Consider the following 67870-nt stretch of genomic DNA (forward strand, 5'->3'; position numbering starts at 1 on the left):
ACTCTTTGACAATTTGTGGGCCTAATCATTTTGTAGTAAACAAACACACCAGGAGATATGCCAGATTATCTACGAGAAATGCTTCTATGGATACAAAGATTCTTATCTTCTTCTGAGGTTGACACACGTTAAAACCATGTTGGCTTTGCCACTCTACTACTGCTTTAAGCCATTCCAACTCTGCACAAAAAGTAACATTCAAATTTTTGGAGTCTCCTATTTAAGTGTAACATTTCTAGTAACTTATCTCCCTATTCATGAGCATCTAGTGGCAGGAAGACACACCATATCATGAAGAAACATCATAAATTTCATTAGAAACTTTTGTTATTAATTTCTTATGGTGTTCAAGTATAATGCTCCCATTTTTGTGATAACTAAACCATGCGGATGTTGTCTCTAGTTGTGGTGAAACATGACTTGGAACAGATGTAGAGATAGCCTCAGCTTTGTTCTCTCTTTCCACTCATTAAAATAATATAAATTAGATGAAGGGCCTAACTTGTGTGACAATTTTGTGCAGTGATGGGAACAAAAGACGCCAAAACTTGAATCAATTTTCAAAGGTGAACAAAAGACGCCAAAAGACAATATATGTTTCCACTTTCCTTTAAGATTTAGTGATTCTACTATTTCTTCTTACTTTATCCCATATACAGAGCAATAAATGACATGTTTAACTAATAGCCACTAGGAAAATAAATTACATGTTTAATCTAGCAAATCACCAAGTGAGAGAAAATGTAAATTTTAACCTTGATTGGCTTAGGGTCAAAGGAAAGCACCACACCAGTAATCTCTGTTATATCATGTTAAACAAATGAAGCAATAATGTTATTTCCCAAATGAAATGTTATTCTTGAATAGTTAACATTTATGAAGGAAATACGAGAGATATTCCAAAAAGTTTAGGAAGACTATGTAGCTTATACTAGTCTAAGCCATTTCCTAAACACTGTTAGGTTCCAATTGGAATCAATTTTGAGATGAAGTAAGTAGAGTAGTGAAACAAAGAAGTACAGTTATTGGGTCTCTGCTATCTCAAAAAAAAAAACCCTAAAATGTAAATTTTCTTTGGAAAGGAAAAGAGTAAAGTTGAAATTTCAGAAATTAAATTGGTGCTGCAAACGAAAAAGCAAATGTTCTCGCAAGAAGAAGTTAGATCGACAAAAATAAGTGAAGTTGAATCTTACGTCGTCAATGGCACAAAGAGCAGTAGCGGACAACAGAGAGAACGTGGTGAACAGCGAGACAATGGTCAATTGTGAATTGGACAGAGTTTCTATTATTAGATAACAGTTTCTAAACAGTTAACTGAACTTAATTTTGAGGGGTTCAGTTTTTTAAAACTGAACTGTATAATAGTTCAGTTCAGATTTTATTGCATATGGTTCAATTATTTTAGTTTCATTTAGTACAGATAATCTAAAGTTCAGTACAATTTAATTAACTATGCCCAGCCCTAATCACAACCATGTTGGGAACCATTTGGTACACCAGATCAACAGGGAAATGTCAGTCAGTCCCAACAGTATGCAGAGCCATATTGCAACCAAGTTTATAAGTCCCAATTTGAGCAGCCATACTTTCAGCAGCTTTTATAGATGGATGGACCATTCTTTGATCAATTACAGAAAGGTAGTTTAGTTTCAGAAGTTCAAGACTTGAGCAATCAAATGGCTCAATTAGTGGCAGCAATGAAAAAGCTAGAAATGAGGGAATCTGAGACAAGTCTTGGTCAATCAGTGAAGGAAGCAATAACCAAAGAAGCATTAGTAGTTGTAGCTCCTGATTTTGATTCTCATACTGATTTTTCAGCTGCTAAAACATGTCTTGAAGCACCTATTGAGGATGTTAGTCATACTTTAGTTATGCAGTATTTTGAAATGGAATTTCAAGTTGTTTTAGAAGATCCTGCACCTAATTTTGATGCTTTCCACCTCTCACACACTGCACCTTTGGAGCTTAATTCTGCCACTACTGATTTCTCTAATTTCCATGTTCATACTCATGATTTTGATGGAATCTATGTTGTGGATCACATTAATATATCAGCAACCAGTTTTGATACTGTTTGTTCAGATTTTGATGCATTTTCTGCCGATGAATATGATGCTGAGAATGGAAGTTTTGCAGGTCTTGAGGATATTTGTTGTAATACCCCATTTAATTAATAAAAATAATTAAAATAAAGCGTCACACAAAAGATATAGCCGCGCAGTCCCAAGGCATACCACGATGCCAAAATCAAACTGATACAAGTTCAACAGGAACAAAATAGTAAACTAAGAGTCAAGCTGGTACATGGGCCACAACCCAACAAGAAAGCCTAGAGTTGAATGATCTAGATGACTAAGCAGCGGAACCATCGCCTCCCTGATGATCACGTGTGTTCCTCGCATCTGCTCCCATCAACAAGTTGATGATCATCGCAAAAGAGAAAACCACACAGCAGAAACACACAACAAAACAGAAGGGTAAGCTAGAGCCAACATGGTTTTATCATGCAATTCAGATATACCATCACAATCCAATATACATATATCACCTAAGCATGTTTGTGGTGGATACCTCTTCACACCTCCGAGCTATGTGTTACAAGTGTTACAATGAATCAATTTTTCCTCACCACAAGGTTAGCCCTTAATGAATTTCAGATCTCCTACTACTCTCACCACAGGAGTCAGTCCGCTCTAGGTGAGACTAACTGACTCCTTAGAGTGTCAGGATGCAACCTTACCTTGAATCCTTACCTAGTTATACAGATGAGGCACCACCATGGACTCCTACTAACAGGGGCCATGAAATTACGTCCCGACCACTGAAGCACCACCAGGAAGTCTCACCTAGAGACTCGTGGATTTACGTACTGACAACATACCAATCACATTCCAAACAAACAAATAATATTGATCATGCATTTAACACCTCATGCCATCCTTTGTAACCCATCCTCATTCATATTCCATGTTGATTTCATACCATCCCATTCTTCCCAATTCGGGGATATTGAACTTCACCTTATACCAATACCATGTCATCAATGTAACATTATTGTTCATACCGAATTCATGACCACATATATAACCACCCATTTCATTGAAATCGCATGCCAAGATTTATCCAAGTTCATCATTCACAATCCATGAATCACATCACTCATGCAAATTCATTCATTTAATACTTTATAAATGCATACCAAGACATACATATATCACAAAATAGTATTCATCCTAAATAAATGAGTGCCAACATTTAAGTACCTGCAATTCCATACAATCAAGCACAACCCACAACCATAATTCTTACACCAAAATTCCTAAGAAAAGTTATTATCACAAAATCAAAATTCTTGCAGTAATGCGTGACACATTTCTCAAGCTACAGACATCTAATCGACGATCCAACCGGTCAAACCATAAAATAGCATGTTATGAATCAAATGTCAAAATTTGAGCTCAATCCAACGGTTAATGAGTCGGGAAAGTCAATTTTACTAAAACTGCGCATATCAGAAAAACACACAGTCGCCCAGCGATCAAAGGCACTCGCTCAGCGACTTTGCGACGCATCATAATACGACAAATAATGTCAAATATCACAGTTTCATGAACATTTGAACCCCTAACTCAGAAATATACCAAAAACTAACGTTTTTCCCAATCTCTTCTCATATTTCACAAAACATTATTCGTATAAAATAGAAATAACGTGAAACCCTAGCTTCCCTTACTTGGAAATAAGCTAGCATAAGACTCCTAAACACACAACTAGCGAGCACAGCAGCTCCGAGATCGGCTCAATGAACTGTAGATACGTGGGACCCAGAGTGGAAACTATTTTATTAGCAAGGGACTTCAGTCGAGACCAAAACAGTAGGAATAGAACAGAAGAAAACAGAGGTTAACTTACTCGAGTTAATGGAGTCCTTCTGGCTCAACGTAAAAGGGAGATGTGAAACCCTAGCAGAGGTTTGCGGATGCTCTAAGAAGGAATGGATGAACTATTTCTGTAAAGTGAGAGGGGATGGAAGCATTAGGGCAGACTTAGGATTTGTTGCCCCTTTGGGCCAGCCCTTAAGCCCAATAGTTTTGGGGCAACCTTTAAGAAATAAAAGGGGCAGAAATAAAAGTGGGCTTTACATTTGTCTGAAGGATATGATATTGAGACACAAAAGAGATATGAAATATCTTTATATCACTATAATTAAGCTTAATAAAAAAAAAGGTTAAAATAATTTTTTGTCCCAATTTTCGTCAAATTTTATTTAATCAATCCTCATTTAGTTTTTATGTTCAAATAGGTCCCAATTTTCATCAATTTTGTTCAATTTGATCATTTTTTGTTAACCCTGTTTAAATCATTAATGGTCATGAACAATGACTGCCACGTGTCACTTTGTGTTTTTTTTTAAATGCCCACGTGTCAATCCAACTGTGTGCCACGTGTTAAAGTCAATGTTTTATATTCAATTTGCAAAGGGACAAAATTAATTCATGTTAAAAAAATTGATTAAATCATTAACGGTCATGAACAGTGACTTACACGTGTCACTTTATGTTTTTTTAATATTTTTATAATTTTCATTTTCCTTTTAATTTTTTTAAATGTCCACATGTTAACCCAACAATGTGTCACGTGTCATAGGCAATGTTTTATATTCAATCCCCTATATTCGTTATTTTTATTCAATTTGGTTCCAATTTTTTTTAACATCAACCAATTTTGTCCCTCTCCAAATTGAGATCAAATTTAATTTTTATATTAAAATTCACATTATTTATTAAATATATTAAAATTTACATCATTATAACTTTTATATAAAAACTAGTAGGAGATCCGTGCATATGCACTGGTCGTGTTTTTTCGTTTTATGTTATGTAATTTTTAAAACAGAAATTTTGTTGTTATTATATAAATCAATTATTTGAATTATTATTATTATTGGTTTAATTACATATAATAATTAATTTTAGGATTAAATATGTTTTTGGTCTCTCAAGTTTCACTAAAATTTGGAATTAGTCCCACTTCAAAACTTTTGACCAATTTAGTCATTCATCTTTAAAAATGCGTGAATTTAGTCCTTTTAACCAAATTTTGTTAAGTTTATCTAACGTTTCAAACGCATTTCATGATAGTATTTGAATTGTTTACACCATTTAACACATTTTCGCTTCAATGTTAACTCAAATATTATCATAAAATGCATTTAAAATGTCAAATAAACTTAACAAAATTTGGTAAGAAGGACTAAATTCATGCATTTAATAAGATGAAGGACTAAATTGATATAAAGTTTCGAAGAGGAACTAATTCCAAAATTTACTGAAACTTGAGGAACCAAAAACATATTTAACCCTTAATTTTATTGTTTAAATATATTATCGATTTAATTAATTATAACAATTTATAATAATAGTATTAATAATAATAATAATATTATTATTATTATTAAATTAGACTGAAATGCATATGTATACGTCATTGTTAAAGTAAAATGTAAGTATATTATGTAATATGGTCCCGTATAAACTAAATATTTTGAATAAAAACACATGTACATATAAACACTTGTATGCTATATTAAAATGAAATGCATATGCACAAATCGTTATTAAATTAAAATGTGGGCATATGGTGTTATATGGTCCCGTATAAAATATATACAACATGAAATTGATATTAAAAATTTTAAATATAAACACATGTGGATATTAATAAAAACATGTATATTATACTATAATAAAATGCATATTCATGAGTCATCATTAAAGTAAAATATAGGTATATTATGTAATATGGTCCTGTATAAATTAAATACAACATGAAATTGATGTTCATGTTGTATTTAAACACTTGTGTTTCATGTTTATAGAAACACATGTACATATAAACACTTGAATGTTATATTAAATTGAAATGCGTATGTATGAGTCATTATTAAAGTAAAATGTAGACATATGGTGTAATATGACCCCGTACAAAATATATATATTACATGAAATTGATATTAAAATTATTAAATAGAAACACAAAAAGATATAAACACATGTATATTATATTAAAATAAAATATGTATCCACGTGTCGTTGCTAGAGTAAAATGTAGACCTATTATGTAATATTGTCCTATATAAAATAACTAGGGGTGGTAATTAGGGCTTGGCCCGTCGGACCGGCCCGCAGGCCCGCGAAAAAAACGCGGGGTGGGCCAAGGTAGTGAGCTCGGAAGCCCGTAGTGGCCCAGCCCACATAAATCCGCAGCCCGCACAGGTTGGTCCGTGGGCCGGCCCACAAGCCCGCATAAAAAAAATTGCACTTGTGTATATTAATTATTTTTTTATGGACTCTTGCATTAACGTTTCAAATTCTTGTATAATTGGAAAAGACAAGTATTATGTATTTTTTAATGTGCTAAAATTTAAAGAATACATTGTGTATGTCATAGTATGAATATGAATATGATGAAACTGTTGAATTATCAATTCATCATCCAACTCCCCAAAGTCTTTATTTAATTTTGTGAACTTCTTAAAGTTTCTCAATTTTTAAACATTGAAAATTTTATCATAAAAATTAAAAAAAATTAAAAAGCAGGCCAAGTGCGGGGTGGGGCAGGCCAGTGATTGCAACCCGCATAAATTATACGGGGCGGGACGGGCCAACCCGCGATGTGCGGGCCTTATACGGGCCGGGCCTAAACGGGTCGGGTCGCCCGCATTGTCATCCCTAAAAACAACACAACATGAAATTGGTGTTAAAATTTTTAAATAAAAATACATGTAGATATAAACACATGTATATTATATTAAGATGAGATGAGTATGCATGGGTCGTTGCTAAAGGTAGAATGTAGTCATATTATGTAATATGGTCTCGCACAAAATAAATATAACATGAAATTGATGTTAACATTTTTAAATAGAAACACATGTACATCACATTAAAATGAAATGTATATGCACATGTTGTTGTTAAAGTAGAATGGAGGCATATTGTGTAATATGGTCATGTACAAAATATACATAACATGAAATTGATGTTAAAATTTTTAAATAAAAATACATGTAGATATAAATACATGTATATTATATTAAAATAATATGTGTACTCACGGGACGTCGTTGTTAAAGTAAAATGTAGACATATTGTGTAATATTGTCCCGTATAAAATAATACAACATGAAATTGATGTTAAAATTTTTAAATAAAACCAATGTAGATATAAATACATGTATATTATATTAAAATAAAATGTGTATCCACGCGTCATTGTTAAAGTAAAATGTAAGCATATTGTATAATATGGTCCCGTATAAAATAAATACAACATGAAATTGATGTTAAAAATTTTAAATAGAAACACATGTAGATATAAACACATGTATATTAGATTAAAATAAAATACGCATGCACAAGTTGTTGCTAAAGTAAGATGTAGGCTTATTATATAATATTGTCTCGTACAAAATAAATATAACATAAAATTGATGTTAACATTTTTAGATAGAAACAGGAACACATGCAAATACAAATACATGTATATTACATCAAAATGAAATGCATATATTAGGGTTGTTGTTAAAGTAAAATGTAGGTATACTATGTAATATGGTCCTGTATCAAATAAATACAACATAAGATTGATGTTAAAATTTGTAAAAGTAGATATATTATGTAATATGGTCATGTACAAAAATAAATAAAACATGTTTTTTAAATAGAAACATATGTATGTATAAATAATACTAATAATAATAATAATAATAATTTTAATTAAATAAATAATTTAGTTATGTATAATTATAAATATAATATTTAAATAAAGAATCAGATAATATTGGATACGTAAATCATTAATTATAAGTTTTTTTAGTTAAATTAATTAATACAAATAATAACAATTATCAGGTTAAAAAAATTAATATTTACATATGATATATAATTAATTAATAAAGTGTAATAAAATAATATTATTATATTATTAAAATTTATAGTTAAATTTTATAATTATATATTAAATTAAAATAAAATATATATGTTCATTGTTATGTAAAATCTAGATATATTGTATTAAGATTGGTGTTGTATAGTAAAATAATATTGTAATATGATTAAAACTTAAAATTAAATTTTTTAGTTATATATTGTATTAAAATGAAACGTGCATACGCACATCATTGTTAAAGTAAAATGTAAATATATTCTGTAATATAATCTCGTGGAGAATAAATACAACCCAAAAAGCTAATAGTAAAATGTTTCACGGATATTTTTATCCTGAGACGAAAATATGATCTATGGAATTTTTTTATCCAGTTATGCTATCAAATAATATTCCTTGGTTTTATTCGTTATTAATATCTTTCATACCCTTATTATTTTCATTAATTAAGTTAAATTCTATTGTTGTTAGTACCTCAATGCAAACTTTGAATCAAAAGTTTTCCTTAAAGGTTGTAAGAACTACATCTTGGTCAGCAAGGAATGAATGATGTTGACCTGCACTATTAGATGGAGACTATTAGATGGAGAGGAAGATATGCAAGACAATTCTATCTCAATTATGGGTGGAAACAATTTTTCTCTCCAAATTGATTTCGGGCTAGAGACCATATTGGAATTGGTGTTTCTAAGGACATGTCTTCATCTATAAAAATTATTAAAATTAGTTCTTAATATATTTAGTATGGATCATGGAATTATGAGACATTTAACTTTTTTGTAGGTTGGATATAGGAATGTTAACAGGGCGGGTAGGGTACGGGTAGTAGTTCCCTCGTACCCTACCTGCTGAATAAATATTCGCCCTGTACCCATACCCATATCCGTTGGGTATCCGTTATGCGGGTACCCGTCTATTTTTTCATATCCGCGGGTATCGACGGGTACCCGCTGGTATTTACAAAAATATTTAAAAAAATAATTATTTAACAATAATTATTGTTTGGATCAATAAGTCCCCTTTCTCCGATTGATTCTTGAAAAACAAACAAATAAAAAATCACTACCAATTTATATTGTAGTTTATTTTTGAATAAAATATTAAAGAAATTACTAACTTCATCAATGTACACCTCTTGCAACATTGTATAAAGTTTCATGTTGTCCAATTTTAATCTAGAAGAGCCTTAAAACATAAGGAGTTCAGTAAAAATTTCTAACAATCACTTAATTAAAATATCTAAGTAAAAGTGCTAACTTCATTACCTTCCATGTTGGTCCATAACCAGTCTTAGAGACACATCAATGCCTCCATAGTATATGGAAGTAATTTACTCATTTCATGTTGGTCCATAACCAGTCTTAGAGACACATCAGTGCCTCCATAATATATGGAAGTAATTTACTCATTTGTGGGGTAAGAATCTGACCACCATTATTGAATGAAGACTCGTAATGTTTTTACTAATATATATATATATATATATATATATATATATATATATATATATATATATAATTTTTCTGAATTAAAGTTTTTACTAATATAATGAAGACTCATAATGTTTTGACTCATTTGTGGGGTAATAATTTTTCTGAATTAAAGTTTAGCGGGTACGGGTATCCACGGGTACGGATACTATGATACCCGTACCCGCCCCGTTAACATGCGGGTATCAAAAATACCCATACCTACGGGTAGCGGGTATCCATTTTTAATATTCATTTCCTATCCGTTGCGGGTTTTATCCACGGATACCCGTAGGTATGGATTTTTTTGACATCCCTAGTTGGATACAATTTAAATACTTAGATTTTGGGATTAATATTATCATTTCTGTTATTTGTGATATATGACATGTATTATTAGTTTTCTTATTTTTGTTTAAAGAATTATAGAACATAGGAGTACAACATCAATCAATTAATACAATGAATATACCCATACACTTAAAGTAAGTAAGACTCATGCTTACAATTAAATCTTATTTGTTTTGACAATAAAAACTCAAGTCTAAAAATTAGAAAAAAGATAAAAAAATCATTATAAAATAACATGTAAAACATTATACTATTTTCTTAAATCTTTTATCACTGTATAAAGATTTATAAAAAAATATATGAGAATATAATAAAACACAAATATAAATATAAAATCTATTATGTGATGCATAAACTCGATTCTATATATATTAAAATATCAATTCTATGCGTTACATAATAAATATTGTATACATATATGTTATTATTATTATTATTATATATAATAAATATTTAATTTATTGATTCAAATAATAATAACAAAACTACTAATAATTACGATAGTATTAGCAATTACCAATTAAAACTCCATTTATAATTAAAAAAATTTAAAATAATTAATGAAATCAATTAATTGATAATAAAGTTTTAGAAACTAATCATATAATTATTAATTACAAATGTATAAGTTTAACAAATTTCAAAATGATGGAATAAAAAAAATCCATTCATAATTAGAACATTAAAAACAATGAATGAAATTAATTGGTCAATTAATAAAAAAAATTTAGAAACAAATCATATAATTATTGATACTATAAATCTATTCCAATTTGTACATACTTAAGCTAATACATAACCAATGGTATGTAATAGTTTGAAAAAAAATCCTAAGTTGGATACACATTTTATTTTCACATTGTTCTACTATTGGATTTCGGTCATTTTCAATCACTAATTATAGTAATAAAGATGAGAAGGTTACAAAATATATTATAAGCTAATAAAGCTTTGGACAATATTACATCTCGCAGCCTATCTTGATAAAACATATTAACTATATTAGTTCCTGACACAACTACAACAACATTTGACACGCTCATTAAAAAGCCAAACTAACTAATCTTCAGGATGTAGTCCATGATTCCTTTCAGTTGGTCTGAGACATTAGTCAAGCTATAAAGACTAACAAAGGATGAAGATAGCATGCTTTAAATTCAAAGGTTTCAAATATACAAATAAGTCTAAAATTCAAATAAAAGGCTTTATTCCTAGTGTTTGGTTTGAGCACCCCAAACTTTGTATCTACTCTGACAATTCAACCAGGTGTTTGAATTGTAATTTATTGCATTGTAATTATTTGAATTTCTCTTCCACCATCATCATACAAAATTGTTTCTCCTTGTGCATGTTGCTCTTCCAAAGGACTAAAGCTTTTGTATGCACTTGCTGCAAAATGAAAAAGCTAATGAGAAATTTGATTAACAAAAAATTATCTGCTCCAAATATTTAAACTACCTAGTCTACTTTAATACTCTAATTTATTGTAGAATGGAAGAAAGAAAGAATAACACAAATTCTGAGAGATAACATGATAAAATTTAAAAAAACATGATATCATTTGACTTAATCTCTAATATCATTTGCTAAACTTACCTATGTCAAACAAAAACTTGCAAACAAAAGGCTAGGCTTACCATACCTTCGATTCTTTTACATTGAAAGTCATATTTATTGGATCTCCAGTATCAACATACTGCAAAAATTCTTCTTTATGATTTATCCACAACTGGGTGTGCGCATCAATATATCATTGTCTGTAATGACATCCACACACATAAATATATACAATTTGCAATATAGTTACCAACAAAAGAATCATCTTCACCTTTGGTTGGGCATTTCCATATAACTTCGAAGTTCAACAGCCAGTGGCGGAACTTGGACTAAAAATGTAGGGGGGCCAAATTAGATTTGTTATATATAATTTTTCTTTAGAAGAAAAACTCTTCATTTTTTCTCTTCATTTCCTCTCCTTAAAACAAACACACATAATAGTAGAATTCAAAAAAATATTACTATCATTCGCTATTATATCATGTTATTATATCATTATACCAAATCATGAATACCATTTTAGATAAGTCATTCGTATCTCATCAATTTGATTTCTGAGAACTTTAGAGATTTGTTTTTTATTGTCTTAAATTCTTGGTTCTTATTAAATTTCTCAAGTTTAGTTAACGTAAATGCATTTTTTCATCTTTATTAAAACCTTCCTCTTTGAAAAAAAGGAATCAATTTACTTTTTATCATAATCTTTCTAATATAAATTTATCACCACTCGCCTATTTAGAAAAAATAAAATTTATATTCACAAATCACAATTATCACAATGCAAAACATAACAAAACTCATACTACTTTAATTAAATAAGCAATATTGTATAAATTCAAAACTTAAAAAAAAATTACCATAGGTAGCGATACATAAATCATAATAAGATACTAACCTTGATCTGTGAGAGATCATGCAAGAATTTGTATTTATCTCTCTTCACACACTTTCATGATAATTTACATGGTAGAAAGATTTTATAATCAGAAAAAAAACCTAATCTCTTTTATAAATTAATGTCTCCATTAAAAAATTTTATTTATCTTTTATTATAATTTTCCATAATATAATCTTAATATAAATAATATATAATATAATTTTAAAAAATATATAAATATATGTAAAAAAAATTCAAAAAAAAAAATGGGGGAGTCGTGGCTCCCCCTTGTCATTACCTAGTTCCGCCAATGTCAACAGCCTTTCCACCAATCAACATAATGGTGTGTTGAGGGTGACCTTTGCTACAATTTAAAATCTATGACATGAATCAGTTACTATAACAAAATGAAATGGTTATCTAAAACTAATACATGATATTTAGTATTATGTTTAGAGTAGACAAATGTATGAAAAAGGATTAGATACTTAGAATTACATGGTGATATTTGGTATTCTGTGGTGATATTTTTACAATCATATTCCATGATTTTCATCTAGTTCTCAAAGTTCCCAATTTTCTATGAATTCATATGAAAGTTCATAGCAACCACACTTCATAAAAGTCAAAAATTAAATAATAAATTAAGCACATATCATACTTTGGATACCTTGAGTTATTTGAGAACAAAAAGTAACCTCCTTTATGCTATCAAACTTATTAGCCATCCTATCAGATAATTATTGGAAGTCCTATGATCAATGTTTCTGCCATGGTACCCGTCCATCCTGAAAATTTCAAACAAACAATGAGTCTAATTGCAAACAATAAGATGTGAAGGAGGACTTAAAATATGAAATTTCTATAACTTGATTTTGTTATGATGCAGCCACATACTTCAATCCATTTGGTCATATGGGTTTGAAATCCTCTAATCTACAGAAGCAAGAAACAATTTCAATGAGTGGCACTCTGTTATGCTCATCTTCATCTTGTACAAAAACCAAGACAAAAGTATACGAAGATATTAAATGTACCACTCCATAGTAACAAAACCAACAAAATAAGATAACATACGAAGATAACATCTAAAACATACGAAGCTACAAAAAAACCTTCTTCTAAAACGAAAATTGTGAAAACCTACCTTGAAGATTGAGGTTAACACGAAAAAAGGAAAAAAACACCAAAAAAATCAGTAATCACTGCAGGAAATTTCATAACAGGGTCTTAAGGTTATATCTCCACAGACCTAGAAGAAACTCAACTCAAACTTCAAGTTAATAGGATTGAAAGCTAATGCTTATTTTAGACTATCATATAAAGCAAACAAATAATTCATCAACGAAATCCATAGTAAACACAAACCAAAGCTTTTTACAACAAAATTTAGCAAACCCCTAAGTATAGAGCAAAAACATAAAAATATACCCAACTAACCCAACAAACCTTCGCAGACCCAAAAGAAAGTCGACTCAAGATCTAAGAACAATAAGGATGTCTGGATATATTTCACCGAATAAAAAGTAGAAAAGACCCTTTAATGAAGGAGACCTGCAGAGACGAAATAGAAACAAAGTTCAGTTAAAAAAATAGAAGAAGAATAGAAAGATCTAAGAACAACAAGGATGTCTGGATATATTTCACCAAATAAAAAGTAGAAAAATACCCTTTGATGAAGGAGACCTACAAAGATGAAATAGAAACAGAGTTCAGTTAAAAAAAATAGAAGAAGAACCTCTAATAAAGAAGGAGAAGTCAAGCTATTAAATAATACCTAACGTTCAATATGATGTTAATTGATTAAGAAGCAGAAAAAAAAAACTTAGATTAAGATGAAGAAGGATAAGTTATGAGAAGAAGTAAAAAAACTCTTTTATGAAGATCGAGAAGTAGAACTCGAAAACAAAGTTGGGTTATTATAACTTACCTTCAACTGGATATGATGGCAGAAGTAGGAAACGAAGAAGAAGAAGAAGACAACCTTGAGGGTTTTCTTTTGGTTCTGTAAATTTTTGCGGAAGAAGAAGAATGAGAATAGTTTTTCTCGAAGAAGAAAAAGAATAGTAATTATTTGTTACACGTCAATCAATATTTTAATCAAGCATTGAATGTGGGCCATTCAAAAATTTGATCAGCCATTAAAGGAGAAGAAGCGGGAAATCTTAAAGAAGAGAGAAAAGACAAAAAAACCCTTCATTTGAGACATGTGTCAATGAATTAGAATGGCCAGTTCACTAACTTCATTATACTAACATTTTCTTAGATATATAGTAGATTAAATTTGATCTCAATTTCGAAAGGAACAAAATTGTTCAATTTTAAATAAAATTTGGACTAAATTGAACAAAAATAACAAATATAGGGACTAATTTGAATATATAACATTGACTTTGACACATGACACATTGTTGGATTGATACGTGGATATTTAAAAAAAATAAAAAATAAAAAAACCACGAAGTGACACGTGGCATTCATTGTTCATTACGTCAATGATTTAGACGGTGTTAGCAAAAAAGACCAAATTGAACAAATTTGACAAAAATTGGGACCTATTTGAGCACAAAAACAAAATTAGGACTGATTTGACAAAATTTGACGAAAATTGGGACCAAAAATGTATTTTAACCTTTTTTATTAAGCTCAATTATAGTGATATAAAGATATTTTATATCTCCTTCATTGTTTGTCTCAATATCATATCCATTTAGACCAATATCGTTGAAAGATAATAAATTTCTATTAAACTTATTGGTAGAAGTATAATAGCTCTTTTGGAGCCTTCAAATATATTTGTAGTACAATAAATAATACTAATATTGACTTCTCATGTAACTAAAAAAGAAAAAAAAATTATTACTCTTGAGAATTGTATTAGTTGTTGCACTATCAACAAGACAAAATATATTTATTAGTGTTAGAATATATGATACATATATTTTATATTTGTGTATATCTCCTCTTTTGTAACATAGTCTTTATGGTGCATATTTCTGTACAGATTCTCCGCTAAGTGCAGATTCTCCGCTAATTAGTTTCCTTCTTTCTAGGCTAATTATGCTCTTGTATATTGTATATATTCTCACATATTATCTTGTTCCTTTTTAAGAATATTGAATATGGTGTGAGTTGATTAAGAAAGCTAAGTGAAATCCCCACTGGACATTAAGATAGCAAGCTATCTAGATGTGAAGGTTCCTTTCACAAAGCTCAAGAGAAGAATATGATGGATTGATTCAAAACAAAAAGGAAATGGAAAGCAAATAAACCATAGAAAACAAAGAACAATTAAAGGAAGAAGAAAACATAAAATGGAAAGCAAAGAAATGGTAAAAATGTGAGAAGCACGCCACTACAAGGCTAGGCTAGAAGCCATGGCAACCTTGAAGATGAGTGGATGTGTGCCGCCACTTGCTATGCAAGATAAGGCTTAAAAGTATTCACTCCCAAGGGAGGAAACTCTCACAAATGGTTGAGACACAAGAGTGTTTTTACTTCAAAATGTTCAACCCTTTTACATGTCTAGGAGCACCTCTTATATAGAAGAGCTTAGGGGCCTCTAAGCAAATAAAAGATACCTAAGGATGTCTCTACAAAAACCTAGCCCTAGCTTCTAGAAACTAGGTCAAATAAGGTTACAAATAATGAGAGACAAAAGAGCTAGCTATGGTGTGTGCAAGGCTAATTTCGTTCTAGCACAAAAGGAGACAAAGAATGTGTCTCATATGTCTCCAAAAAGTGGCCAAGGAGTGCTAAAAACAAAGGAGACCAAAGGTACATAGGTACACTTGCTTCATGCCTTTTACTTTATGCTTTATGCCTTTGCTTTACTCTCTCTTCCACATCATTTATGCTCCCCAATCACCATGCGCCATCTAGCATTGCTTTCTTACTCCTAATTAACCTACAAAGCAAATAAACATAGATTAGCATATTGGCTTAAGTCAAGTCAACTATAGTCAATAAGTCAAACCTAGTCAAAGGTCAACAAGTCAACTAAAGTTGATTCAACTAAGCCAACTTTGGGAATCAAAAATAATAAACACAAATGAAAAGGGATGAAGGATTAGTGAACTTCCTTTCTAAACATGCTTAGTCTTCTTAAGCATGTGCCTTCATCCTTGGTTGGGGTCAATCCTTCATCATCCTCCCCTTCTTGGAGAGAATTTGACCACAAATTCTTGAAGCCTTTGTGGATGGAACTTGACTTGATTTGGGAGAGGATTTGCGCCTCCCTTTTATGAGCTTTTGTTCCATCCTTTCTAAGGGTATTACCCCTAGCTTTGGTTAGGCCATCTTTATTTTCTAGACTACTCTTCCTCTCTTGCTTATGCTTTGGGCCTTCCTTTTTGGCTTGGGAAGAGAAGGAAGAGTGATGCACATCTTGCTTTGGAAGAATTTTTTTGTAGGCAAGTAAAACCTTGGTGAAAGCTTGCCTTTTTTCTTTTTCTTCTTTATCTTTTCTTATTATATTTCTATCCTTATTAACTTCTTGAGGTGATAGAGGTAGTAAAGTTGTCTTTTTCCCATTTTTGAAGAAAATGTATTGGTTGGTATAGCCATCATGTAAAGTTTGTTTATCAAATTGCCATGGCCTACCTAGTAAGATATGTGTGACTTCCATGGGAACAACGTCACATAGCACCTCATCTTTGTAGCTTCCTATAGAGAAGTTAATTAGGACTTGTTTATTGACATCTATTTCTCCCTCTTTACTTATCCAAGCAAGCTTGTAGGGTTTAGCATGAGGAATGGTCTCTAAGCTAAGCTTTTCCACCAACCTTGTGCTAGCTACATTGGTACTACTTCCTCCATCAATAATTAGAGAGCAAACCCATTTGTTAATTTTGCACCTAGATTGAAAAATGTTTTCTCTTTGAGTTGGCTCAAGCTCACTTTGATCTTGACCTATCATGCGCCTTAATAACATAGGGTCTTTCTCAAAAATTTTAGTTTTACTTGAGGAAGAAGATTCTTTTGAAAGAGAATGGGGAGATGAGTGTTCACTTTCAACATCATTACTCTTCTTTAAGATCATGGTCCTTTTAGTTGGGCAATTTAAAGCAATGTGATTATAACCCAAACATTTAAAACATTTAATGGAACTTGATCTTTGAGAAGTGGAATGGTGAATGTGATCACTTGGTGACTTACTTTTACTTGGTGGTTCTTGATGAGAGTTAGAAGGGAACTTATCATGTTTCTTTTTATCCTTTCCCTTCCATGAGTGACTAAAGTAGTGGTTGGGTGAGTAACTCTTCCTTGCCCTTCTTTTTCTTTTCAATTGAATTTCAATCCCAAGGGCAAGTGTGAAAACATTTTCAATAGTGGAGTACTCATACAACTCTACTTGGTCTTGTATGTCTCTCCTAAGACCACTCACAAATCTTTTTATTTTCTCTTTGTTAGTCTCTTTTATTTCAACCCTACGCATTTGAGACTCTAATTCTTTAAAGTACTCACTCACACTCATAGAACCTTGGTGAAGCCTTTGGAGCTTCAAAAGAAGTTCCTTCCTATAGGAGGGAGGAACAAATCTAGCGCGCATAAGAGTTTTAATGTCCATCCAAGAAGCCGCGGGTGGCCCTTAGTCATAATTCTTACAAACTTTATGCCACCAAGTATTGGCATACTCCAAAAATCCTAAAACTACTAGATCAACTTGTGTTTGATTCTTTACATGATTTTCATTGAAAATTTGATCAACTTTAGCTTCCCAATCAAGGAAGACTTTGGGATCACTTCCTCCATAGAACTTAGGAATCTTTGGAGTTTGCTTCTCTTGTGATGGGTTGCGCCTAGAATGCCCTCTTTTCCTAGCCTCTCTTTCTTGCTCTTTAGCTTCAAGCCTTTGAATGTGCTCTTGGATTCTTAGGTCACTTTGCTCCTTGTCTTTTCTTAATTGTTCAAAGGCCTCCTTCCTAGACAACTCCAAATCCCGAAGCAATCTCATCAATGTATTGTTTTTGTTTGGTGTAGGTGCATTTGATGAACTTGCCATGATTCCTACAACAAAAACACTCAAATCCGAGACAAAATAAATGGATTAGAGGTTAGACAACATGAAACCGAGACCAAATCCAACCCAAAATGTAACCCAAGTGTTTATATCACTCTCCCAAAGTAACAAGGCAAGGCTAGCACTCAAAATCCACCAAAGGAGTGAAGCAAACACTTTTAAAAACTTGTTCAAAACCTTTCAAATGCAAGACAAGTGATTCGGCCACAACATCCCAAGAGTTTCAAGAAAAGAAAACTACTAAGACAAAACAAAGAACACCTAGTGACAAGCAAGAAAAGCACAAAAACAAGGAAAGCTAAACTCTAAAGAAGAAAAGTTTGAGACAAAACTTTTAACAAGACTAAAACAAGAAAAGCACATTTTAAAGACTCTATGGAAAGCACTTGACAAGCATCTTCAAGTCTTAAATCATGCATACACCAAGAAAGATCATAACCAAGTTAAAGCATGGAACTAATTTGCCAATATCACCCACTTCTCAAGCATGAAATTAGTTGCATAACACTTAGTGAAAAACACACTTTTAGTTCACCAATGAGCAAGATTGCTCTTGGTTTTTAGACAATATTTGGTGCAAAAATTTTCTTCTTTTCACAACTAGTTTCATAAAATGGTGAGAAAGAGTTTTAGGTGGCTTGAACACTTAGTTCCTCAAGTTTTAGGCCAAAATCAATTTCATGGAGCATACATCAAGCAAGACATAAAGTGAAAGCAAGATTCAAATACTTGGAAAAACAACAATAAGAAAACTTCAAGCTAACATATGACATATGACTCAAGCAAAAGTTAGGCGCATTTAAAGACTCAAACATGTAGCTATCATGCATTTAAACTTTTCGAAATGAAGGTCAATGATTAAGCACACAAAGACATGTTATCTAACAACATTTAGGAGTAAGAAGAGTAACAAAAACAGTAGCCAAAACTGCCCAACATAACCTGAAAAATGTTGATTCGCGGTGATCTCGGCAGCTCTGACCTTTGCTCACTATTTCAATCATAACTCTCTCCACAGAACTCCAAATGCATTGGTTCTTTTTTTGTTAAAAACTAGACTAACAGAGCTTTCTTTGGACATCAAGAACGTAATTTTTGGACCACTGAGCAGGTGCAGTTTAATCTTTTAAAATCGTGAACAGTTTCTGCCAGCATTGTTTTTATGTGGACCATTCAAAGATAGCTACACAAGACAAGGTTAGAACATGAAAACACCATATTCAAGGACAACCAAAGCTCTAGATACCAAATGATGAAGGATTATCTTGTTTCCTTTTAGAGTTATGAATATGGTGAAGTTATTTAAGAAAGCTTTTTGAAAATTCCCACTGGACATTAAGATAGCAAGCTATCTAGATGTGAAGGTTCATTTCTCAAGCTCATGAAAGGAAGAAGAGAGTTGGATTCAAGCTTAAACTCACACAACATTAACAACACTTAAAGAACCAAAACGAAAGAAGAAACATTAAAAATGGAAAGCATAGAAGATGAAGCATGGAAGAAGCACGCCACTCATAGGGGGGATCTAAGCCAACCAAGCCCTAGAGATGAGTGATGGTGCCGCCACTTGCAAGCAAGATAAGGCAAAGGTGAGTTCACTTCTAGGAAGGAGAGCTCACGAAAATTTAAAGGTTGAAACACAATAGTTTAGAAACAAAATGATCAACCCTTTTACAAGACAAGGAGCACCCTTTAAATAGGAGTTCTTAGGGGTCCTTTAGCAAATACAAAAACATGAAAAAGGATTAACTAGCAAACCCTAAACCTAATGTGAGAGTGAGTCTTGGCCAAGTGAAGGAAGATGATTGGTGGAGGCATTCCCATGAGGATTCTAGGCCAAAAGAGGAAGGAGACCAAGTGACCTTCTAAGGCATAAACCACAAAGGCAAAAGGAGACAAGGTACATGTCTACTTTTGCTTTTGCTTTATGCTTTTTGTTTTCCTCTCTTTTCCACTTCATCCAAGTGCTCCAATCACCAAGTGCCACCTAGCCATGCTCTACTTTCTCTTAATTACCTACAAAACAAGACAAACAAGGATTAGCATGTTGGTTTAAGTTAATCTAATCTTGGTCAAAGGTCAACTTTGGATCAAAGTCAACAAGTCAACCAAAATAAATCAACTAGAAACCAACTTAGGGAATTCAAACTAAAGTAATGCAAAACAAAGATAAAGGTGATGGAATAGAAGACTCCCCTCTAGACATGCTTCTAGTGATCCTTCTTGATGGAGCTTCTAAGGAGGTGGTCATGCCTTCATCATCCTCTTTTGTAACATAGTCTTTATGGTGCATATTTCTGTATAGATTCTCCGCTAAGTGCAGATTCTCCGCTAATTAGTTTCCTTCTTTCTAGGCTAATTATGCTCTTGTATATTGTATATATTCTCACATTTCTAACAAGACAGCAGGGATTCAAACTCTTTGATGGTATCAGTTTAGTTTTGATCCTAAAATCCTTAATAACCACGTCTATTCCACTTTTTCTTTCTTTTTCCGCTGCATTTTTTTAAATGGCCGATCAACATAAATTTCACCCTGCTTTAACTATCACCAATGTTAAGTCCCTCATTCCCATAACATTGGATGCGGGGAATGTCATGTATCACAATTGGGCGACTTTATTCACGGTCCTTGTTAGGGTTCATGATTTACATCATCACATCATCTCTCTTATGGAGGCCAACGAGGTAGCCTCCTATGCCGCATCCAAAGTCGGAGACCCTGCTTTATGGAAGCGTCTCAATGTTGCGGTGCTTCAATGAATATACGGGACTATCTCCACTAATCTTCTTCATGCTATCTTGCTCAAAGACGACACAACTCAAGGGGCATGGGCTTGTCTCGAATCTATGTTTCATGACAACAAGCTTTCTCGGGCTACTCATCTTGAAGAGGAACTTGCGGACCTTAATTTTGAGAATTTTTCATCGATTGATAGTTACTATAATCAGATGTTGATGCCCCTCTCACAAATAGCAGATTGGTTCTTAAACTCATGGCAGGGCTATCTGAAGCATGTGCTGGGACGATGGATATTATCAAAAATCAAGAACCATTACCCTCGTTTGCAAGTTGTCGATCTCGACTCAAGCTAGCAGAGAGGACCATTAAAAACCGCTTGGTAAAGGAAGGCAACTTCAGCAACTGCTCTGAACCCGCTCTCGTCACAAGCATCGACAGCCACCATGGCACGGACAACAACACTACTACATCCTCAGCCTCATCTCGTCAGAGTTCCAAAGGCAATAAGCAAAAGAAGTCCACCTCCAAGGTTTCTGGGAAAATTCACAATAACAATGGGCAAGGGACCCTACCACAATCTGAACCCAGGCCATTTAATTGGCAACAACAGCCATGGGCCGCCGGGCTCCTTGGTTGGCTCAATGGCCAAACCCGCTTCCATGTCCATATCCTGCTTCCTCCTGGGCACCAAAAAATATTGTTGCCCCTACTACTGGGCCACGCCAATCTAGTTCAGGGGTCTTGGGTTCGTGTCTCCAGGCATACAATGTTGTAGCACCATCCACTAGATACACACCCACGGACATTGAAGCAGCAATGCATGCTCTATCTTTCTCTCAACTAGATGGGAATTTCTATATGGACATCGGCGCTACATCTCACATGTCTGCGAACCAAGGTATTTTATCTTCTTATTTCAATTTGAGCATTAAAAATCATAACATTGTTGTGGGTAGTGGACATTTGGTTCCAATTGTTGGTCACAACAATACTACGTTACCCTCCCTTTCACTTGAACAATATCTTACATGCTCCTAAATTGATTAAAAATTTGATATTTGTCCGTAAATTCACTACTGATAATTCAGTTTCCGTTGCTTTTGACCCCCTTGGTTTTTCTGTGAATGACTTACAGACGGGAGCCAAACTAATGCAATGTGACAATATCGGTGACCTTTACCCTCTCATTTCAAACAATCCAGTCACTCCTCAAGTCAATAATTCAGCTCTTATCGCTAATTCATCCGATCTTTGGCATACTCGCCTAGGCCATCCTGGTGATGCTATTCTTAGATCCCTTAGTAGCAAAATTTTTATTGATTGTAATAAGGCTTGTAAAACTTTTTGTTCCTCATGTCCTCTCGGGAAACATTCTAAGTTACCGTTTTATGATTTTATGTCGCACACTGTCTCTTCTTTTTATATAATTCATAGTGATCTTTGGACTTCGCCTATCTTGAGTTCTTCTGGCCATTGTTATTATGTTCTAGTTCTTGATGATTATAGTAAATTTTTGTGGACATATCATATTGCAAAGAAATCCCAAGTTAAAAACTTGTTCAAATTTTTTCATAGTCTCATTTTGTGATCTTAAGACTTTTCAATGTGACAATGGCACAAAATATATCAATGGCACTTTAAAAGAGTTTTTTGCTCAACATGGCATGTTTTTTCGTCTATCTTACCCCATACTTCCCCTTAAAATGGAAAAGATGAACGTTGCATAAAATTCATAAACAATATCATACGAACCTTACTTGCTCATGCTTTTTTGCCTCTTTGTTTTTGACATCATGCATTAGAAATGACCACATATCTCTTAAACATTCTTCTAACCAAGGTTCTTGGTTTTATGTCTCCCACTCAAGTTCTATATCAATGTGATCCCATATACTCGAAATTATGCATCTTCGGTTGCCTATGTTTTCCTCTCTTCTCGTCCACTTCTATTCACAAATTGCAAGAAAGATCCACTCCTTGTGTCTATCTTGGTCCCGCCCCAAATCATAGAGGTTCAAAATGATATGCCATGTCAAGTTGAAAAATTATTATTTGTCATCATGTGAAATTTGTTGAAACAGTATTCCCTTTCTCTAAGATTCCCTCCCCTCACAAAGATGATTATAATTTTCTGGATTATAATCCCATTTTTCATCAGTTGCACCACCAAAAGCATTAATCTTCCAAATTTGGCACACCAAGCTGACCTAACTTCCTCTCTTAGACCCATGGTGTCAACCGAACCCCCTCAGCCCACCCTCTCATCTACTGGGCCACCTACCTCCGACCCACCTTCGCCTCCTCACTCTATAGCTGGGCCATCTTCATCAAGCACATTTCTTACACTCGGTACTATCACATTGCCCGCTCCTGACCAGCAGCCTGGTTCGCCCCCTTCTTTCCCTATGCCAACTAGTCATATCCACCAGCAAGACCATCAATCCTCCCCAAACTGGCCTACACCCATTCCCACACCATTGTTAGGACCTACCCCTCATCCAATGACCACTAGAGCTAAAATTGGAATCTACAAACCAAATTCAAGATATTTTTCTAATTTTTCTGCCATGGCTACCACCACTATATCTCCTTTACCTAAAGATCCCGCTAGTGCTATTCGTGACCCGCATTGGAAAATTGCAATGTTAGATGAATTTAATGCTCTTATTGATAATAAAACATGGGAATTAGTACCTAGGCCACCAGATCTGAATGTAATCAGGTCAATGTGAATTTTTCGACATAAATGAAACTTTGATGGTTCTTTTGAGCGGCATAAAGCCTGTCTTGTAGGTGATGGGAAAACACAACAATCGGGTATTGATTGTGATGGAGACTTTTAGTCCGGTTGTCAAACCGGCTACTATTCGCACTGTCCTTAGCATTACTATTTCACAATCTTGGACCATTCACCAGTTAGATGTCAAGAATGCTTTCTTACATGGTTATCTTAACGAGACAGTTTATATGCATTAGCCCATAGGTTTCCACGACAAAAGTTGCCTTGATCATGTGTGTTTACTAAAGAAATCTCTTTATGGACTTAAACAGGCCTCGCGAGCCTGGTATCAGCATTTTGTAGATTTTGTTGCCACCATTGGTTTTTCTCACAGTAAATCTGATCAGTCATTATTTATTTACAATTAGGGCTTGGATATGGCATATATTTTGTTATATCTTGATGATATTATTCTTGCAGTTTCCTCTCATTGCTTGAGACAACATTTTATGGCTCTATTGGGTGTCGAGTTTGCTATGAAGGATCTAGGTCCTCTAAGCTTCTTTTGGGGGATTGTTGTGTCCCGTGATGCTAATGGCATGTTTTTATCTTAGAATTGCAGCTGATATGACTAATTGCAGCTTGTGTCCCACTCCTATTGACACCAAACCTAAACTTAGTGCATCGAAGGATTCAACTTATGAGGATCCTATGAAGTACCATCGTCTAGCTGGTGCCTTACAATATCTTACTTTTACTAGACCTGACATCTCTTATGCAGTTCAACAAATTTGTCTTCACATGCATGATTCAAGGAACGAGCATATGATTGCTCTTAAGCGTATTTTGCGTTATTTGCAAGGTACTTTGTCTTATGGTCTGCACTTGTATAAATCCTCTTTCAACAAGCTCATTTCTTATATTGATGCTGACTAGGGAGGATACCTAGATACTCAACGTTCTATTTCCAGCTATTATGTTGTTCTAGGTGACAACTTGATCTCTTGGTCGTCCAAAACACAACCAATTGTGTCACGTTCCAGTACTGAGGCTGAATATCGAGGAGCAGCTAATGTTGTTTTTGATTCTTGTTGGATCCGAAATGAGATACATTGTCCTATTCATACAACTACTTTGGTTTATTGTGACAATGTGAGTGCCATTTATTTATCAAGAAATTTGGTACAACATCAGCATACCAAGCATATTGAGATGGACATTCATTTTGTTCGGGAAAAAGTTGCTAAAGGCGGCGTACACGTTCTACATGTTCCTTCCTATCACCAGATCGTCAATATTTTTACGAAGGGCCTACCTCGTATTTTATTTGAAGACTTTCGAGCTAGTCTCAACGTTCGTCAACCTCCTGTTTCGACTGTGGGGGTGTGTTAGAATATATGATACATATATTCTATATTTGTGTATATCTCATCTTCTGTAACATAGTCTTTATGGTGCATATTTATGTACAGATTCTCCACTAAGTGCAGATTCTCCGCTAATTAGTTTCCTTATTTCTAGGCTAATTATGCTCTTGTAAATTGTACTTAGCCTAGAAAAAAGGACACTAATTAGCGGAGAATATGCATTTAGCGAAAAATCTGTACAGAAATATGCACCATAAAGACTACGTTACAAAAGATGAGATATACACAAATATAGAATATATTTATCATATATTCTAACAATTAGTCTATACAACACTACTGCATATCAAATTTTCACACATATAATTAAAATTTTAATAACCTTAACTCGTTGTAGGTACCACCAAAATTAAACAACTTCACAAGTCATATCAAATAAAACTAAGTATAAAATTTCATATCCAAAATTATTTGAAACTTTATATTTGTATAGTATAAGAAAATCCATATCTCACATTCTTACACATAATATGTACTTTTAATATATTGTTAACATAAAATATATTCATCTCTAATATATGTATAATGTATAATATTAGTATTTGAATATCTTCATTCACTCTTCTATAATAATTACTATGTAAGATCTATATAATAATAAATGTTCATCATACACTCGGTTCACATATACATTCTATAATACAAAAGAAAAAATGATTTTTATACCCATACATAATACTAGTGGCGGATCTTGGCCAAAATTTCTAGGGGAGCCAAAATAATATACTCAATTTATATATTTAAGATTTTTGTCACTAATTCAGGAAAAAGTAATACATAATTTAATATAGCTATAATTATAACAGAAAATACATATATCTAAATAATATTGTCATTTGTTTTTTCGTATTCTTGAACTTATCAAATAATTGAATCATAACTACATTTTTTAGCTATTTTTTTTCAATGTAAATAACAATATTATCTGCAAAATATTGATTTTTCATTTTACTAATATGCACATATCAATTCAAAAGTCATCACAAGCTTTTGTTCTCATCTTCACTTCTTTTTTATCAATTTTAAAAAATAAATTTATTCTTTAATTTTTTTTATCTATAAAACAAGTTTAAGACTAAAAAAATAATTTATTATAATTTAATCAAAAATTGAGAGACATAATTACTAAAAATAACTATGATAATCAAGTTACACTTGAAACATCCTTTATAAAAAATCACATAATATATTATTTGCTCTTCTCTTTTCATAAAAAATAATATACAAAAGGGTAATGAGATAAAAAAAAATAGGGCTAAATATTAAACAAGTATTGCACTACCAAGTGAGACAACAGAAAATTTTTTTCCTTTAAGAATAAGAGAATATATGAAAAAGATGAGGACAAAAATGATGAGTTTCTGTTTAACCTTTTTTTTTCAGTAATAAAAGAAATCAGGTAAGAGTAAGAAATGAGTATAACACGTGAAAAAACACAAAAAACAATATGAAAAGAAATAAAAATTATCTTAATAGTTTTTTTTATTATATTTAATTTTATATTGTACTATTTATTAAAATTAAATGATGTACTTTATAAAAAAATAAAAAAATACCTAATTTGTTTTTTATTAATTTTCGGTATATTACTATCTAATTTAAAATGATACACATAATTTAAAACATTTAAAAATATATAATTTAAAAAATTTTAAATACATAAAACTTTTTAAAAAAATAAAAAAAGTTGGGGGGGCCGTGGCCCCCGCCCGCTCCTCCGTGGCTCCGCCACTGCATAATACCAAAGTTAGACATGCATATTTTAAATCAATATAGTAAAAATACCATAAAAAATTTACCTTAAATTAAATTATAATAAAAAGAAATTAAAAAATTTATCATGTAGAGACTTCTTCTAACATTTTATAAAAAGAAAAAAAAATCTTAACACTCTCATCACCAATGAAGTGATCAATGCTTTCATCCGGTTTAGCAAAGAAAATAACAATATCAAATGACATATTTATGGTCATAATCAAAATCATCATTTTAGTAAGTAAAATGTGTTTCTATGTTTTTTGTAACATAGTTGTTTAGAGTGTTTGTTCTGAATATAGACATAAATGTTATGGGTTGCTTTCATAACTTAGTTGGTTAGAGCAATGAAAGCACAAAAACTTTTTTCATGAATTTCTTGTCCATTTTCTTTTTTTGAAAACTTTTTCTTGAATTATGGGTTGCTTTCATAGCTCAGTTGGTTAGAGCACCCATTTAGTAAGTGGGAGGTCTTGAGTTCAACTCTCAATGAAAGCACTATAACTTTTTTCATGAATTTCTTGTCCATTTTCTTTTTTTGAAAACTTTTTTTAAAGTAATACTTACAAATTTTGTTATGAATAATAATTTCCGAGGAATTGCTACCATTTTTTTTTGCAAAATATTTAGCACAAAACATTTTTCTCAGCAAATCTTGAAAGAAATACTTACAAATATGTGAATTTTAATAAAAGCATGACTATAACATTTATATAAGAACTAAATTTGGTCTCAATGTTGAGAGAGACAAAATTGCTCAATTTAAAAAAAATGATACCAAATTGAACAAAAATACTGAATATAGAAACCCAATTGAATATAAAACATTGTACATGACACGTGACAGTGACCCTCTAACACGTGACATGATGCTGACTTAGTACTTAGAAGTTTTTTAAATTATAAAAATTTAAAAAAAAACTACGATAATTATTTAAATGTTATTATCAAAAAACACCAAATTGAACAAAATTGACGAAAATTGTGTCCAAATTGAAAAAAAAAATATTAGGACTAAATTGAAAATTTTAACAAAAATTAGAGACCAAATTAATATTAATATTTAAGCCAATAATATATTTTTTAGTTCTACCAATAAGTTCAAATAATGAATCTCAACTTACATTTATGTTGGCGTGATTATTAGATGAATTAATTCCATAAATAATTTCTGATTTTGAATTTACCTATGAAACTAGAGATTCCATATTTTTAAGAATTAAAACTGGAGAAAAATAATTTATAACTACCAAAACCAAAATTTACCCATTTTATAAAACTAAAAATAATAATTTTAAATAGTTTAAATGAAATACAATTTTTTATACAATATAAAATCAAAACATTCTCATTTTCTCAGTAATAAATACCTATTTATGTTTATAAATTTATAATGTTTATTTAAAATTGGGTTAAATATATTTTTTGTTACGTATTTTCAGCGAAATTAGAATTCGAAATTAGAATTCATTTCTCTTTTGAAAATTCATATAAAAAGCATCCTATAATTTTTAAATGTATGGAATACATTCTCTGTTTTAAACGATGTTAAGTTTTTTATGACATGTGTAACTGAGAAAATGACGTGGACATATTTAAGTTGACACATATAGATAATCGATTACACTCTATTGTTAATCAATTACCAGGTCAAAATTTACGTTATTGTTATCGCAATTCCACTCTCCTCTCTCTTCTCTTTCATGTCTTCATTGTCCTATTAGCCTATGGAGAATATGATCCTAATAGTGATTCTAACAATCAATCATAAACAATATCCCATACTCATAAATATGCTGTAAAAAAGTAAACGGAAGCATACCCGAATTAGCCATAACGATGATGTTTCCTTCTTTAGAGCACTACTGATCCAGTGATCTTCCTTCTGTAGAGCACCTTTACTTACCTTTGGTTTTCTCTCTTGATGGGGATAAAGAGAAAGGAACAGGAACTTGAAAAGAACGTTATGTCTCTATCTACTCTCAGAAGGTGACCACGACCATTTTAAACTGTTAATTACTTAAGTTTTAGTATTTCTAATTTGACCCCTCATCAAATTAGAAATTACTTTATGGTCTCTATACAATATTTATTTTCATGACATATGTCTTTAGCCAAAAACTTTAATTTAGTTAGATCACTTTATTATTTGACTTAATAAATAATGGCCCTAACACATTTAATTATGTGTCATATATATGCATGACCCAAAATTACTAACAATCTCCCACTGGTCACAAATATATATATATATATATATATATATATATATATATATATATATATATATATATATATGTCCTTACAACTTTATAAATGTGTTAGACTTTATGAGCTCAAAATTGCCATTATATTACTTGAGCATACTCCAAAAGTCTCGTCCATTGATTATATTAGCATGTAGAACCAAACCAATTTTTCATTGCAACAATCACAACTAAAACCAACAATGATCACTAATCCTGACAGAGCCAAATGACATGGATTTATCATGAAATGTGTAGCATGAAAAATTATGTGAAGGTGATCTGTACACACACATCTATTTTCAACTGGCCCAAACTTTAACTTAATGAGATCGATATAATAATCTTAATTACAAAGTGTAATAATTAAAACCACATATATATAAATAACCAAATATGTCTTAAAGTTTAATGTATGCATACAAGAAATTAAACATAGAACATAAAACATATGAAAATGACTATCTCCTACTAAACCTCAGATTCCTCAAACTGTAAAACACCCATCTGAGCAACATATTCATGAAAGACCTTGGGTGGAAGTCCTTTGGTTAGAGGATCTACAATCATGGAGTTTGTCCCTAAATGTTCTATGGAAATCTTTCCACTCTGTACTCTTTCTTTAACAACTAGGAACTTAATGTCGATGTGCTTTGACTTAGTCGAGCTCCTATTTTTGTTGGAATACAATACAGCTGATTTGTTGTCACAATATAACTTAAGTGGTCTTTCAATGCCTTCCATAATTTTCAGCTTGTGACAAAATTTCTCAGCCATATTTCGTGATTAGATGCCTCACAGCATGCTACAAATTTTGCTGCCATGGTGGATGAAGCTGTAAGGGTTTGCTTGACACTGCGCCAAGAAACCGCACCACCTGCCAACATAAAAATGTAACCTGAAATAGATTTCAAGCTATCTTGACATCCTGCAAAATTCGAGTCAGAAAACCCAATGATCTCCAACTGGTCTGACCTCCTGTATGTGAGCATATAACCTTTTGTTCTCTTTAAATATCTCATGACCCTCTTTGTTGCTTTCCAATGGTCCATTCCTAGATTGCTTAAGTATCTGCCTAAAACCCCAACTATGTATACTATGTCTGGACGCGTACATACTTGGGCATACATCAACCCCCTACAGTTGACGCATAAGGAATCTTCTACATTTCCTCAATTTCCAAATTCCCCTTTGGGCACTGATTGAGATTGAACTTGTCTCCCTTAGCAACTAGAGTATCCCCGGATTTACATTCATGCATGCTAAACCTTTTAAGAATTTTATCGATATAGCTCCTTTGTGATAATCCTAGAATACCTCGAGATCGATCACGGTGTATCTGAATTCCTAATACAAAGGAGGCGTCACCAAGATCTTTCATTTCAAAATTCTTTGACAAAAATTTCTTGGTTTCGTACAATATGCCTATATCATTAGTGGCAAGCAGAATGTCATCAACATACAAGATCAGGAAAATAAATTTGCTCCCCTTAAACTTGTGATACACACAATCATCAACAAGATTCATCTCGAAGCCAAATGAAACCCTAATAAAATATAATTTTATTTATTTTATATATTTTTTTGTTTAATATATAAAATAAATATATTTAGTTTTGGAATAAATAAATAATCAAATTCTGGTTTTGTTTAACATTTTAAATTAGTTAATTGAATCAAGAAGTCACCAAAGTAACCTCTCTTGAGTAGATGAGTCATGAAAAATGTTAAATGTTGGTGTTTATGTATGTTCATGCAGGTATTGATCGGCCCAAAGGAAGATTAATATTTGGCCGGATTGCATACACACTTGTGATGATAAACATGTGATAATTATAAGGATTTGCTCTGTCGATGATAAATTAATCCAAATATTGGTTTGTTGTTGGACGTGATTTATTATCAATGTTTGATCATTACAACAAGATACCCCTAGCAGTTAATATTACTGTCCAAAGACTTGATATTAATGGTGCATTGGGTGTCTTGGGATGGGTTAAACCATTATTTGAATATATTTATAATGATTTACTTTTTATTTTATTATGTGAGCTTAATAAGTTATTCCTCTTGTAGAGCACATTTATTTCCCTTTGATTTTCTCTCTTGATGGTAGAGATGGCAAATAAACCCGTCCCCGTGGGTATTGTCCGAACCCGTCCCCGTTTTGACGGGAAATCCCCGCATTGACTAGGTATGGGTATGGGTATGGGGAATCCCCGACTTTTTCAGTTGGGTATGGGGATGGGTATGGGGATGTACATATACCCGCCATAATACCCGTCCCCGCCATATCTCCATTCTCGTTTAAATTATTAAAATATTCATAATTAATCAAGTAACTCCTATATATATATATATATATATTTTTTTTTTTCTATTTTTTTTTCTTTTAATTATTTCATTTGTTATGAAACTCATTCTTATCTCCAATATATTTTTTATCTTATCATAACATTTATGTAATTATGTTAAAATGATGTATGTTAATAAAAAAAAAATATTATGCCTCACATTTGAATATTTATATTATTTTTTAATATTTTTATTTATTATAAATTTTCCTTTCACATGAGAATGTTTATACTCTCAATTTAAGGTAATATAAAAAAAATTCTTTACTTATTATTATTATTAATTTTTATTTAATTTGAAGAACTCTTTTGTTTCATTAAAATAATTTTCGTTATTTTTCAACCATTAAGTATATATGTTGATACTTGAAAAGTTTTCTTAGTTCTCTAAGATATTTTTCGTCTTATCATACCTTAGTTATACATTTGATTTCCTTTGTGTGATTTTTTTCGATAGTCTCTCAAATTATTTCTAAAACACACATTTGTTAGTTTTTTAATATTTTTATTTATTGTTTTTATTTTTATCATGTAGAATAATATTTCGATATATTCTATCTAATTATTTTTTATTTTATAACTCATTATTAATCATAATGTAATTTTTTCACTTTAAATTATGTTTGAAGTGGTTAAAATTATATATATATATATATATATATATATATATATATAATGATATTTAGGAATAGTATATGATAATTCACTACAAGAAAAACATGAAATGGTGACTGATTTAGTTAGTAACCCATATCAGTCATTATTTTTCGTCATTGGTGGTAGTAGTTGATTTATTGTCTGAATCAATGACTAAATTAGTGACTGATTCAATGATCCAATCGATACTTGATTTAGTGACCAATTTAATTACTAATTTATTTGTAATTTAATGACAAATTTTTTTGTCACTAATGATATTTCTATTTAATTTTAACCACTTCAAACGTAATTTAATAATTAGTTCTCTAAGGTATTTTTCATTTTATCATACCTTAATTATACATTTGATTTCCTTTGTGCGATTTCTTTCGATAGTCTCTCAAATTATTTCTAAAACACACATTTGTTAGTTTTTTAATAATTTTATTTATTGTTTTTTTTCATCATGTAGAATAATATTTCGATATATTCTATCTAATTATTTGTTATTTTATAACTCACTATTAATCATACTGTAATTTTTTTCACTTTAATTGTATAAATAACTTTTATTTACTACAATATAAAAATTTAATGTAATTGCTATGAATATTTTTTCGTCACTATCCAACATATATTGAAGTTCAAAAGATACAAAATCTATGTCAAAATTTTATTATTATGTTTATTATTTGTTCTTTGTGTCATTTTGATCAAGTGATGTATTATAACTTTTATTAATGTATAAAAAAGAGATTTATTATAATTTAAAAAAATTGAAGTAAACAAACATTTAAAATATATTTTAATTTGAATATTTGTTTTTCTTTTATTATTATGTTTATTATTTGTTCTTTGTGTCATTTTGATCAAGTGATATATTATAACTTTTATTAGTGTATAAAAAAGAGATTCATTAGAATTTAAAAAAATTGAAGTAAACAAACATTTAAAATATATTTTAATTTGAATATTTGTTTTCCTTTTATATTTTTTTTGAAATATTTTTTAATTTTATCAACTAAGTTCATCAATGTTGTAGTTTGCAAATTTAATAAATGTTTTGGTTCACATGAAATTTTATTTGGTATTCTAATATAAAATGTAAACAATTATAATTTATTTTAAGGTATTTGGCATCGAAGAAAATCTTCCTAATATTGAATATTTCATAATATTATGTTTTCTTTACCATAATTTTTTTTCTTTTATAAAAATTAATATTGAAGTAGTTAGAACACGGGTACGGGTATGGGTACGAGATTATACCCGTTACCCGGTGGGGATGGGGATGGGAAAAAAGTTTGATACCGTTGGGTTTGGGTATGGGGATGAGGATGAATTTTTTATGCGGGGATGGGTATGGAATAGTGAAACCCGTCCCCGCCCCGCTCCGTTGCCATCCCTACTTGATGGGGATAGAGAGAAAGGAACAGGAACTTGAAAAGAACGTTATGTCTCTATGTACTCTCAGAAGGTGACCACGACCATTTTAAACTGTTAATTACTTAAGTTTTAGTATTTCTAATTTGGCCCCTCATCAAATTAGAAATTACTTTATGGTCTCTACACAATATTTATTTTCATGACATATGCCTTTAGCCAAAAACTTTAATTTAGTCAGATCACTTTATTATTTGGCTTAATAAATAATGACCCTAACACATTTAATTATGTGTCATATATATACATGATCCAAAATTACTAACATGTCCTTCTTTGTTCCCTCGCCATTCTCAGTCTTCTTAAGTTTAAGGTTTCTTTTTTGCTAAGCTTCCCGAGAATGATGAAGGAGTAGAGAAAGACGATGAAGACGTCAGAGAGAAGAGTGGAATTGCGATAGGCGTAATGTAAATTTTGAATTGGTAATCGATTAACAACACAGTGTAATTGATTACCAACATGTGTCTACTTAAATATTTTCACGTCATTTTCTTCATTACACAAGTCATAGAAAACTTAACACCATCTAAAATCGAGGATGTATTCCACGCATTTTAAAAGTATAAGGATGATTTTTATATGAACTTTCGTATTCCACGTATTTTAAAAGTATAAGGATGCTTTTTATATGAACTTTAATTCCAATTTTTCATAAAAATACATAGACGAAAACATTATTAACCTTAAAAAATGTAATACTATAATTCTTTTATGGGAGTTTTGTGTGGATTTTCCTTATAAGAATTTGTAAAAGTTTTTTCAAGGAATTTTCATGTAAATCTTTTGAAGTCATTAAATATGAAAAATTATGTAAGTGTTTGAAAATTGCCAAATAAATTTTAAAATTACTAATAATAATATATCATTAATGAGTGGCACAATTTTTCGAAAGAAAAACTATTTTTTCTTGACAACATTTATTAATGCATTAATATTTTTAAGGCAAAGTATTTATTAACTTTTTGTTAAATATTCATGCATTAATTAAATACTTTATTTTTTTTTAATGAAACTTTTAATATCCTGATTAATGTTTTAGTTTTTATAACTCAAATATATTTCTTATCAAATTGAATTCTAGAAACCATTATTATACTTGTCTAATATAGTTGTTCCTTCTCTTCTTCTTGCTTTCCTTCTTCCATAGGCTCTGAAAGGTATGATCTCTTTACTTGAATCTTAATTTTATTTTATTTTATTTTTTGTGGGAATGGGAAGCTTAGGAGTAAGTGTGTAAACTTAATATAAGGTTGTTTAATTTAGCACTATTTTGGAAAAATGGTGGTGGTGAACGAAGAGAGAACAAAATTGTTGTGGTTTATTTAATTAATTAAAGAGTAAATATGGGAGGGAAGTGGAATTTGGTGTTTGAAGGTACACATATATAAAATACTTAGGTAGATATAATGGGTTTTAAGGATACTACTTAATAATTCTTTTGTTGAGACCCTTGATTAAAAGGGACTTATTTTCATATGAAGTACATACAAGAGAAATGAGAATGGAGAAAACCCCTATTTTAACCAGGAAAATATTTGCTTGATTAAAGTAAATTAAGAAGTATTTATTTGATTATAGATAAAGGGACAAATGGACGTCAACGAAGGAAACTAATCTCCTATACACAATTAATTAAACTTATAAGGTGCTTGTGTATGTGAACATGACATATACACATGATAGATTTTTAAGAAATGTTTTTGATTGGAGACTAGGATCCTCTTTTATGAATATAGCTCATAATTTGTCATAATTAAGTAGAATTTGAATTTTCTGCTGGGTTTTTTGTGTTGTTCCTCTACTGTGCCTTCATAATACATTGATTATCACTAATTTTGACATTTTAAAATTTATTAGAAAGATATTTAAAATACCAACACAGTGTATTTTTAATGCTCAACAGAAAACAACACCAAAAAAACTAGTAGAGGATCTCGACTCCAATTAAGTATTATCCAAGGGATGTAGTTCCAACAATGAACAAATTAGGAATTTGTTCTTTGAATATACATTATTATAGGGTATTCTCGTGAAATTGACTTAAAGATAATATTGTTTCATGAAGACTTTACAAAGATTGATCAAGTAATTTGTTATTCCAATGAGTTAAATGACAAGTTATGGCCTAGTCTAAATCACGATGAGTAGAAAGTGATGTTCTTTGAAAGTAAAGTCCTAAGATGTCCTTAGACATCTCCTTAAAACGCCCCCAATCTAATAATTTAAGGAGAATGGTTCTTCATGTCTAGCAATTACTATAACTAAAAAAAATAGTATAAGAAGTAGATGAATTATTACAACATAATTAACTATAGAATATCTAAAGATAGTGATTCAGCATATGAGGAAGAGGTAAGGAGTCCAGATTCTTTACTGATTTTTTTGTGCTCTTTTCTGCTGAACATTAAGAATACATTGTGTTGGCATTTTAAATATCCTTTTAATATATTTTAAAACGTCAAAATTAATGGTAATTAGTATATTATAGAGACACAGTAAAAGAACAGCACCTAAAAATCCAGTAAAAAATCCAAATTCAGAGGTAAGTCTGGTACACATTATGACAAAGATAGCCACATAATTGTTTTGCCACCCCCTAATTACACTTTAAAAACGAAGATCTTTAAATTTTCTTCATAAATTTAGTTTGAATCCTAAATACCAAAACTCTTCACTGATAAAATAAACATCTCCTGATATTCTTATCAAGATCTCATTTGTATGTTATGATATTAGAATGTTAGTTCATCTAGTTTTGTTGTTTTAAGTTTGTTTCATAGATTAGTTGTGTTTAATTTTTCTCAATGCATGTACCGCACAAAACACTTATTGCATCTTCATCTCAGCTAATAAATTCTTACAGTTGTTGGTGAAAATAATTGGCCATGATTACATATATATATATATATATATATATATATATATATATATATGAGTTTCTCATGATTGTTTGAATTGGCTTGTTCTTGGTTGTGATGCTCAGGTAGTGTTTCAATACCAAATAATGAGTCAAGGTGGGAAAAATATGACAAAACTGGAAGCCGTGGAATACATAAAAAAAGTGCAAAAGAAATTTAAAGACAAGAAGGAAACGTTCGAGGAGTTTTTGAATGTCATGACCGATTATAGACAACATAGGTTGGACCAAGTTGAACTCTTCTATCTTCTATAAATTCATAGTTTATGCCAACGTCTCAAAGTCCAAAATTTTAAAATATATTGATTTTTTTTACATCTTATTCATTTGTAGAATGGATGTTGGCACTGTAGTAGAAAAAGTGGAGGAGATTCTTAAAGACCACGATGATCTCATTTCGGGATTCAACAAGTTTTTGCCAAAGGGATATGAAATCCTTCTTCCACCTAAGGACACAGTTCAGTTGAAAGATGCTATCAAATATGTGCAGAAGATTAAGGTCAAAATTTTGTTAAATTTAGGACACCGGTTGATTTTGCTAGGGCACGATAAAATTCTAGGTTTGTTGTGCCAATGTAATTAATTGAACAACTTCAATTAATTGGTTTCTTTTCATGCAGGATCGATTTCAAAACACAGATAGAATCTACAAGAGATTTGTAAGGATATTAACCAATAGGGACAAAAATGACATGTCTGCTAGTGAAATATTCCATAAGGCAAGTGTTGTCTACCTATTTGTGTCAACAAATTATTATTATGTTTTTCCTTTTCTTTGTCATTCACTTAATAATCATATGTTTGTTGGACTTTCCCAGGTTGAAAAACTTTTTGAGGGTCACCATGATCTTGTTCGTGATTTCACTCTGTTTTTGCCAGATGCGTAAGGGGAAGAAGATCTAGTTTCATTTATGACAAGCAAGCAAAGAGGTTCTTGTGTTGGTCATTGATAGATCAAACACTTAACCAACTCTCTTGAACTCTGAAACTGTCTTTATGAATAAGCTTGCAAAGATATGAAAACTCCACAGCAAAATCTCGTATACAAACTATGTTTGTTGAATGCATTGAATTATCTAAGATATTTGCCTCTATAATTATGCTTGGTATCGAAGTAGTTCTAAAATTTAAGAAGAAAAAGTTAGTATAAAAAGGGTTTTTAGTCCCAATTTGGAAAATTAAGTATTGTAGAAGAGTCAATATCATTAATGTTTTAGTATTGAGAAATCATATTTTTATACTATATCAACTATTTAACAATCTACTTTTAAAGATAATATTTTTATTTGTAAAGAGAAATGGATAATAAAAAATTATTGGATGTCAAGAAATGATAGTCCAAGTATTATTTACGAAGAATAAGTATAGCTAAAAAATTTATACTCTCACTTATCCATTGGAAATTGCTCACAATTTATATTTGAATTTAAAACAGTAGCAACAAACCTATGATACTACAGGTATCACAATTTAGAAGTATAATATAGAAGTTAACCTAAAATACATTATAATTGAAGTTATCGAGTGATTTCTTTCTCAACAAATTAAGAATTGAGGGTTTGAATTTTGTAGAGCAAAAAATAATAAAATTAGAAATGATAAAATGTAAAATCTAAGAACCAAAACTAAATTACTGAATTGAACATTGAAATCTGAAAATTTGTGAAAAAAGATTGAAAGATCTGTATCGACTGGAATTAAAATGTAGTGAAACTTAAATGCAGAATTAAAAGCAGAGATTACAAATTAATACTAAAATATAGTCTATAAATGGCATCGTTTTTGTATCTAAATAAATAAAAAACAACAATGTAAAATTAAGCTTATACTAAAATTTTGTTATATTTGGATACCTTTTTCTAGTTTCCTCTAGATTTTGGAGTAATTTATTGTTTGGAGTGTTGGAAATTGCTTTGAAGATAAAGATTTTAGGTAAGGGAAGCTATTTATGATATTTATGATATTGATATAATTGTAGGATAGAAGACATGGATGTGAACGTGAATTGGTAACTAAATTTTGGTTTTCATGTAGGAATTGTGATAGGCTAAAAATTGTTTGAATGCTTGAACTTGAGTTTTGTTTGTTTCTATTTGATAAATGATTGAATATCATTGATGAGTTTATCTAGTGGCTATATCAAGCATGTTAATTATAAGGGTTAAATATGTTTTTGTTCTCTCAATTTTTTGGAATTAGTCCCTCTTTAAAATTTTATACCAATTTAGTCCTTCATCTTTAAAAATGCATGGATTTAGTCTTTCTTACTAAATTTTTTTAAGTTTATTTGATATTTTAAATGCATTTTAGGTCTCTCAATTTTTTGGAATTAGTCCCTCTTTGAAATTTTATACCAATTTAGTCCTCCATCTTTAAAAATGCATGGATTTAGTCTTTCTTACTAAATTTTTTTAAGTTTATTTGATATTTTAAATGCATTTTAGGATAATATTTGAGTTAACATTAAAGCGAAAATATGTTAAATGGTGTAAACAATTCAAATACTATAATGAAATGTGTTTGAAACGTCAACTAACTTAATAAAATTTGGTTAAAATGACTAAATTCACGTATTTTCTAAGATGAAGGACTAAATTGGTCGAAAGTTTTAAAGAGAGATTATTCTAAATTTCACTAAAACTTAAGGGACCAAAAACATATTTAACCCTGATTATAATCCTTTATTGAAGCAAAATACAGTGTAAATAAGTTGTGTGTTTGATATCTAGTTTACATATTTTCCATATCCTATATGCAATTGTAGAGATTGCTTTTGTAGAAACCTCATGTAACTAAAAGTTGTTCCTTCTAAAGCGTAACCTACTAAGTCTTTTGGATGATGAATGAACTAGATATTGCCAATGAGATTCAATTTCTTCTTCCCAAAAAAAAAAAAAATCAACTTCAATTTGGTAAACCTTAGCCTTGTTGTGTTTGGATTTGGTTACACCACTTTTTGGCTCAAGAGATATCTATTTTGAGACATTATTTCCTGATTTTCTTTTTATAGTTATTTCAACTACCATGACAATTTTTTTTACGACGTTGTTTGATAATCAATTATCAAACTCAGCCTCTCCAATGTGTTACTATTCATTTTGTTCGTATTGAATTGTAAAAAAGTATTAAGGGAAGATTGGAAAAGTAAGTATTGAAGAAGCTCCCATATAATTTCAATATAAATATAAATATAAAGATAAGTTTAAATATAAATATAAATATAAATATAATATAAATATGAATATGAATAAAATAAGAAATACGAATGTTATTTTATTAATAACAGTTGTGAATATCTATTTTGCAACTAGAAAAGGTATCGACATCATTTAAAAAAAAAAAAACTCGATACACTTGAATGCATTTTTTCAAAATCAAATCATTCGTTTTTATTTATTAAAAAACTTTATTTTTATATTTAAGTTTTTTGTTTATAATTTTTTATAATCTAAGGGAGCGAATACTTTTTTTGTATAAAACTCATGTTAAAACTTTTAACTCTACAGCAGCTCTTTTTTATATAATTCATGTACCCATTTTTTTTTTTCCTCTGCACCTCTACAGCCTTGATGAAATAATAATTCTATCCCTTTCGTCTTCCCTTACACCCAGCCTATGGCTGAGTGTTTGGAGCAAGAAGGTACTTCTCAGGATTTGTTGGCTATAATGGCTCCACCTTCATTAGAAGATCATGAGCGAGGAAAGTCATCATGCTCAGGTCAGGTCATATGCCAATGAGTTACAGAAGTCTCACATCATAATCATTATATATAAGTGATGCAAATCTCATTTTATAAGTCAGTTTTGTGGGATTGAGTTAGACTTAAAGTTCACTTCTTAACATGGTATCAAAACAATTATTTAAATAAAATCTATTCTAATGAAATTTTTGTTTTTTGGACATATATTCACCCGCTATCGGACCATTTTTGTTTTTTGTGTTAGAATTAATTGACGAATTAATTCTATTATGTGACTCATTTAAAATATTATGATGGCCCAATTGCGATTTAATAAAATATAAGGACCTATTGGTTATTATGGGAAGTCATAATAAAATAAAATAAAGTTCAGCCCAACTCGATGGACGTTGGCTTATAAAAGGATATTAGGGTTCTGTCTTTGGTCATAAGGTTCTCTCACAATAAGCCATCAAGAAACAGAGTGTGAGAGGAGTAACGAGGACAAAGAGATAGAGAGATAGATTGAGAAAAAGAGGCAGAAGAATAGAGGTTGAAGAACATATTATTATTTGATCCCTCATTAATCAAGGATCAAGGTTAGTATCCTATTATGATTTGAGTATGAAACTGTGATTATAACATGTGAGAATCATGAATCTTAAGATCCTATAGTAGTTCTCTATAATGAAGTATTATTGCATGGAAACTACAAAATATTTTACATGTGGTATGAGAGCTTAGTGTTATTAGATTTATGATTCTCCAATTATGATGTTTTATTCAAATTGTGTTCTCCTGAAATTATTATAATCCCTAATTATGAATTTAGGGATTTGATTAAAGTATTAATCCTGATTATGAATTTAGGAATTTTATGCTATAATAAACCCTAATTATGATTTAGGGATTTTATGATATTATAAACTCTAATTATGATTTTAGGGTTTTTTTTAAATTAAGATAAACCCTAATTATGGATTTAGAGATTTTGAAATTTATATTTTTTACCAATTGTATGAATCCTAATTATAAGTTGTAGGGATATATTGTTAATTGAAGAATTGCACTATTATGTTTCTTTAATGTTGTTTATCTTTTATGCTTTAATTGAATTCAATGGCATGATGATGAAATTTGTTGGTTACGTGTCCTTTGTGAGTTTAATGATGGATCAAACCAATATTTAATGTGCAATTGTAATGTTTGTTTCCGCTATGCTTTAATTGCAAAATAAAAAGGCTTGAATTATTATGAGAATTTCTTGAATTAAAGAAATTGAATGTTTGAATTGCAAATTCCATGAATCAACTATTGTTGGATTAATTGTTTGTTTTTCATGGATCAAGTACGGTGATATTATTGAATTGGGTCACCAATTAACGTTAATATTTTAATATTTTTATTATATGAATAATGTATTTTTAATTTACAATAATGTGTATGTTTTGTTATGTATGATTTATAGCAATTAAATGTATATTTATTTATATGAGATCAAGTATGATAAATTTTGTTAGTCACCAAAGTGGCCAAAATTTTAAAGTTTGTTTGATTTCAAATTATTAATGATTTTATTTCAATTACCTGTAGTATGGATGCTAAATTATGAATAATTGATTGGGTTAATTGAAGTTCATTATTATAAGGTATTTCAGGGTCGCCCAAAGGTTGATTAGCTGTTTTTATAATTAATGAGCATGATGGTAGATAATTTTGTATGTGTCACTAGTTTTATTTATATACCCAAAGGTAGTAGGTGATTCTAGTTGATGCATATTTTAATTACCAATACTAGTTTTATTAATGATTTTATTTTAATTACCTGTAGTATGGATGCTAAATTATGAATAATTGATTTATGGGTTAATTGAAGTTCATTATTATAAGGCATTTCAAGATCGCCCAAAGGTTGATTAGTTGTTTTTATAATTAATAAGCATGATGGTAGATAATTTTGTATGTGTCACTAGTTTTATTTATATACCCAAAGGTAGTAGGTGATTCTAGTTGATGCATATTTTAATTATCAATAATGTTATATAATATGAATGTTATATAATATGAATGTTATATAATATGATCGGCGTCATTATGTCTATGTTTGTATATTAGTGGATCTCCAAAAGGAGAACTTTAGTATGCATATAATGGTTATTTATGTCTGAATCTGTATTTAATTTAGTTTTATGACTCAAAGCATTGATGTTAGGCATGTGATAATTGAAGTCTTTGTTCTGGTATCTTTATATGTTTGTTCTAGTCTTCAATGGGTTGAATTTCCTTGACTAGATTTTATGTAAATGTTTATGCGAATGAGCATAACAAGCAACACTAAGGTCGCTCTTCCCAAAATTGATAATGTGAAAGAGTTTAAGAAATGTGTGGAAGAGCGCTCCCAAACTGTTGATAAGTCCCTTACTGGGACATTGATGAGTACGTTGACCACCATGAAGTTTGATAGTTCACGTACTATGCACGAGCACGTGATCGAGATGACAAATATTGTAGCAAGACTTAAGTCTCTAAGAATGGAAGTGGATGAAAATTATCTCGGATGTTCATTATGCGAAGAATTAAGGAGTTTGAGAGAAAGTTTCAAAAAAACATGGAAAGGGTAAAGAACCATTAAAGATTGACGAGTCCTCAACCAAAATCTAGAAGAAAAATGGCAAATGTCATTTTTGTAGAAATTCTGGACATTTCCAGAAGGACTGCATAAAGCGTAGAGCTTGGTTCGAAAAGAAAGATGAGCATAATGTTCACATGTGTTTTGAATCAAACTTAATTGAAGTTCCCCATAATGCTTGGTGGATGGATTCTAGATGTACGATTCATGTCTCTAATGTGATGTAGGGATTTTTTTCAACTCGAACCATAAACCCAAATGAGAAGTTTGTCTTCATGGGCAATAAAGAGAAAATTTCAATGGAAGCTGTCAGGACTTATCGTCTAATCCTTGACACTGGATATCACTTAGACCTTATGGATACTTTTTATGGACCTAGTATCACTAGAAATTTAATTTCTTTGTCTAAGTTTGATGTTGTTGGATATTCTTTAAGTTTGGGAATGGTTGTTTCAGTTTGTTTAAGCGTACTTGTATGATTGGATCTGGTACACTTTATGATGGTTTATATAAATTGAATTTGGATAATTTATATGCTGAAAATCTTATGACCTTGCATCACAATGTTGACACTAAACATAGTTTAGTGGATGAACGATTTGCTTACTTGTGGCATTAGCGTTTGGGACATATTTCCAAAGAAAGAATACAAAGATTAGTAAATAATGAAATCCTTCCGAATTTGGATTTTACTGATATGAATGTGTGTGTGTGGATTGTATTAAAGACAAACAAACAAAACACACAAAGAAAGGAACCACAAGGAGCACTCAGCTTCTTGAAATCATACACACCAATATATGTGGTCCGTTTGATGTAAATTCCTTCAATAAAGAGAAGTATTTCATCACCTTTATTGATGATTTTTCGCGGTATGGACATGTCTATCTATTGCATGAGAAATCTTAAATAGTGAATGCCTTGGAAGTTTATATAAATAAAGTGGAAAGAAAATTAGACAGAAAGGTGAAAATCGTAAGGTCAAAAAGAGGTGGTGAGTATTATGGAAGATATGATGAAAGTGAATAACACCTTGGTCTGTTTGCTAAGTTCCTTGAGAAATGTGGTATTTATGCTCAATACAAAATGACAAGCACACCACAAAAAAATGGTGTATTAGAAAGGCGTAATAGAACCTTAATGATATATGGTTAGGAGTATATTAAGTAATTCATGTTTATCTGTATCGTTGTGGATGTATGCTTTAAAGATTGCCATGTATTTGTTGAACAAGGTTCCTAGTAAAGTTGTTCAAAATGACTCTTTTTGAGTTTGGACAAGTAGGAAACCCAGTTTGAGACACCTGCAAGTTTAGAGTTGTCAGGCAGAAGTAAGAAGATACAATATGCAAGAAAAGAAACTGGATGAAAGAACAATCAATCGATATTTCATTGGTTATCCAGAAAAAAAAAAGGTATATTTTGTCGTCCTATCCATAGTACAAGAATCGTTGAAACTAGAAATGCTCGATTTATTGAGAATGGTGAAATCAGTAGGAGTGAAGCTTCACAAAGTTTGGAGATTAAGGAAGTTAGAATACAAGTTCTTGTAGCTAGTATTTTTCTTCAAGACTTATTATTCCCTATGTTGTAGAAACTTACAACAATTAAGAAGAACAACAAATTAATGATCCTGATGTTAATAATGAGCTGGTAGTAGAACAACCATAAGAAGTAGTATTAAGAAGATCTCACAAAGATAGAAAATCTACTATTTCGAATGACTATGTGGTTTATCTACAAGAGTCAGAAAATGACTTAAGTGTTGATAATGATCCCGTTTCATTTTCAGAAGCCATTAATGGTGATAATTTTGATAAGTGGTTAGATGCCATGAAAGATGAGCTTAAATCAGTGGCACAGAATGACGTATGGGGCCTTGTGAAATTTCTTGAAGGATGCAAGAGAGTTGGGTGTAAATGGGTCTTTAGACTAAACGTGACTCTCAAGATAATATTGAATGTTACAAGGATCGACTTGTTGCCAAAGATTTTACTCAGAAAGATGGTATTGATTATAAGGAAACATTTTTGCCTATTTCTAAGAAAGATTCTTTAGAATTATCATGGCATTAGTAGCACATTATGATCTTGAGTTGCATCAAATGGATGTTAAAATTGCTTTTCTGAATAAGGATTTAGAAGAGGATGTTTATATGGGCCAACTAGTGGGGTTCACTGAAGAAGGAAAGGACCACATGGTGTGTAAACTTAATAGATCAATATACAAACTTAAACAAGCTTCTCGGCAATGGTATCTTAAGTTCAATGAAACTATTGTGTCCTTTGGATTTAAGGAAAACACTGTTGATTAGTATATATATCTGACGGTCAGTGGGAGCAAGTTTATATTTTTGATTCTGTATGTCAATGATATCTTGCTTGCGACTAATGATCTTGGTCTATTAAGTGAGACTAAGAGGTTTCTCTCTAACAACTTTGAAATGAAAGATATGGGTGAGGCATACTATGTGATAGGAATAGAAATATTTCGTGATAGATCACAAAGATTGTTATGTTTGTCTCAGAATGCATATATTAATAAGGTTTTAGAGAGATTCAGAATGGATAAATGTTCAGCATCTCCCGTTTCAATACAGAAAGGACACAAGTTTAGTCTCATGCAATGTCCAAAGAATGATTTGGAACGAAAACAAATGGAAGATATCCCTTATGCATCTGTTGTTGGGAGTTTGATGTATGCTTAAACATGTACAAGGCCAGATATTAGTCTTGTAGTTGGTATGCTTGGTAGACACTAGAGTAATCCAGATTGGAGCATTGGAAAGCTGCAAAGAAAGTTTTAAGATACCTACAAGGAACAAAGAATCACATGCTTACTTATAGAAAATATGATCATCTTGAGGTAATAGGTTATACAAATTCAGACTTTGCCGGTTGTATGGATACAAGAAAGTTTACATTTGATTATGTGTATCTTTTAGTCGGGGGAACGTTTTCATGGAAAGTGTGAAGTAGTCTGTCATTGTTGCATCCACCATGGAAACTGAATTTGTGGCATGCTTTGAGGTCACAGTTCAGGCTAATTGGTTGCGGAACTTTATTTCAGGACTTGGAGTAGTCGACAATATTGCCAAGCCGCTGAAAATTTATTGTGATAATTCCGCAACAGTCTTCTCTTTTAAGAACGACAGGTATTCCAAAGGTGCTAAACTTATGAAATTGAAATACTTTGTCGTTGAAGAAGAAGTTCAGAAACATAGAGTGTCAATAGAACATATTAGCACAAATCTTATGATTGCTGACCCTCTGACAAAAGGGTTACCACCCTATTGTACGCTGGCCATGTAAAGAAAATGGGCATTATGTCTACTAGTGAATGTTAAATGTTAAATGTTAAAGTTATTAATGTTTATGTGACACTCTGAGCTCTTTGATGTATAAGTTTTTGAAGGTTGTGTTTTCTTCTTTATGTTTATGCATGCAAATTATGATGAAGAAAACAAATTTTGTTATGTTATTATTGAAAAAAAAATGACATTATGTTTGAACTCATTAAGGATTTCTCATGCTAAAGTCATATTAAGGAGAAAGGAATGATACAGTAGTCCATGGAAGGAATCATGTCGAGTGAATGATGTGTGACCGCCATGACTCTTATTATTTCTGCATCTTTGATTGTGAATAATGATTGAACACCAATTCATGTAAGGTCCTTTAATGCGCATTATGTTTATGTAATCACATAATGTTATGACATCATATGAGTCCAGTGGGAGAATGTTAGAATTAATTGACGAATTAATTCTATTATGTGACTCATTTGAAATATTATGATGGCCCAATTGTGATTTAATGAAATATAAGGACCTATTGGTTATTATGGGAAGTCATAATAAAATAAATTAAAGCTCAGCCCAACTCGATGGACGTTGGCTTATAAAAGGATATTAGGGTTTTGTCTCTGGTCATAAGGTTCTCTCTCAATAAGTCATCAATAAAGAGAATGTGAGAGGAGTAACGAGGACAAAAATATAGATTGGGAAAAGGAAAAGGAGGCAGAAGAACAGAGGTTGAAGAACGCATTATTATTGGATCTCTCATGGATCAAGGATTATAACATATTGAATCATGAATCTTAAGATCCTATAGTAGTTCTCTATAATGAAGTATTATTGCATGGAAACTATAAAATATTTTACATTTTGGACATATATTCACCCGCTATCGGACCATCATTAATGTGTTGGAAGTTCTTACACCTAATCCGAAAACACCTTTCGATACACCTAATCTGAAAGGGTTTTTTTTAATGTACTCTTGACTATACATTTTGGAACATATTTCTAGATTCAAAAATATCTTTTTGCGATGTATATTTTGATTTTTTTTAAGGATTAAATATGTTTTTGGTCTTTTAACTTTTAGTGAATATTGGAATTAGTCCATTTCAAAACTTTAAACCAATATAATCCTTCATCTTTCAAAATACGTGGATTTAGTCATTTTAATCAAATTTTGTTAGGTTTATTTGATGTTTCGTTCTCATTTCAAGATTGTATTTGAGTTGTTTATATTGTTTAACACATCTTTACTTTAATGTTAAGTCAAATACTATTATGAAACGCGCTTGAAATGTCAAATAAACTTAACAAAATTTGATTAAAATGACTAAATTCACGTATTTCGAGAGATGAAGGACTAAATTGGTCCAAAATTTCGAAATGGACTAATTTCAAAATTTACTAAAAGTTAAGAATCCAAAACATATTTAACTTTTTTTTTAAATATATTCTAAACTGTATATTCCATAATATTATTTTTTTAAAATACATATTGGATTGTGCAATTCGAAAGATATTTTTTATACGAATTATATAATACGTTCTCAAATACACATTATACTTTTTGAGTTTATTCTAAATGATTATTCTGGAACATGTTTCCAAATCTAAAAATACATTTTGAAATTTTGTTTTTTAATAAATGTATTATAGATCGTTCAATTTAGAAGTCATTTATGGATTAAGAAATATTTTTTTATTGTACAATTTAAAATATGTATTTTTTTAAATTCGAAAATACTTTTTCAACTTGTATAATCTGATTTGCTTTGAAAAAAATGTTGGAGATTACCTTATGAGAAATAATTTGAGATTGATGAAGAAGAAAAGGTGGATAAAGAAACACCAAGAAGCAAAAATGAAGTATTCAACCTTACATTTGTTTAGTTCATTTTATCACGTGAAAGGCTTTTCTTCTTGCATCTTCAAAAAAAAAAATTAAATTCCAAAAGTATCCTTTAATCAACTGAACAAAATCATGTTTTAAAATTACTTATGAATATCAACATTTAATAAAAAGGATTTTCAAATATCAAAATATATAGTCAAAAATCAACTTTTATATATCTATATATATATATATATATATATATATATATATATATATATATATATATATATATATATATATATATATATATAGATAGATAATCGACTTTCAAAATATATATTATCATACGACTTCCACAATCTATACATATATTATCGAATTTGACTTTCAATAAAATATATATATATATATATATATATATATATATATATATATATATATTATTTTTTGTTTATTTTAAATGTTTTTAAATTTTATTTTCTAGTTTAACTTTTTTTAATACGTTATAGAAAATTATATATATATCTATATATATATATATATATATGAAATAAATTAAAGTAAAATACTAAACCTTTAAATTAAAAAAATTAATTATGTTTTAACGTTTTTTAGTTTTATTTAAAATTTATATTTTCTAAATTTTAAATGTTTTTTTAGTTTATTTTTTATGTTTTCATATTTATTAATGTATATTTTAAAAATAAAATAAAATGTTAATATTTATTCATTTGTTTAATATATATTTTAGAAATATATAATTAATTAATGGGTTAAATATGTTTTTAGTCCCTTAACTTTCAGTGAATTTTGGAATTAGTCCATTTTGAAACTTTTAACCAATTTAGTCCTTCATCTTTTGAAATACGTGGATTTAGTCCTTTTAATCAAATTTTGTTAAGTTTATTTGACATTTCAAGCGTATTTCACAATAGTATTTGACTTAAAATTAGAGCAAAAATGTGTCAAACAGTATAAACAACTCAAATACAATCTTAAAATACGTACGAAACATCAAATAAACCTAACAAAATTTGATTAAAAGGACTAAATCCACGTATTCCGAAAGATGAAGGACTAAATTGGTCCAAAATTTCAAAATGGACTAATTTCAAAATTCACTGAAAGTTAAGGGACCAAAAACATATTTAACCCTTAATTAATTAAAACAAAAAATAATAATATTTTATTTCAAATATTATAATATTATGTTTTCAAATAAATTAAATTGAAAAAAAGTTATTTTTTTAACAAAAGATAAAGAGAAATATATACATATATAAATATATATTAATATTTTATTTTATTTATAAAATAAATAGTAAAAAAATAAAATAAATAAAATAAAAAACTAACAATAAAAAGAAATTAATCATAATTAAAAAATTTAAAAAAAAAAAGAAAAAAAAGTTTTATATATATATATATATATATATATATATATATATATATATATATATATATATATATATATATATATATATATATATCGTGTATATATATTTACGGATATCAAAATTTGTTTATATATGCATTTCAGATGTCCACGTCCAATATTTATATATATTATGGATTTGGACATTAGATTATATAATTTTTTTAATTAGATTTCGACATCTGATAATATCATTTTTAGAGGGTATAGATGGTTAAAGTTAAAAAAGTATTTTAACTAATTTTGTAAAATTTGGAAGTGCTAAAGAAATTGTTGAAGTGTAAAGAGAAACAGCATTAGGTGAATGAATTAGGAAACGATCATTTCTTCCTGTTCCCTGTTTTTTCTCCTGATGTAACTTTTGAAATCCCAAAATTACCCTAAGAAACCCTAAGAATCCTAATGTGAAGTCTTTCCCCTTTTGTGTTGAAGGCGTCGCTGCATCCCCTTTATCCCCTGCAACCCATCTTCTTCATTCTTCTCCACGAGGCACCACATCTTGATTGCAATATTGTGTGCACCCATCTTCTTCAAGACGTTGTGTGCAACCCATCACGCAGACCTTGCACTGCCGCACCGCTGAAATAGAAGGAAGTTGCTGACGACGCACCTCCATCGCCATTGCTGGTAGAGGAGGACGACGCAACTCGTGATCCACGGAACTCCATCAATATCTGTCATTCCTTCTTTCGGTGGAAAATAACAGGTTTGTGTAGCTTAGTTTGCATTTTTTGGTATATGCGGTACTGTGTTTCACTAACCAAATTGGCCGATCTGGTATGGACTACCGAATCCAAGAGAGCATTCCACATTACGGGTTTTTTTTAGTAATAAACAATTCAATTGGGGTAATTAAGCGAGTAAGAATTTTTTTAAAAATGATAATTATAGGCAAAATGTGTGGAGTTGGACGTTTGTTTTATGAAGAAACCGTTAGGCTCTAATGCTTTTTTGAATATGACGTTTTCACTTGGAATCGTGCAGGGGAACGCTTGTCTATTTGTAATTGATTATCTTTTGACGTAATTGATTATTGCATGTGTTGTAGTGTTTTTGGGTTTAATGTAATCGATTACGGACATACTGTAATCGATTACAGACATAATTTAAAAAAAAATTCATAAAATTTTAATTAGATACAAAAGCAATGATAATAATAATAATGTCGAATATGAAACTAAAAACAATGGTAAAAATAGAAAAAAAAACATTATAATTAATTAAAGTACTAATATAACAAATAATAATGTCAATGTGGAATAGATGGTGCATTAAACAAATACAAAGTTCTTGAATGAAATAAAGATGAAATGCATTTAAGAAAGAGGAAATTGGCGTCGCATGTAAGTCATGTCTTCCTCAAGTTGACCAACCTAAGCATCTATACTGTCAAATCTTGAACCAACAAAAACTCAGAGATCGCGAATCTTGTGGATAATATCATTGAGCCTAGCACTAGATGCATCCTGGGTAGGCTGAGACGGTGGAGATGGTGTGTGCTCATCATGGATAGGTTGATCCTGCATATCACGTTTATGAACCCATTGACCACTTTGGTTTTTTACACAACCAAGGGAATGAATAACTTCAGCACTAATTGGGTTTGTTCTCCAATTAACCTTCTCAAATGGTTCATCTTCAATAGGAATATTAAACTTAATTAAAATGTCAGTAATGTGGTTTGCATATGGTAAAGGGGCATGGTCTCTTAATGCCTTTTTCATCCGATATCTAACCAGATGACCCTAGTTAAGCTCTCTTCCAGTCAGCATTGCCCACATTAATATAATGTCTTCTTCAGTAGCTTAGGTAAGGTTAGTTGTTCGGGGCAGCAGGCATCGACATATGATGTAGTGCAGGATACGTGTTTCCACTTTCATTTGGCCTGCTAGTATTCTTCCTCCAATATTGACATTGTCACGACAAATCATTAATTTTTCATTTTGACTAAAATAGTCATTTGTCCATTCCTCCACCATGTTTCCCTCAAAACAAACACCTTGAGTCCCCAACTTGGTTATACGATAAAACATATTTATATCCATTCTAATCTTTATATTCTTAACTTCAGTAATAATAAGTCATTCATCAGTAATTTGCAAGTTAGAATAAAAAACTCTAACTAATTTCGGATAATAAGATTGAAGATTGGTAAAAAAAGGTAATAATCCCAAATTATGCAGTATATCATAGAACTCAAAGTTTTGCTCGACAATAAAATCATCAGGGTATCTTGGTTCAATAATATCTCTGCTGGAAAATTTGGAAGAATACCTTTCATATTGAGTTATGGAAGAGAAGAGTCTTTGTGGCTGTGAGGGTGCAATAATTTCATCAGGTTCGTTGGCGGCGACACCACGGCAGCAACAAACACCAGTTTGAGCCTTGCATTTTCTTGAAGATTTGGCCATTTTTGGGTGTTTTTGACGATTTTAATCGATGGGTTTTGTGGAGAATTGAAAATAAGAAAGATTGCAATGAACGAGAGTTGATTTGGTTAAGAAACGAAGCAACAATGGTGAAAAATGGTGGAGACAGTGGGGGTGCTAGGGTTCTTTGTGGGCTGCAGCGGCGGAGAGAGAAAGTGGAAGACGACCTGTAATCGATTACAGGGTTCAAATTTTTTTCCAAAGCCTCTTATTAATCGCGTAATCGATTAAAGGGTTTGTGTAATCAATTACAAGGTTCAATTTTTTATACCAGAACCTCCTGTTAATCGAGTAATCGATTACAAGGTTTGTGTAATCTATTACAGAGTTCAATTTTTTATTCCAGAACCTCATGTTAATCGAGTAATCGATTACAAGCTTTGTGTAATCGATTATAGGGTTCAATTTTTTTTCTAGAACCTCCTGTTAATCGATTAATCGATTACAGACTTTGTGTAATCGATTACGGGTACTATTTAATCGATTAAAGTAAGTTGTAATCGATTAAATGAATATGTAATCGATTACTCTCGCGTCAGATTACAAAAAATGATGTTGTAATCGATTACACTATGAATGTAATCGATTACAATAAGTATTTTTGCGTCACAAACATACTACTAATGGATAACGCGGTCCATATAATTCATTACAACATAAAAAAAAAATCTAACGATTTTTACTCCATTAAATGGTTCTCTTAATAAAAAAAGTTGAAAATATTCCACTAATTAAATAAAAATAAAATGATTAACAACTTCCAAATTACTTAAAATGAAAAGCAAAGAAAATAAACAAAATTAGTTATGACAACCATCTATATCTTGTTCTCCCCCAGTGATCCACAAACCATCCAGAATTGATATCTTCGTATTCTTCGGTAGGTGTTGGTGGTCTGATATATCTAGTTTGGATCAAAAGCTTGATATACGAAGAAATACGTGATTTCACATATCAGTCTAGACTTTGTATGTGCTTCCAACGACTGATCATTTGTAGTGCAAGATGACGATGGGGTGTTTGTAGTTAAAAGAGAAAGAATTTCTTCAGGTGATCTTGTGGTGATCTTGTGAACGTGACATACAACTCAATCATTGTGTTCAAAGGGAAAGAAGACTTACATTGCAACATTTGAAAAACATCTTCATCCGTTTTTAATTCAAATGCGTCATACATAATATTTCCTTCAAAAGTAATGGTGGGTCGTCTGAAGTAGAGGTTGTTTATGGATGTGTTTGAGAGGCATGGAATGGCTACACAAACTCTTTGTTTCAGCACGTTGTATATGTAGTCGTATGGAATGCAAAATATTTGAGGACTCTCACATATGAACTTGACCCCATCGTCACAAAGTTTCATTTCTCCTTTTGTGAATAAGGCCGCTATGTAAGAATTGGTGAAATCCTGAGACTCTGTGATGCCAAAATGTTCCATGTTTTGGTTATGAATTAAGAAAGAAAAGGTAGAAGGAGATGGCAAGAAATGGTAGTGTTGGAGACTTGAATATGTGCAATTGATAGAGTGTAGGGGGTGGTATTTATAACCATAATGACACCATTATTGACTGAAAAGAAAAAAAATATTATTCATTGGTTTGGAAACGTACATATGAAGTTGTCATATTTAAATAGTACAAAAGCATAGTAGAATATGGTCCCATAATGTCATAATTTTATTATACAATAACATTCTTCAACGATGGCTGCCTCTTCCACATGGTGGCCTCCGTGTGGGTCGTCGCGGTCGTCTCTCGGGTTGTGTGGGAGAAGGGGGCGAGTCACTTTCGTCGTTAGTTTCTTCCATTTCTACAGATTGAGAACCTTCATCTGAAACATGAAATCTGATTTCTGGTTTGTAAAATTGTTGTGATGATGACGACCCTCGGTATGCAGATGGTGGAGTCAGTGATGACGTCCCAAACATTTGTGATGGACCACCCCCATAACTGGAAAATTGTGGACCAGATGAATCACCATAAAATCAGGATGAATCCGCTCCAAAGGTTGACGACGGTGGGAAAAAACCATAGGAAGTGGGGACCTGATGAGATGACGATGGAGGTTGCATTCTTTGATCCCAATTTCCATAACCCGAAGTCAGATTTTGTGAGTGAAGGAGGCCAGAAAAGGGTCTATCCGTACGAACCGGTTGATGTGAAGGCGGATTATGATATTGTTCAGGTATGTCATACTGATACAAAAATAATAATTAATTGACATTTTTTAAATTCAATAATAATAAAATTATAATTTTTGAAAAACCGAAAATAAATTATTCTCACTTTATCATCGAATGATTGCGCAGTAGGCGAGATATAACACATGGTAAGATTTATGTATCATTACATGTAGGGAGAGTTATCATGCAGATGACCACCCTTGCTAAAAGGTTTGTCTTGAACAACGGAATTATGACAATTATTCCATAGTATTATAAATCGATGATGATATTGCCTCCAATTAATTTCCCCCTTCCTCGGAGAGCAATTCTGTGAATCTCATCCAAGTTCATCGGGTTGGCTGGGATGCTCTATCGCCAATCAAATTGTTTGACGACCCGTTCGACTTGGTGAAATTCGACAGTTGTAAAACAGATCAAGGGAACCAATACCCGACTGATGGGAGAAACATTTATGATGATCAAGGACTAACCAGCGGTTGTCGATATGATGTCCATAAGAAATGCAAAAATTAAGGTTAATATTAAACATAAAAAAAAAACAACCTATTTTGGTTGTTTTTATCAAATTTTTTCGGAACTCAATCACAGTTGTTTGGTCATGGAAGACGGAACGTGTTTGCCGACACCACCTCACACTTAGGGGGAATGCAAGGCTACCAACAATCTCGTCATCCGTGACTGGTTGTATTTCTGGAAAGATACATGTGAATCTCTCTCATGCCCAACATTGCAGCAGTAATATGCATCCACCAATGTTGTCTTGTTGGAACTTTGTACCATGATCCAATGCACGATACAGACATGTCAACACTACGGATCTCCAACTAAAGTTAGAAACATGAACCAAGTCTCTTAACAATGGCAAATACATAAAATGCACGAGACTAGCTAATGTACCTAGCATTAACATACTGTCAATTAGTATTAGGATGTGAGTGTGTGCATACTGTCCAATTGTTCCTAGGTTGGCGTTATTTGGTAATTCTTGAAATCTGGTATTTAGCCACGACGACTTTATCTGGTTCCCTGTGAACATATTTTCGGGTTGAATGTCCCCCAATAATTTTTGGCACAATTTCAGGAGGTTTCCAGAACTACAACTGGTGAAGGGTTCACCATCTATTGGCACCCCCAATTGGAGTGAAACATCCTCCAAGGTGACAGTTGTTTCGCCTAGTGGCATGTGGAAGGTGTGAGTTTCAATCCTCCACCTTTCGTAAAGTGTTGTTACCATGAGGTGGTTAATCTTCATATTATCCACTTTCAAAACGTGGCCAAAACCAACTTGATCAATTAACATTCTGACTCTAGGGTCAATCAGATCTGTATATTTCAAAATCCAGATAGAATGATGTCTTAGCCGGAGCACTCTCTCGTTTTCTTCCCACATCTGGTTCGTGATGTGGTCGTCTTGATGACGCAAGACTGACATGTTTGCTAAAAGGTTGTTATTCTCAACCATTATAAACTGCGTAAAAGAAGATAAAAAGATTAATAGAATATCATTTAAACTTAATCAAAGGGGAAATCGTACACAAAAATAAATTCATAAATTTGACCAAACCTATGAGATTGATGGGTGAGATTTTTTTGTTGATGTGGAATGTAAGGTTAGGAAAATGTCGTACCCAAGTTAATGAAATCTTTTTTGAGATCCGCGTTTTTGAACCAGTTGTTGAAGTTGGAAGCCAAATGACGTATGTACTAGATAGAGTGAAGATTATCTGATTCCCAATCAACTTCTTTTAAGCGTAGGGTTGACAAAATGTCATTGCCTCTATTAGTAATTAGGCATAGATTTGGTTGAGGAGTTACATGCTCTCGTAGTAGTTGAAAAAACCAAATCAATGTCTCTTTTGTCTCACCTTCTACTATTGCAAATGCCAAAGGAAATATGTTTTTATTTCCATCCTAAGCAATTGGAGTTAGCAAGGTCGCATGATATCTGCCTGTTAAAAATGTTTCATCGACTTGAACAATAGGTTTACAATACTTAAAACCTTCAATGGATGGTCCAAATACCCAGAAGCAACGTTCCATAATGTATTTGGGTGTCGCATCCTCACCATCAACATTAACTGAAGGACCGGAAAGTTGGAAAATTGTCCCAGTATTAGTTTGTTGGGTAGCTTGTAACCATCTGGAAACTTCATTATAAGATTGGTCCCAATCGTCATACTCCATGGTAATTGCTTTTTCCTTCTCTATCCATGCTCTTCTATATGTGATCGTATATTTGTAACGACTTTTTATGTCTGCGACCAAGCTTTTGATGCAAATGCTTGAGTTTGTCCTAACCAAATGAAAAACAATGGAAGCAATTTGAGTGGAATCCAGATTGCAGTGATCCTTTGAAATTAATATAGAGAAACATGTATGTGTATCGTCAATGGACTTGATTTCCCAATGATGTCTGATTTTATTGTAACTAGCCCTCAAACGACATTGACATCCATTGTTGTAATGGATGCATCATGCAACGTAAAGATAGGGTTTCGATTCTAAAACATTGAAGTTGTATCCATTGGTGATGTGATAATGTTTTATTGCAGACACTGTTGCCTCATTTGAATCGAAGTGCATCTGTTCCCGTAGTTTGACTTCCCCATATGGATTGTAATCCATAGTAGGGACCAGAACAATTTCTTGATCGTCTGGATTGTCTTCATAAAAATCATCAGAAGTAAACTCGTCCATGATGTCTGGAATGACAGGTTCATCTTCGATTGGATTAGACGAAGATGATCCTCCATAATTCCATGAACTCATTATGTTAACCTTGATATGTGAAGTGGGCCGTGTATGAAGAGAAGACTTGGTAGGAGAACAAATGGTGGTGTGTTTCAGTATATAACCACTTAAAAGCATGTTCAAGTTGCATAAAAAATAAAAGAATATGAGGATCTAGAACGTAGAAAGCTAGATGGGGGTGTGCAAAGAAGAAAAAACATAAAAGATGAAAACGTGCACCCCTGACACGTTTTCTCTTAAAAACGTCACACCCCAAGACGTTTTCTCTTTGAAAACATCCACCCCTAACGTTTTCTAATTGAAAACATCCCCCCTAACGTTTTCTAATTGAAAATGTGGCACACCCCCTCGTTTTCCATTCGCAACCCTGCCACATCCCTTCTTCTTTCATGTTTATTCCTGCTACTTCACGTTTTCTCCTGCCACAAAACTATTCATCCCTCATGCCTTGCACACTATGCATTCATGTTTTTTGACAATTTCAAAATAATGAAGAAATCTCTGCGTATAACTATTCATGCACTATACCAATCACTTCCATTGCAGAGATTCCATTAGTTTCATTATTGCTTGAATTTGTAAGGTGTGATAAAAGGAATTTGGCAGCTGGAAAATGTTGCATGCGTGGTTGAAAAATAGGTCCCTATAAAAGAGATGGAGTTATGCAAAAGCTTACCATTGTCATAGAAAGTTGAAATGCCAACTTTATCATTGATTAGTGGTAGGTCCATGTACATTATAATGTATCATGATGTATGAATAGTTGTTTTGAAGGAAGCATAAATAAGCATACACTTTGACCGATAGGCAACGAAAATACAACCTTTCCATACTCCAAGTTCTATTTCAAGTTGTCGCTGCTATTATTTGCTTAAGGAAAAAAAATGGTTACAACTATCATCTGTCAACTTCATCATATGGTTAGATTTGTGAATCTACATTGTTTAATTATTTTTTTGCCTTTACTTAATTAAGCGTGCTCTTAATGGTTTTATTTTATTTTTTTACGTAGTTCATAATGGCTGAAAATAACAACCTTTCAACAAACATGTCAGTCTTGCGTCATCAAGACGACCACATCACGAACCAGATGTGGGAAGGAAACAAGAGAGTGCTCCAGTCAAGACGCCATTCTATCTGGATTTTGAAATATACAGATCTGATTGACCCTAGAGTCAGAATGTTAATTGATCAAGCTGGTTTTGGTCACGTTTTGAAAGTGGATAATATGAAGATTAACCACCTCATGGTAACAACACTCTGCGAAAGGTGGAGAATTGAAACTCACACCTTCCACATGCCACTAGGCGAAACAACTGTCACCCTCGAGGATGTTTCACTCCAATTGGGGGTGCCAATAGATGATGAACCCCTCACCAGTGGTAGTTCTGGAAACCTCCTAAAATTGTGCCAAGAATTATTGGGGGACATTCCACCCGAAAATATGTTCACAGGGAATCAGATAAAGTTGTCGTGGCTAAATACCAGATTTCGGGAATTACCAAATGACGTCAACCTAGGAACAATTGTACAGTATGCACGCGCTCACATCCTAATACTAATTTGCAGTATGTTAATGCCAGGTATATTAGCTAGTCTCGTACATTTTATGTATTTGCAATTGTTAAGAGACTTGGCTCATGTTTCAAACTTTACTTGGGGATCCGTAGTGTTGACATGTCTGTATCGTGCACTGGATCACAGTACAAAGTTCCAACAAGATAACATTGGTGGATGCATGTTATTGCTGCAGTGTTGGCGTGAGAGAGATTCACATGTATCTCTCCAGAAATACAACCAGTCACGGATGACGAGATTGTTGGTGGCCTTGCGTTCCCCTTAAGCGTGAGGTGGTGTTGGCAAACACGTTCCGTCTTCCATGACCAAACAATTGTGGTTGAGTTCCGAAAAAATTTGATAAAATTCAACCAAAATAGGTTCATTATCACCAGTGCTATGCTAATTTGTTTGTACAAATTCGATTTGTTTTTTTTTATGTTTAATATTAACCTTAATTTTTGCATTTTTTATGGACATCATATCGACAACCCTTGGTTAGTCCTTGATCATCATAAATGTTTCGCCCATAAGTCGGGCATTGGTTCCCCTGATCTGTTTTACAACTATCGAATTTCACCAAGTCGACCGGGTTGTCAGACAATTTGGTTGGCGATAGAGCATCCCAGTTGACCTGATGAACTTGGATGAGATTCACAGAATTGATCTCCGAGGAAGGGGGAAATTAATTGGAGGCAATATCATCATCGATTTATAATACTATGGAATAATCGTCATAATTTTGTTGTTCAAGGCAAACTTTTTAGCAAGAGAGGTCATCTGCGTGATACCTTTCCCTACGTGCAATGGTACATAAATTTTACCATCTGTTATATCTCGCCTATTGCGCAATCATTTGATAATGATGTGAGAATCATTTATTTTCGATTTTTCATAAATTATAATTTTTATTATTATTGAATTTCAAACATGTCAAGTAATTATTATTTTTGTATCAGTATGACATGCCTGAGCAATATCATAATTCGCCTTCACATCAGTAGCTTCGTACGGATAGACCTTTTTCTGGCCTCCTTCACTCACAAAATCTGACTCTAGGTTATGGAAATTGGGATCAAAGAATGTAACCTCCATTGTCATCTCATCAGGTCCCCACTTCCTATGGTTTTTTCCCACCGTCGTCAATCTTTGTAGCGAGTCCATCCCAATTTTATGGTGGTTCATCTGCCCCACAAATTTCCAGTTTGGGGGTGGTCCATCACAAATATTTGAGACATCATCACTGACTCCACCATCCGCAGACCAAGGCATGTCATCTTCACAACAATATTACAAACCAGAAATTCCATTTCATGTTTTGGATGAAGGTTTTCAATCTGTGGAAGTGGAAGAAACTGACGACGAAAGTAAGTCACCCCTTCCTCCCACACAACCCGAGAGACGACCGCTACGATCCACACGGAGGCCACCATGCATCACAGGTGGCCATTGTTGAAGAATGTTATTGTAAAATAAAATTATGACATTATGGGACCATATTCTACTATGATTTTGTACTATTTAAATATGACAATTTTATATGTACGTTTCCAAATAAATGAATAATATTTTTTTTTCTTTACACTCAATAATGGTGCCATTATGCTTATAAATACCACGCCCTACACTCTATCAATTGCAAATATTCAAGTTTCCAACACTACCATTCCTTGCCGTCTCCTTCTACCTTTTTTTTCTTAATTCATAACCCACACATGGAACATTTTTCCTCTGAAATGTTTGGCATCACAGAGTCTCAGGATTTCACCAATTCTTACATAAGCGACCTTATTCACAAATAGGGAAATGAAACTTTGTGATGATGGGGTCAAGTTCATAAATATTTCGCATTCTATACGACTGCACATAAAACATGCTGAAACAAAGAGTATGTGCAGCCATTCCATGTCCCTCAAATACATCCATAAACAACCTCTACTTCAGACGACCCACCATCACTTTTGAAGGAAATATTATGTATGACGCATTTGAATTAAAAACGGATGAAGATGTTTTTCAAATGTTGCAATGTAAGTCTTCTTTCCCTTTGAACACAATGATTGAGTTGTATGTCATGTTCACAAGATCACCTGAAGAAATTCTTTTTCTTTTAACTACAAACACTCCATCGTCATCTTGCACTACAAACGATCAGTCGTTGGAAGCACGTACAAAGTCTAGATCGATTTTTGAAATCGCGTATTTCTTCGTATATCGAGCTTTTGATCCAAACTAGAGATATCATACCACAAACACCTGCCGAAGAATACGAAGATATCAATTCTGGATGGTTTATGGATCACCGGGGGAGAACAAGATATAGATGGTTGTCGTAATTGATTTACTTTATTTTCTTTGCTTTTCATTTTAAGTAATGTGGAAGTTGTTAATCATTTTATTTTTATTTAATTAGTAGACTATTTTGAACTTTTTTATTAAGGGACCCATTTAATGGAGTACAAATCGTTTGGAAAAAAAATGTTATGTTGTAATCAATTATATGGACCTGTTATCCATTAGCAGCATCATTGTGACGCAAAAATACTTATTGTAATCGATTACATTTATAGTGTAATCAATTACAAACATCATTTTTTATAATCTGATGCGAGAGTAATCGATTATATATTCATTTAATCGATTACAACTTACTTTAATCGTTTAAATAGTACCCGTAATCAATTAAAACGAGGAACTGCAACTAAATTGTAACCTGTAATTGATTACCCAAAGCCTGTAATCGATTAATCGATTAATAGGAGTTTCTGGAAAAACAAATTGAACCCTGTAATCGATTACACAAACCATGTGATCGATTACTAGATTAACAAGAGCTTTTGGAAAAACAAATTGAACCTTGTAATCGTTTATACAAACTCTGTAATCGATTAATTGATTAACAGGAGCTTCTGGAAAAAAATTAACTGTGTAATCGATTACACAAACCCTTTGAACCCAGTAATCGAACACAAACCCTGTAATAAATTACAAGTCGTCTTCCACTATAAAATCAGCACTTTCTCTCTCCGTCGCCGCCGCCCACAAAGAATCTTTGCGCCCCTCATTGCCTCCACCATTTTTTCACCATTGTTGCTTCGTTTCTTAACCAAATCAACTCTCGTTCGTTGCAATCTTTCTTATTTTAAATTCTCCACAAAAACCCACCGATTAAAATCGTCAAAAACACCAAAAAATGACTGAATCTTCAAGAAAACGCAAGACTCAAACTGGTGTTCGCCGTCGTCGTGGTGTCGTCGCCAACAAACCTGATGAAATTATTGCACCCTCACAGCCACAAAGTCTTTTCTCTTCTGTAGCTCAATATGAAAGGTATTCTTCCAAATTTTCCAACAGAGATATTATTGAACCAAGATATCTTGATAATTTTATTGCCGAGCAAAACTTTGAGTTCTATGATATACTGCAGAATTTGGGATTATTACCATTTTTTAACTAATTGTCAATCTTATTATCCGGAATTAGTTAGAGCCTTTTATTCTAACTTGCAAATTATTGATGAATGACTTATTATTATTGAAGTTAAAAATATAAAGATTAGAATGGATATAAATATGTTTTATCGTATAACCAAGTTGGGGACTCAAGGTGTCTGTTTTGAGGGAAACATGGTGGAGGAATTGAGAGATGACTATTCTAGTCAAAATGCAAAATTAATGATTTGTCGTGACAATGTCAATATTGGAGGAAGAATACTGGCAGGCCAAATGAAAGTAGAAACATGTATCATGCACTACATCATATGTCGATGCTTGTTGCCCCGAACAACTAACCTTGTCCAAGCTACTGAAGAGGACATTATATTAATGTGGGCAATGTTGACTGGAAGGGAGCTTAATTGGGGTCATCTGGTTAGATATCGCATGAAAAAGGCATTAAGAGACCATGCCCCTTTACCATATGCAAACCACATTACTGACATTTTAATTAAGTTTAATGTTCCTCTTGAAGATGAACCATTTGAAGAGGTTAATTGGAGAACATGCCTAATTGGTGCTGAAGTAATTCATTCCTTTGGTTTTTTGTAAAAAACCAAAATGGTCAATGGGTTCATAAACATGATATGCAGGATCAACCTATTCATGATGAGCGCACACCATATCCACCGTCTCAACCTACCTAGGATGCATCTAGTGCTAGGCTCAATGATATTATCCACGAGATCCGCGATCTCTGAGCTTTTGTTGGTTCAAGATTTGACAGTATGGATGCTCGGGTTGGTCAACTTGAGGAAGACATGGCTTACGTGCGGTGCCAATTTCCTCCTTCTTAGATGCATTTCATCATTATTTCATTCAAGAACTTTGTATTTGTTTAATGCATCATCTACTTCACATTGACATTATTATTTGTTATATTAGTACTTTAATTAATTATAATGTTTTTTTTCTATTTTTACCACTGTTTTTAGTTTCATATTCGACATTATTATTATCATTGCTTTTGTATCTAGTTAAATTTTTGTGAACCTTTTTTTTAGTTATGTTTGTAATCGATACAGTATGTCTGTAATCGATTACATTAAACCCATAAACACTGCAACGCATGCAGTAATCGATTACATCAGAGGATAATCGATTGCAAAGAGAAAAATGTTACCCCCTTGCACGATTTCAAGTAAAAACGTCATGCCCCCCCCCCCCACGATTTCGTTATTTAAGTCGTCCACCCCTCGCACGATTTCATCTGCTGACCATATTTGACCCAAAAACGCTTGGGGGCATAACAATTTCTTCATCAAAAAACGTTCTGCCCCCACATGTTTTGCCTTTAATTGTAATTTTAAAAAAATGCCTACTCCCGTAATTACCCCAACTGAATTGCCTATTACTGAAAAAACACCAAGGAGCATGCATGAGAGGACCATTGCATGTTGCTATCAAGTCTTTGGCTCCATTCATGCTGCTACAAGTTCATGCCTCAAACCAGAAGCATGGTCAAGCCAACGCATTGTAAAGAGTGAGAATGGAGAATAGATATGCAAGATAGATGGAATTTCGTGTGAGGTGGTAACAATGGGTTCATTCCCTCGGCGTAATAAAAAAGATGGAGGGGAGTGGGAAGTTGCACCACAGGCGTGAAAATTAGGAATGGCAAAAATGGTTGGTTCATCCTGTTTTGGTTTGGTCAGTCCGTCATGTTTTATTCGGTAGATCCGTCCGTGGTCCGTTAGAATCGTGTTTGGTTGGATTCTCAAACAGAAACATATCAATAATGAAAACTTATATCGTATAGAATGGGTTAACAGGTTGAGCTGACTCGTCATTTAAAAAAATTACTTTTTAATTTGTTTTCAAATTTTTTAATTTTTAATTTTTAAAATTTGTTTATATAAACATATAAATTAATATTAAAAGCATATTTAATCATATAAACTTTTAATTGATTAGTTAATATTTTTAATTAGATAAATTAGAATAATTATTACATCTACATGTTAAATTACTCTATTATAACTAATAACTGAAACTTAATTTGTAAATGTTAATGATTTAAATTACAATACTATTATATATTTATACCTTTAAAAAGTTTAGCATAAAAACATTAATCTTTTTAATTATTTTTTAATTTAATTTTTAATTTAAAAACAAATGGGCCAATAGATGGGATGGAGTGATTCGTATTTTGGTCCGTCAAATTAACGAACCGGACGGATCAAACCAGAACGGCTTGACGGGTTGAAATTCTCAACACAACTCATCCCTTTTAACACAGATTAGGTCAGTCTATTTTGTCACTCTTATTGAAGATGAAGGGAGAGGGAGGTATCTCCTAGAATTAGTATTTTTAGAGTTTTCAATATTTTTAATAAAGAATAAAAGTGGAATATGATAATGTATGAGGTATATGAGGAGAAAAATGGGGTGCAAAAAGAAATGTCCTATAGAAACCTACCAAAATATTAAGTCCATGTATGCTTAAGCGAATATGAGGCAAGCCATTATTTCCCTCGTTTCCTTTTGATAATTTCTTTGGGAATCAAGCTAGTTCAATGGATTTTAAAATATTGGGTTTTCCCGTGAACATTCTCATCTGAATCTTTACTGGGTATTTGGATGGGGAATTATGGTGATACCTTTTATATTTTTTAAATTACATTCTTACTTTGAATTAGATATAATAATGTAAAAATGAGTGATAATATATATATATATATATATATATATATAAAAAAAAAAAGGTTTGTGTAATATTTGGAAAGAGAAAGCGTGGGTCATGATGTAACATCTCATTTAATAGTTTCCATACTATCAAACAAAACATTATATCATGATCAAACATAGCAGATAGTAGGGTAACAGTCATATACACATAGTATATGAACCTAGTACAGTCCTCCGAACTATTATTTCTACACACACACACACACACACACACACACATATATATATATATATATATATATATATATATATATATATATATATATATATACAAAGTAAGAGAAGGTGAAAAGGATGCTAAACTATACCACTCCAAAACATACAGCCAAAATTAATTACAACGGACACTCCCTGCCATGCTCCAACTCCTACTCAGGAGGGGTATCTCTACCTGGTTTCTGCTCTGCTCCCACCAAACACAGGTGATCATAGCAAAAGGATAATATGCATAAGCAGACAACATAAACAAGAAGGGTAAAGGGTAAGCTAACTGAAAGAAACAACATAAATACACTTCGCAATTAGAGATATCATTCATAGCATATAATTCAATCATAATTTTATAGACTCGATATCCGGATTGTGTAAGTGACGTTGGAGCTCTTGGTGGCTTGCACCTATAACGGTTCCCAAACTCTGCAGAGTCTGGACACATGGAGTATTCACCCGACCGTTCCCAGGGTAAGTCCCCTCCACGTCTAAGACTTGATCAAGTCCGACGACGAGGACCTCCTGCTACTCCTCACGACATAATCCATTCTACTCTATCTGAGCTTGAATGATTATTGGAGTTTCAGGATACCAACCATTATAGATTCCTCACATCCTTACACACACTACAATTCCACTTGGATTTCCCTTGAAATTCCATTTTAACCTCATATTCTCATAACTTATATTCATCCAATTAAATCATACAATACATCAATGGTAACATTCCAATCATACAGGGCCTAAGTTATACAAAGACGCATTAAAACATATATTTTTACCAAAGAAAACATATTTGAAGTACTACCACTACAGTAGCTCTCGCTCAGGCTAAAAAGTCTAGCCTAGGCGAGAGGTTATCTCGCTCAGGCGAGCCAGTTTCGCCTAGGCGAGACACTAACAGTGGCAAAAAGAGAAAACCTGGGCGAACTCTCGCTCAGGCTAGGCTGGTTCGCCCAGACGAGATCGTTATCTCGCTCAGGCGACCTCAGCTCGCATAGGCGAGACTTCGCGCAGGAGCAGAGGTGCGTCTCCTGATGCTTTCGCTCAGGCGAGAGTAACTCGCCTAAGCGAAAATACCAGGTCAGAAACCTATTCCCACATGCAGCAGACCAGTTTCTATCAATCACCAAGTAATTTTTCACCAATTCACGCAATACAAACACGAATTCATCACTCAATTACATAATTCAAGTTCATCCATGGATTTTCTATTCAAATTTGAGAAGAGGAGTTAGCTTCCCTTACCTCTATATATCTTTCTAATTAGCTAGGATCCTCCCACCCAAGAGCTTCAACTGTACCACTCAGTGAGCTGAAATTACAAGTTCCAATATGAGAAGGGTTCCCAACAGCAGAAAAGGATTCTACAAATTTTCGAATTAAAGAGGAAAATGAAAAGGTTAGGAACAACTTACATAGAGGAAGGGGAATTGTAGCTGAGAGAGGAGATCATGAACTAGCCTCAGGTCTGGACTCTGCAACACATGAAGAGTGAATTCAGGTTTTGATAGAGAGAAGGCAGAGGAAGAGAAGAGAGAGAAGAGGTGCAGTGCTGTGTAAATGAAGTTCAGTGGTGTGGGTCGCAGAGAGAAGAGAGATTAAGGGCTGAAGTTTTTTGGGTCTCCACAATCTCCCCAACAACAAGAATTTTCGTCCCGAAAATTAAGACTCACCAGAGAACAGGTGTGGATACGATTCCTTCACTTCCTCTTCAAGTTCCCACGTAGAATCCCCCGTTCTCTTATTATAGATGTCCTGAACTAGACTGACCGACTTCCCCTTGCGCTGTCTAGTCTGACTATCACCAAGATTGACCGGTTGAACCTCCACTGAGAGATCTCCTCTAACTTGTAGATCTTCTGACTCAAGCACATGAGAGGGATCGGACACATATTTTCTGAGCTGAGAGACATGGAATACAGAGTGAAGTTTAGACAGCTGAGGAGGTAGAGCGATCTCATAAGCCACTGGTCCAATCTTCCTCAAGATCTGATATGGACCGATGAACTTCGGAGATAGCTTCCTTGAGTGAATAGCCCTCCCCACACCAGTGGTTGGGGTAATCCTCAAGAAACATGATCTCCCACTGCAAACTCCAAAGGTCTTCTCCTCTAATTAGCATAGGATTTTTGTCTGCTCTGAGATGCCTTCATTCTTTCTTGTATTAACTTGACCTTCTCTGTAGTTTGCCTCAGCAACTCTGGCCCTACAACCACCGACTCTCCGTCTTGGTACCAGCACAAGGGAGTCCTACATCTCCTGCCATAGAGGGCTTCATATGGCGCCATGCCAATGTCCGCATGGAAACTGTTATTATAAGTAAACTTCACCAAAGACAGGACCTCGTCCCATGCACCAAGATGATCTAGCACGCACGTCCGCAAAAGGTCCTCAAGAGACTGTATTGTCCTCTCGAACTGGCCATTCGTCTGGGGGTGGTAAGCTGAGCTCATAATTAGTCTACTGCCCATGGCACTCTGTAACGTCTGCCAGAAACGGGAGGTGAAACGTGGATCCCTATCAGAGACTATGCTCATCGGCACCCCATGCAGTCTCACAATCTTATTTATATACAACTGTGCCAACTTCGTCATGGACATTCTTAGATTCACTGCGAGGAAATGGGCCCTCTTGGTCAGACGGTCTACTATAACCCATATAGCATCATGGTTCCTCACCGTCCATGGTAAATGGGTAATAAAATCCATAGCAATGTTATCTCACTTCCACTCTGGAATCTCTAACTGTTGCAGCATTCCTCCAGGCCTCTGATGTTCTGTCTTAGTCTTCTGGTAGGTTAAGCAGGATGACACATACCGAGCAATGTCCGACTTCATTCCCGTCCACCGGAAAGATTCTCTTAGATCATGATACATTTTAGTCATGCCTGGGTGCATGCTAAAACGGCTCTCGTGCCCTTTTCAAGAACCATACCCTCCACTTCCAAGTCCTCAGGTATGCAGACCCTGCCTCTGAATCTCAACACCCCATCACCTCCCATCTCAAAGTCCTTGGTTTTCTCAGTACCAAGCAATTCTGCTGTCCTCCACAATTTGGGGTCAGACAATTGTCTCTCCTTTATCAGGACGAGGAAATCACTAGATACGATTAAGCGGTTGCATCTAATGACATCCTCTCCTAAAGTCACTTGTAACTGCATGTCTCTGAACTGTTCTACCAAATCTAACTCCCTGGCCATCATATAACAGG

At 32.3% G+C, this 67870-nt stretch overlaps 3 protein-coding genes and 1 non-coding gene across 6 annotated transcripts; 3 read left to right on the top strand and 1 right to left on the bottom strand.

The window, feature by feature from the left end:
• The first annotated feature begins 27291 nt into the window (after window positions 1-27291).
• On the top strand, window positions 27292-27365 carry TRNAT-AGU. Its single transcript has one exon. It is a non-coding gene; the product is annotated as a tRNA-Thr (tRNA).
• A 9176-nt stretch (window positions 27366-36541) lies between these two features.
• Window positions 36542-37353, top strand: LOC114175390 (paired amphipathic helix protein Sin3-like 4). Its single transcript, XM_028060161.1, has 4 exons — window positions 36542-36687; window positions 36800-36965; window positions 37087-37185; window positions 37285-37353. Exons 1-4 carry the CDS (start codon window positions 36554-36556, stop codon window positions 37351-37353), a joined length of 468 nt encoding a protein of 155 aa, XP_027915962.1. The 5' UTR covers window positions 36542-36553.
• A 12241-nt stretch (window positions 37354-49594) lies between these two features.
• LOC114176070 (protein MAIN-LIKE 1-like) lies at window positions 49595-59214 on the top strand. Of its 3 annotated transcripts, none has more exons than XM_028060979.1 (3): window positions 49595-50050; window positions 57718-58288; window positions 58376-59214. In XM_028060979.1, the coding sequence occupies exons 2-3, from the start codon at window positions 57724-57726 to the stop codon at window positions 58546-58548; spliced, it is 738 nt and encodes a 245-aa protein (XP_027916780.1). In that variant the 5' UTR covers window positions 49595-50050; window positions 57718-57723; the 3' UTR covers window positions 58549-59214. The 3 variants fall into 3 exon arrangements, with proteins under 3 accessions (XP_027916780.1, XP_027916779.1, XP_027916781.1); XM_028060980.1 differs by having other exon boundaries at window positions 49596-50050; window positions 58459-59214; XM_028060978.1 differs by having other exon boundaries at window positions 57718-59213.
• Window positions 54670-56138, bottom strand: LOC114175391 (protein MAIN-LIKE 1-like). Its single transcript, XM_028060162.1, has 2 exons — window positions 55977-56138; window positions 54670-55422 (listed from the first exon to the last, which is right to left on the bottom strand). Exons 1-2 carry the CDS (start codon window positions 56136-56138, stop codon window positions 54670-54672), a joined length of 915 nt encoding a protein of 304 aa, XP_027915963.1.
• Window positions 59215-67870: the final 8656 nt, after the last annotated feature.

This window comes from Vigna unguiculata, chromosome 3 (genome assembly GCF_004118075.2).
Source record: "Vigna unguiculata cultivar IT97K-499-35 chromosome 3, ASM411807v1, whole genome shotgun sequence".
Classification (NCBI taxonomy): Eukaryota; Viridiplantae; Streptophyta; class Magnoliopsida; order Fabales; family Fabaceae; genus Vigna; species Vigna unguiculata.

What these genes read in the sequence shown, in the direction of transcription:
- LOC114175390 (XM_028060161.1), top strand. Translation starts at nt 36,554, where the DNA reads ATGAGTCAAGGTGGGAAAAATATGACAAAACTGGAAGCCGTGGAATAC. An exon ending in AATATGTGCAGAAGATTAAG is followed by an intron (nt 36,966 to 37,086) that starts GTCAAAATTTTG and finishes CTTTTCATGCAG; the next exon opens with GATCGATTTCAAAACACAGA. An exon ending in CTAGTGAAATATTCCATAAG is followed by an intron (nt 37,186 to 37,284) that starts GCAAGTGTTGTC and finishes GGACTTTCCCAG; the next exon opens with GTTGAAAAACTTTTTGAGGG.
- LOC114175391 (XM_028060162.1), bottom strand. Translation starts at nt 56,138, where the DNA reads ATGGAGTATGACGATTGGGACCAATCTTATAATGAAGTTTCCAGATGG. An exon ending in TTATGGAACGTTGCTTCTGG is followed by an intron (nt 55,423 to 55,976) that starts GTATTTGGACCA and finishes TCTTTTACGCAG; the next exon opens with TTTATAATGGTTGAGAATAA.
- LOC114176070 (XM_028060978.1), top strand. Translation starts at nt 57,724, where the DNA reads ATGGCTGAAAATAACAACCTTTCAACAAACATGTCAGTCTTGCGTCAT.